This window comes from Pristiophorus japonicus, unplaced genomic scaffold, assembly GCF_044704955.1.
Source record: "Pristiophorus japonicus isolate sPriJap1 unplaced genomic scaffold, sPriJap1.hap1 HAP1_SCAFFOLD_409, whole genome shotgun sequence".
NCBI classification, from domain to species: Eukaryota; Metazoa; Chordata; class Chondrichthyes; family Pristiophoridae; genus Pristiophorus; species Pristiophorus japonicus.
In genome coordinates, this window is record NW_027253970.1 from 1,532 (window position 1) to 73,620 (window position 72,089).

General features: G+C 46.5%; 2 protein-coding genes across 2 annotated transcripts in view; one reads left to right on the forward strand and one right to left on the reverse strand.

Moving 5' to 3' along the window:
• Nucleotides 1–13,584: 13,584 nt before the first annotated feature.
• LOC139250672 (ubiquitin carboxyl-terminal hydrolase 38-like) lies at nt 13,585–43,765 on the reverse strand (the record flags this gene model as incomplete). The annotated part of the gene is made up of 2 exons (XM_070873046.1): nt 43,680–43,765; nt 13,585–14,274 (listed from the first exon to the last, which is right to left on the reverse strand). A coding segment is annotated over exon 2 (679 nt), but the record flags the coding sequence as incomplete, so codon positions are not given.
• Nucleotides 43,766–63,827: 20,062 nt separating this feature from the next.
• LOC139250673 (BTB/POZ domain-containing protein KCTD21-like) overlaps nt 63,828–72,089 on the forward strand; it is a 22,134-nt gene continuing 13,872 nt past the window's right edge. Inside the window, exon 1 of the mRNA XM_070873047.1 lies at nt 63,828–63,916. The gene's annotated coding sequence lies outside the window, so the exon portion shown is untranslated. The remainder of the gene's footprint in view (nt 63,917–72,089) is intronic.

Genomic DNA, 72,089 nt, shown 5'->3' on the forward strand with positions numbered 1-72,089 from the left:
GTATGGGAGAGAGATGGGGGGGTATGGGAGAGAGATGGGGGGGTATGGGAGAGAGATGGGGGGGTATGGGAGAGAGATGGGGGGGTATGGGAGAGAGATGGGGGGGTATGGGAGAGAGATGGGGGGGTATGGGAGAGAGATGGGGGGGTATGGGAGAGAGATGGGGGGGTATGGGAGAGAGATGGGGGGGTATGGGAGAGAGATGGGGGGGTATGGGAGAGAGATGGGGGGGTATGGGAGAGAGATGGGGGGGTATGGGAGAGAGATGGGGGGGTATGGGAGAGAGATGGGGGGGTATGGGAGAGAGATGGGGGGGTATGGGAGAGAGATGGGGGGGTATGGGAGAGAGATGGGGGGGTATGGGAGAGAGATGGGGGGGTATGGGAGAGAGATGGGGGGGTATGGGAGAGAGATGGGGGGGTATGGGAGAGAGATGGGGGGGTATGGGAGAGAGATGGGGGGGTATGGGAGAGAGATGGGGGGGTATGGGAGAGAGATGGGGGGGTATGGGAGAGAGATGGGGGGGTATGGGAGAGAGATGGGGGGGTATGGGAGAGAGATGGGGGGGTATGGGAGAGAGATGGGGGGGTATGGGAGAGAGATGGGGGGGTATGGGAGAGAGATGGGGGGGTATGGGAGAGAGATGGGGGGGTATGGGAGAGAGATGGGGGGGTATGGGAGAGAGATGGGGGGGGAGGGAGAGAGATGGGGGGGGAGGGAGAGAGATGGGGGGGGAGGGAGAGAGATGGGGGGGGAGGGAGAGAGATGGGGGAGAGAGAGAGAGAGAGAGAGAGAGAGAGAGAGCGCAAGGGGACATCGGGCAGCCTGTTGAACATTTTCCAGGCGACCTCACCACGGATGGGCTCAGTGTCTGGATTCTGGAACATTGCGAATTTCTCAAGCTGTACTGCAAAGCTCCTCCTAACCAGTTCAGGCACCCAAAGCATTATTTCAAATTGTTTTTTCCCTACCAAGAGAACTGAGTTTCCAACTAAAAACAATTCAGCTAGCAACAAACAGCCACAGGGTGGCACCAAAAACCCACTGAACTAAGGAAAGGAAAATCCATTTGCATTACTCAAGCTCGTACCCAGTAATTAAAAATACTCATGCACAAAAAAGCTTCAACAGGCTTAATGTTTAATAACAAATTCCATTTAAAGAGTCACTTATATTAGGTTGAGGGATAAAGAAATGCACATCTGTGCACTAGATTCACAATAATCAGACACTGCTAGCAGCAAAATACTGGTTCCATCACTTGTAACAAAGCCTATTTGACAAAGGAGTTTCAGATGTCAAACCCATCTCTACCATCTGGAAATTAGAATAGGGTATTTTTTTTTTTCCATGAAAGATTGAACCCAGACATGACCAATGCTATCCAAAAACATTGGTCTTGAAGAATGCACAAGCAGCAGTGGAATAAATCACAGAACAGCTCAGGATATATTGGAGTCCTGACACCTCTCCCAGGTAAAGGAATTATTTTCTGAAGCTAAATGTGGAATGTTTTCCTGCACTATGAATCCAAAGAATTTGCCTCGTATCTCTGGCAGGGAGCAGGAATGTGATTAAATGCTGTGCTCTCTCGAATGAGGAGGCAATGCCCTCGTCCCAAGGCCTCACACAATATACAAGCCAGAAACCCAAGCTTGTTAGAGCACACCATTACAGAATCCTGAAATTCTGGGGGCCAATACACCAAATGTAATGTTTCCCTCTCCTACCCCCCACTATGGCCTAGTGGGTAAAGACACCGTTTGGCAAGTACTCAGCAATTGTAATAACATAAGAAATAGGAACAGGAGTAGGCCATGCGGCCCCTCGAGCCTGCTTCGCCATTCAATAAGATCATGGCTGATCTGATCATGGACTCGGCTCCACTTCCCCGCCCGCTCCCCATAACCTTATCGTTTAAGAAACTGTCTATTTCTGTCTTAAATTTATTTAATATCCCAGCTTCCACAGCTCTCTGAGGCAACGAATTCCACAGATTAACAACTCTCAGAAGAAATTCCTCGTCATCTCCGTTTTAAATGGGTGGCCCCTTATTCTAAGATCATGCCCTCTAGTTCTAATCTCCCCCATCAGTGGAAACATCCTCTCTGCATCCACCTTGTCAAGCCCCTTATAATCTTACACGTTTCGATAAGATCACCTCTCATTCTTCTGAATTCCAATGAGCAGAGGCCCAACCTAGTCAACTTTTCCTCGTAAATCAACCCCCCCATCCCTGGAATCAACCTAGTGAACCTTCTCTGAACTGCCTCCAAAGCAAGTATATCTTTTCGTAAATATGGAAACCAAAACTGCATGCAGTATTCCAGGTGTGGCCGCACCAATACTCTGTATAGCTGTAGCAAGACTTCCCTGCTTTTATACTCCATCCCCTTTGCAACAAAGGCCAAAATACTATTGGCCTTCCTGATCACTTGCTGTACCTGCATACGATCCTTTTGTGTTTCATGCACAAGTACCCCCAGGTCCTGCTGTACTGCAGCACTTTGCAATCTTTCTCCATTTAAATAATAACTTGCTCCTGGATTTTTTCTGCCAAAGTGCATGACCTCACACTTTCCAACATTATACTCCATCTGCCAAATTTTTGCCCAATCATTCAGCCTGTCTCTGTCCTTATGCAGATTTTTTTGTGTCCTCCTCACACATTGCTTTTCATCCCATCTTTTGCAGCGTCAGCAAACTTGGCTACGATACACTCGGTCCCTTCTTCCAAGTCGTTAATATAGATTGTAAATAGTTGGGGTCCAAGCACTAATGGTTTGAAATAAGTCTCAAACAAAATGGACTGAAGGTGAACACTGCCTACACAAACAGTAACTTTAAAATCCATTAAGAGGAATAATGCTAACTGCAGTTCCTTCAAGTTTGAATTTCTGGCACTGAAATAGGCTGAAATGTTTTGAACATCTCATTGCCAGTCCATTTATAACACATACTGACTATAATTCCTTTTGGAGAAGAACAGTGGTGTTGAGATGCCCAATATAATTTTCAGTGAGCACAGAAGTGGTTCAAGCCTACTGACTTTCCTAGCCATAGCTTCAGAGGTAAGAGTAGTGTAAAGGCAAACATCTTGACCCAGATGATTTAAAAGACTACAGTGAAACATTTCCTTCAGTAACAATAAGAGTGGATGTAACTACAACTGGAGGAGGGAGTCACCCGAAATCATAAAGCTATCTAGAAAATTGAAATCGCACGCAGGATTGCTATACAGGTAGGACAGAAGCACCTTAGCCCCATTCACCAATTCTGCTCATTCGCTGGAAAGAAACAGGAATCCTTTGTGCACCTGCACAGCTGGCCAGGCCACTTTGGGGCTGACACAAGATTACATTTCCTGGAAGGAATTTCACTGGCTAGACATGGTCAGAGATGTCAAGCTGGTGTCAGAGTTGTGAATGGTACAACTTGTAAAACATACCTGTAAATACATATCAAAGCCCAACTGGTCGGAATCAAGACATCTGCAACCATGGAAGTTGGATTTCCTGACACTGGACAGAGCACCAAGTAGGCAAGAACATGTTGCACATTTACAGATCACATGATATATGCCATCAATATGTCACGCTCAACCCTCCATGATCATAATAAAAGGCCCTGTCGACAAATTCGTATTGTAGTATTAATACCCAAGATTCCACTCTGACCAGGTCACTGAATTTGACTCAAAGACCATCAGGGAGTTGTTAAAATTGTGGAGGGTTAACATAATTCTTACCACCTCATACTACCTGACTAGAGCTGGCCAGTGAAAATATTTCAACTGGATACCATTGGACATGTTTGAGACACAGGAAGACAAAAAGTTTAGGCACCAGATTGAATGTTGGCTGGATTTGGGTCACAGCTATAACACACTTGATTCTACCACATGGTTGTGAATGATGTTTGGGAGAAGTGCCTACTTCGTCATTCACCAAGCAACAACTAATGTAACAATCAGCAGCTGATTGATGGGTAGAAAGGCACAAAGAATACCTGCAGCAGGGAAATTGGAAAAACAAGGTGGTCAGGCAAGACTCACTACTGCTAGACAGAAAATCAGATTCAGATAGTCTCAATTCTAAGACTATTTTTGGTAGTCAATATTCAACATTGGAACTGCCACATTTTGCGTATTTTTGTGCGCGCTTTTAAAAAACATTTAAAAAAAAGGGGGGGGGGGGGGGGAAGGAAGAGAATATATTCCCACTGCATGAATACTGAAATCAAAATGGGAGTAATCTAGAATCCATGCATCACTGCCACAAAGGCCCAATATGCTCAAGATATGAACAGTCAGATTCGCTCATTTGCTGGTGCATTAGTTTTCTAGGTCAGAGGGTTATGGTTTAACCCCTATATCAAGACATGAGCATGTAATTCAGGGCAATGCTCCACATAGTACTGAAGTGGTGCTGCACTGTCAAAGATGCAGTCCTTCACAAGATGTTAAATTGGGGTTACATGTGAATCTTCTGGTGGTTCAAGTAGACATTAAATATTCCATTGCACTATTCAAAAGAACAGGTAATGTTTCCAGTGTCCTGGCAAAAGTTCTTCCCCCTACCAATACCATTAAAAAGATTTTCAGTCCAGAGTGCCACAGACAAAAAGTCATGTGTTGAAGAGGAGTGTTGTCAGTGTTGGAAACTGGAACATTATCCACCTACAGCATCAAGCACTCAGATAGCCATTCCATGTGCTCTATTTGGCAGTGACAAGTGGAGTTTTGCATGGATCTAATCTGGAGTTCTTGCTGGTCATACTTCATAAATGATAGGAAAAAGGACATTTCAACAACAACTAGTATTTCTTTACCACCTTTAACACAGTAAAACGTCCCAAAGTTCGTTACAGGAGCGTAATCAGACAAAAATTGACAAGTCAAAGGAAAAGATATCAGGACAGTCTTGGTCAAGAGGTAGGTTTTAAAGGAGAATCTTAAAGAGAGAGGTGGAGAGTCAGAAAGGTTTGGGAAGGGAATTCCAGAGCTCAGGGCCTAGACGGCTGAAGGAACAGGAAGTGGGGATTACACAAAAGACCAGTGTTGGAGGAAAGCAAAGTTCTCTGTAGGTTGTAGGGCTGGAGAAGGTTACAGAGATAGTATTGTGTTCCTAACAAAGATGAGATTGCAAACAGGGAGGTTAAAGTAACAGTGACCTCCGTCTTTATTAAGACACTCCAGAGTGAGTAACAGGCATTAGGGGCCGACTTATACACAGTGCTCCCAAAGGATGCTGGGATCCCTTGCGACTTCAGGGGATGCACCCTCTGGTGGCGGAACATGGCAGTGCATGGTTTACAGATACACAACATCACTCCCCCCCCACAAAGTCAAAGTGAAAACTATTTAGAAGGCGAGGCAGTCGGGAGCCTTTCTTTCCCTGGTGGACTGCCTCGGTACAAATATCTGTTCTGGTGTGTAGGCTGTGCCCTCGCTGGGCTGGCGTGTTGTTGGCCCTGCATGGCTGCAGGGGGAGCCTGGCCTTTCTGGGCTATTGGGAGTGATGGGTTTGATTTCCTGGTCCGGCGTGGTGTCGTTGATCCTTTGGGTGTGTGTTGTGGGCTCGAAAAAGGTGGTGTCTGTTGTGGGTTGTTCAGGGCAGTCTGAACTGATGGTCCAGGTGCTTTCTGCAAATTTGTCCATTGTCCAGTTTGGCTACAAACACCCTATTCCTTTCTTTAGCTATCACCGTGGATCCACTTGGAACCAAGTCCATAGTTTAGCACATACACAGGGTCATTCAGATCAATTTCCCATGACACAGTGGCGCGACCATCGTTTACATTTTGTTGCTGCCGCCTGCTCTCTACCTAATCATGCAGGTTGGGGTGAACCAGCGAGAGTCTGGTTTTAAGTGTCCTTTTCATGAGTAGCAGCCAGGGGCAACCCTTTGAGCAAGTGGGGTCTCGTGCGGTAGCTGAGCAGTACTCGGGACAGCCGGGTTTGGAGTGAGCCTTCTGTGACTCATTTAAGGCTCTGTTTGATAGTTTGGACTGCCCGCTCTGCCTGCCCATTGGAGGCTGGTTTAAACGGGGCCGAGGTGACATGTTTGATCTCATTGCGGGTCATGAATTCTTTAAATTCGGCACTGGTGAAACATGGCCCGTTGTCACTGACCAATATGTCAGGCAGGCAGTGGGTGGCAAACATGGCCCTCAGGCTTTCAATGGTGGCGGTGGCGGTGCTTCCCGACATTATTTCACATTCAATCCATTTTGAAAAAGCAACCACCACCACCAGGAACATTTTAGCGAGAAATGGGCCCGCATAGTCGACATGGATCTTTGACCATGGTCTGGGGGGCCAGGACCACAAACTTAGTGGTGTCTCTCTGGGCACGTTGCTCAACTGAGCACATGCTGCATTGCCATACACAGGACTCTAAGTCAGAGTCGAGACCGGGCCACCACAAGTGGGATCTGGCTATCACTTTCATCATTACTATGCCCGGGTGTGTGCTGTGGAGATCCGAGATAAACATCTCCCTGTCCTTTTTGGGTAGCACTACGCAGTTACCCCACAACAGGCGTTCTGCCTGAATGGACAGCTCGTCCTTTCGCCGCTGGAACGGCTTGATTAGCTCTTGTATTTCAACTCCAGCTCACATGCAGTACAGTTTTTTTTTTAACTAGGGATAGCAGAGGATCATGGCTGGCCCAAGTCCTAATCTTGAGGGCCGTGACAGGTGATTTATCATTTTCAAACGCTTCCATGACCATCAACAAGTCTGTGGGCTGCGCCACCATCAACAAGTTTTCAGGCTGCGCCATTTCCACCCCCGTGGTGGGCAATGGTAGCCGACAGAGCATCCGCACAGTTCTCGGTGCCTGGCCTGTGGCGGATGATATAGTTATACGCTGATAGCACGAATGCCCAACTTTGTATGCGGGCTGAGGCATTAGTATTTATCCCCTTGTTTTCAGCGAACAGGGATAGGAGAGGCTTGTGATCGGTTTCCAGTTCAAATTTGAGGCCAAACAAGTACTGATGCATTTTCTTTACCCCGAACATACATGCTAATGCCTCTTTCTCAATCATGCTGGAGGCCCTCTCAGCCTAAGACAAGCTCCTGGAGGCATAGGCGATAGGTTGCGACTTCCCCGCAACGTTAGCTTGTTGTAATACACACCCGACTCCGTACAGCGACGCATCATATGCTAGCACAAGTCTTTTACACGGGTTATACAATACAAGCAGCTTGTTGGAGCATAAAATGTTTCTGGCTTTCTCAAAAGCAAATACTTGTTTTTTTTCCCCCACACCCAGTTCTCACCTTTATGCAATAACACATGTAGGGGCTCCAAGAGGGTGCGCTTAACCCCGGTAGGAAGTTAACAAAATAGTGGAGTCGTCCCAGGAACTACCACAGCTCCGCGACGTTCTGAGGCCTGATAGCATTCGGCCCAGACGCCAAGACAGAGGCTGTCCGCCGCGATCTTTCTCCCCAAAAACTCCACTCCTGTTGCCATGAATCGCATTTCGACCTCTTCAGCCGCAGCCCTACGCGATCCAGGTTTTATCGGTGCTCGATGGTGTCCCGACCCATGACCAATATGTCTCCTGAAAAACCACCGTGCGTGGTACCGACTTGAGTAGGCTCTCCATGTTTCTCTGGAAGATAGCTGCAGCCGACCGAATTCCAAACGGGCATCTGTTGTAGATGAACAGTCCCTTGTGCGTGTTGATGCAGGTGAGGCCCTTCGAAGATTCCTCCAACTCCTGCGTCATGTAGGCCGAAGTCAGGTCGAGCTTCGTGAACATCTTGCCTCGGGCCAACGTCGCAAATAGGTCGTCTGCCTTAGGGAGCGGGTATTGGTCCTGTAGCGAGAAACGATTAATAGTTACTTTATAATCGCCGCAAATCCTGACCGTGCCATCACTTTTGAGTACTGGAACAATTGGGCTGGCCCACTCGCTGAATTCCACTGGGGAGATGATGCCCTCGTGTTGCAGCCTGTCCAGCTCAATTTCCACTCTCTCCTTCATCATGTGAAATACCACTCGCGCTTTGTGGTGAAAGGGTTGTGCCTCTGGGACCAAGTGGATCCGCACCTTTGCCCCAGAAAAGTTTCCAATGCCTGGCTCAAAAAGGGAAGGAAATTTGTTAAGAACTTGGGTGCATGATGCCTCATCGACATGTGATAGCGCTCGGATGTCATCCCAGTTCCAGCGGATTTTGCCCAGCCAGCTCCTTCCAAGCAGTGTGGGGCCATCACCCAGGACAATCCAGAGTGGCAGTTCGTGCACCGTGCCCTCGTAGGTGACCTTGACCATGGTGCTGCCCAGGACAGTGATAAGCTCTTTGGTGCATGTTCTTAGTTTCGTGTGGATGGGGCTCAGGGCTGGTCTGAGTGCCTTGTTGCACCACAGTCTCAAACATCTTTTTACTCATGATGGATTGGCTAGTGCCAGTGTCCAGTTCCATGGCAACGGGTAAGCCATTCAATTTTACATTTAGCATTATAGGTGGGCATTTCGTCGAAAATGTGTGCACCCAGTGTACTTCAGCATCTGCCTCCTCTGAGGCTCGAAATTGCTTTGATCCACCTTGGACCGATCTTCCTCTGCCACGTGGTGGTTAGCAGGTTTTGCAGAGCTTGCAGCTCGTCTGCAAGCTCGTTGGAGATGCCCCATTGTCCCACAGCTCTTGCAAACATACCCTTTGAAGCGGCATGAATAGGCTGAATGGAAGCCTCCACAACACCAAGGTGTGAATTGCCTTGCATTCATCCTTTGTTGTGGACTCAGTCATCTGGGTCACCTCAGGCCTGTTGGCAGTTGCAGACTCGTGGTTTCTGCCCTGTACATTTCTGCTCGCAAACACAGTTCCAGTTAATTTATGAACATTGCTAGCACTTGTGTGCTGAGAGATTTGTTTGGTGTTATCACTGGTGGACATAAACGCCTGTGCTATTGCAATGGCCTTACTGAGGGTCGGTGTCTCTACAGTCAAAAGTTTTCGTAGGATGGTCTCGTGACCAATGCCCAGTACAAAAAAGTCTGAGCATCTGCTCCAGTAGCCATCAAACTCACATTGTCCTGCAAGTCGCCTTAGCTCGACGACGTAGCTCGCCACTTCCTGACCTTCAGATCGCTGGCAAGTGTAGAACCGATACCTCGCCATCAACAAACTCTCCGTCGAGTTAAGATGCTCCTGAACCAATGTACACAGCTCCTCATACGACCTATCTGTGGGTTTCACCAGAGCCAGAAGACTTTTCATGAGGCTGTAGGTCAGTGCCCCGCAGACCGTGAGGAGGACCGCTCTCCTTTTTGCAGCGCTTCCTTCTCAGTCCAGCTCGTTGGCTACAAAGTACTGTTCTCACCGTTCGACATAGGCTTCCCAGTAGTCACCCTCCCGAGAATTTCTCCAGGATGCCCACAGTTTGCTGCATCTTTGCATTGGATTCATATACTCGTCGCCAGTTATTGTGTTCCAAACACAGATGAGACTGCACTCAGGGAGGTTAAAGTAACAGTGACCTCAGTCTTTATTAAGACACTCCAGAGTGAGGAACAGGCCTTCGGGGCCAGCTTATATACAGTGCTCCCAACGGATGCTGGGATCCTTTGGGACTTCAGGGGATGCACTCCCTGGTGGCAGAACATGGGAGTGCATGCGTTACAGATACACAACAGATAGGGAGGAACAAGGCCATGTAGGTCAGCGAGCACAGCGGTAATGAGTAAATGGGACTTGGTTTGAATTAGGATATAGGCAGTAGAGTTTTGCATGAGCTCATGTTTATGGAGGCTGTTAGATGGGAGACCAGCCAGGAGAGCATTGGAAGAGTCAATTCTGGAGGCAACAAAAGCATGTATGAGGGTTGAACAGCAGATCAGCTGAGGCAGGGGCGGAGATGGGTAATATTATTTAGGAGGAAGTAGGCGGTCTTTGCGATGGGAGAGTATGAGATCGGAAGCTCAGCTCAGGGTCAAATAGGCTGCTGAGGTTGCAAACAGTCTGGTTCAGCCCAAGACAGTGGGATGGAATCAGTGGCGAGGTAACAGTTTGTGGCAGAGGCCGAAGATAATTGATTAGTCTTCAAAATAGGAGGGGGCCAAGGATAGATCCGTGGAGGTCTCGAGCTGATGATGCGGGAAGAGAAGCTATTGCAGGAGATTCTATGGATATGAGAACCAGATGAGGGTGGTCCCACTCAGTTGGAAACAGAGGCAAAGCTTTGGAGGATGATAGTATGGTCAACCATGTCAAGAGCAGCAGAAAGGTCATGAATGATACGAACTTCTTGCATATTACTAATGACATTGTGCTTTGTGGTTTTATTACGTGCAAAGTTAAACATCCTATAATCTAGCCCAACATGTATCTTAATCCCAACCATTCAATTCTATTTTTTTCTCATCAACAAACCAAGTGAAATGGTCAATTTAATAAATACTACAGGTAGTTCTGCGTTGTGGATCTACAATCATTTAGAACTGGTGCAAAAATGTTCAAATTAATTTCATAAGTTATAAAAAAAGTAGAGTCCAACTTTATAACTCGTCCTCTCATCAAGTATACTTGGGTGTACACCATATTCCCTTTGGCAGTGCACATTGATAGGCGTAGTAAATGTTTTTGGAAAAGGACGAAGTGGCAACAAGAGGCCAAAACTAGTCACAGAAACATAGAATATAGAAAATAGGTGCAGGAGTAGGCCATTCGGCCCTTCGAGCCTGCACCACCATTCAATAAGATCATGGCTGATCATTCACCTCAGTACCCTTTCCTGCTTTCTCTCCATACCCCCTGATCCCTTTAGCCATAAGGGCCATATCTAACTCCCTCTTGAATATATCCAAACGAACTGGCATCAACAATGCTCTGCGGCAGGGAATTCCACAGGTTAACAACTCTGAGTGAAGAAGTTTCTCCTCATCGCAGTCCTAAATGGCTTACCCCTTATCCTTAGACTGTGACCCCTGGTTCTGGCCTTCGCCAACATCGGGAACATTCTTCTTGCATCTAACCTGTCCAGGCCCGTCAGAATTTTATATGTTTCTATGAGATCCACTCTCATTCTTCTAAATTCCAGTGAATAAAGGCCCAGTCAATCCAGTCTCTCCTCATATGTCAGTCCTGCCATCCCAGGAATCAGTCTGGTGAACTCCCAGTCTGGCTGCACTCCCTCAATAACAAGAACGTCCTTCCTCAGATTAGGAGACCAAAACTGAACACAATATTCCAGGTGAGGCCCCACTAAGGCCCTGTACAACTGCAGTAAGACCTCCCTGCTCCTATATTCAAATTCCCTAGCTATGAAGGCCAACATGCCATTTGCCGCCTTCACCGCCTGCATGCCAACTTTCAATGACTGATGTACCATGACACCCAGGATTCACTGCACCTCCCCTTCTCCTAATCTGTCGCCATTCAGATAATATTCTGCCTTTCTGTTTTTGCCACCAAACTGGATAACCTCACATTTATCCACATTATACTGCAGCTGCCATGCATTTGCCCACTCACCTAACCTGTCCAAGTCATCCTGCAGCCTCTGAGCATCCTCCTCACAGCTCACACCGCCACCCAGCTTAGTGTCATCTGCAAACTTGGAAATATTACACTCAATTCCATCATCTAAATCATTAATGTATATTGTAAAGAGCTAGGACCCCAGCACTGAGCCCTGCGGCATTCCACTACTCACTGCCTGCCATTCTGAAAAGGACCAGTTTATCCCGACTCTCTGCTTACTGTCGATCAACCAGTTCTCTATCCACATCAGTACATTACCCCCAATACCATGTGTTTTAATTTTGCACACCAATCTCGTGTGGGACCTTGTCAAATGCCTTTTGAAAGTCCAAATATACCACATCCACTGGTTCTCCCTTGTCCACTCTACTAGTTCCATCCTCAAAAAATTCTAGAAGATTTGTCAAGCATGATTTCCCTTTCATAAATCCATGCTGACTCAGACCGATCCTGTCACTGCTTTCCAAATGCCAAAGCCTAACCGGTCTATAATTTCCCATTTTCTCTCTCCCTCCTTTTTTAAAAAGTGGCGTTACATTAATCTACCCTCCAGTCCATAGGAACTGATCCAGAGTCGATAGACTGTTGGAAAATGATCACCAATGCATCCACTATTTCTAGGGCCACTTCCTTAAGTACTTTGGGGTGCAGACTATCAGGCCCTGGGGATTTATCAGCCTTCAATCCCATCCATTTCCCCAAGACAATTTCCTGACTAATAAGGATTTCCTTCAGTTCCTCCTTCTCGCTAGACCCTCGGTCCCCGAGTATTTCCGGGAGATTATTTGTGTCTTCCTTCGTGAAGACAGAATCAAAGTATTTGTTCAATTGGTCTGCCATTTCTTTGTTCCCCATTATAAATTTTCCTGATTCTGACTGCAAGGGACCTACGTTTGTCTTCACTAATCTTTTTCTCTTCACATATGTATAGAAGCTTTTGCAATCAGTTTTTATGTTCCCAGCAACCTTCCTCTCCTACACTATTTTCCCCCTCATAATTAAACCCTTAGTCCTCTGTTGAATTCTAAATTTCTCCCAGTCCTCAGGTTTGCTGCTTTTTCTGGCCAATTTATATGCCTCTTCCTTGGATTTAACATTATCCCTAATTTCCCTTGTTAGCCACGGTTGAGCCACCTTCCCAGTTTTATTTTTGCTCCAGACAGGGTTGTACAATTGTTGAAGTTCATCCATGTGATCTTTAAATGTCTGCCATTGCCTATCCACCGTCAACCCATTAAGTATCATTCGCCAGTCTATTCTAGCCAATTCACGTCTCATACCATCAAAGTTACTTTTCCTTAATTTCAGGACCCTAGTCTCTGAATTAACTGTGTTACTCTCCATCTTAATAAAGAATTCTACCATATTATGGTCACTCTTCCCCAAGGGGCCTCACACAAGATTGCTAATTAGTCCTTTCTCATTACACATCACCCAATCTAGGATGGCCAGCCCTCTAGTTGGTTTCTCGACATGGCTATTGTTGTTCATTTCAATATGGCTGCTTCAATCCAAAGACAGAAAAGGTACATCCATAGAATAAGATCGTAATCTTAAATCCTGAGAGCAGAGTGTGACTGCAGGGTTTAGTAGCTCAATGAATTAACCTTGCAATAGTCTTGAGAAGTTTTTTATTTCTGTCTAGATTTGATCCAATCCCAGTAGTGAATAGCAATGTGCTCTCATACAATGCAACCCAGATCCTCCAATTTTTAAAAAATCCCTCCAAAATTGTTGGCATATCATAGCACACAAACATCAAAGTCCTTCTGCGGAACACAGCAAAACATAATGCTGCAAATCCACAATTCTCTCATACTACAAAGCACCTAATCCCAACCATATTGGTAGAGAGAGATGCTGAGCGGAGCCCAAAACGTTCCTCACAGGAAAAAAAGGAAAAGGAAAATGGTGGAAGAATAATTTCCAAGCTCTTGCATGGCTTCCAATGCCTGGTTTGCACCCTGCAATCAGGCTGATTTACAAGGAAAATGCACGGAGACTGAGGGAAGGGTGGGGAAAAATAACTGAAAATAAATATCTAATAATCTTTCCCAAGATTAAAACACGGGTTTTTCCTTACCTGTTGATGAAATAAGAGTGAACAGCTCCCGCAACGATGGAATAATGGCTGCAGTTTGAGTTCGCCAGATTCTCTGCAACAATCCGCTTACTTTGTTCACTTGGTCCAGGAATTCCACTATTTCATCTTCCTCTTTTGATCCACACTGGAACTGCCCTATACTTCTAACAAGTTGCTGGCAGAACACTATTTGAAACTTCCCACTGGGAATACACTGAGGAAATTCAGCAAGTAGTTTACTAATGCTGGCACACAGCTTTGATCCAGGTTTCTTGCACACTATTCGGAGAAGCTCAATTTGAAGGGCATGAAATACTTCATCAGAAGAATTGTCTTGAATATATTTCAATCCTAGCTGAATGTACTCTAAAATGTCAACGTTTCTTATGCTCAATGTTCCATAACCATCTTGCACTAGTTTCAAGATAAACCTCACGTTAAAAAAACTCTCAAACTCTGCATTGTGGTTCTGAGCAAAGGCCTCGAGAACCTCTTTGCCCACATCCTTTTTGAACTTTGTGTCACCCAAGAGAATGAGCTTTGTAGACAACTCAAACATAGCCCAACACTGCTTACTGTCGAGAGGTTGCTTTGCTGCCTCTAAAACACGTCTCACAAGGATATGCTTTACAGAAGTTGGATGGTGGGACAACATCATGGCTTCTAATATCTTGTCCATGTCTTTGGAATCTTAAAAACAAAAAGATCTGCATTAATTCCAATTTCTCTCTATTATACCCTTACAAATGTATTAAAATTCACATATACTATAAAAAGGATATCCACACACACATCTTTGAATGCCTTCAATGAGATCTTCAAATCTGTTAAAATTGATAACAGTGGTGCAAAGATAGGATGTCACATATTTGATGATGGCTCTCTACTGCCTGAGCCAATCTCATTCAGGAGGAAGGGGATGGTGAGGTGCTCCAACTGTACTCAGCACTTCAGGGCTGTGGGAAAAAGTCTATCAGCCACTATTTCCATTTCTGATTGCTATTCAGTAACCCTGCTAGGCATGCATATACGTGGATATCAAGTGAGACAGGGTACAGTTCAACTACGTTGTGTTTCTGCCAACCACATCTCAAGATGCTACCAGCGCTCAAAGAATGGAATTGCCACTTGTACAGGATACTAGAACGTTGGGAACCACACAAGTTTTAAATAACTACTACCAGGAGATAAATAAAATTACATTTCAGTGCAACTACTTCAAGTTATGTGTACTCAAGTTCATAAATGAGTGCATCTGATGGAAAATACTTAGTAAACGAAAACAGTCTAGTAATTGCATGCTTAGGACGAAAGACTATTTTCTGGTGCAGTACAAACTGAATTATGACTTTCAGATAGAAAAACTAATTCCAAGAAGCAATTTGCATTGTTCAAGTCAAATTATACAGATGTTCCAAGTAGCTCTGGATTAGCAACAACATTTTACAAGGCGCATATTTCAACAGGCCTTAATAATATCAAATGTGAGGTTACACTGCTGTGCACTAATTGTGGAACAGAAAAGTAGTGTGTTCAGTTCAGACTATTTTGCAATAATTACCAGATTTGAAGCCAAATGTTAATAATGCATTAGAGATCATTTCAATTTCTAGCTCATTGGTACCCTGAATATAGGTCAAAACAAAAGTAATTCCTATACCTAGATATAAAAGGAATGAAGATAGGTATAGCTTACAGAATATTTCACATTAAAATAATTTATCACCAGTCTGATCAACTAATAGTCTGATTTTCCCAACTTCAGGTTTTCATTAAACAACTTCAGCTGCCTCGTAGAGTATATCTGCAACTGCAGTTTGACCAAACTTCTTCAGTAGGTGAAATTGTTCTTTTTCCCCTTCCATGCATCTGGAGGTAAACAGATTTACAGATTATCTTCAAAAGGATAGGGTTCAAAGAAAAACAAGGGTATGTTGGATTCAAAATGGAGAGAAAGAGAGAGAGAGAGAGAGAGAGAGAGAGAGAGAGAGAGAGAGAGAGAGAGAGGAACATGATAGTCTGTAAAATGCTTAGAATCATAATTAATATGGATGCAACAGCAAGCAAGCTACTCGATTTGAAATGTGGGTGCAGAATGGACCGTATAAAGTTTAACAAGTCTGAAGAGAAACTAGTGTCAAAAATACCTCTTCCCAACATAGTGGAACCAACTACAAGCAAAGCAAAAACATTATGTATCTAGTTAGAGAAAAGATCCCAGACAGTGACCGCAATTCACCAACACCGAAGTAGAATAAAACTGAAATATTATGCAGCCTGCAGATTAAAATGCAGCGCTCAAGCCAGTGTTGCAGTTCTTGGCAAGATTCAAGCTAATTCCTCTTTCCTTGCTGTGTTTTTGCTCTCACTACCCATCTTTATCTTTCTCAATTTTGGCAAGTTTCATTGGGCCCAAGTTTCCACATGATTTGCGCCTGATTTTTTAGGAGCAACTGGTGGAGAACGGACTATCCTAGAAATCGCAATTCTCCACATTTTTTTTTCTGCAGTTCTAGTCAGGTAGAACAGTTCTAGTTTGGAACAGAATTTTTTCTTCAAAAGGGGGAGTGTCTGGCCACTGACGCCTGATTTGAAAGTTTTCAAAGTGAAAACGTACTCCAAACTAAAGTAGAATGGAGCAAGTGAAGATTTTTGTAGAACTGAAAAAACCTGTTCTACACATTAAAAAAAAAATCAGGCGCAGGTTACAAATTAGGCGTCCAGAACGAGGGGGGGTGGGGGGGTGGGGAGGCAAGTCATTAAATTCTATAATAAATCCTTATTTATACTTATACAAATAAATCCAACCTGAATAAACATTTATAAGCAAAGAAAAGATTAAATAAACCATCTTCCTACCTGTGTGAAAGTGCTTCAGGCAGGCCTTTCGGGACCGAAGGCTGAACAGGCCGGCCCGAGACTTCGGGCAGGGCCCGTCCCCAGCACCAGATTTACAGGTAGGTGGCATTGGGTTGGATCTTGAGAGAGAGAGAGAGAGAGAGAGGAGAGAGATAGATAGATAGATAGATAGATAGAGATAGATAGATAGATAGATAGATAGATAGATAGATAGATAGATAGATAGATAGATAGATAGATAGATAGATAGATAGATAGGACACAGACAGACAGACAGACAGAAAAAAAAAGAGAGAGAAAGAGAGAAAGAGAGAAAGAGAGAGAGAGAGAGAGAGAGAGAGGGGGAGGGCCAGGTCGGATCCAGTCCGGGAGCGGGAGTCGGGTCGGGTCCAGTCGGGGAGGCGGGGAGCGGGAACAGGAGCGCGGGTCGGGTCGGGTCCAGTCCAGGGGGGGGGGGGCGGAGCGGGAACAGGAGCTCGGGTCGGGTCCAGTCACAGGAGCGCGGGTCGAGTCGGGGAGGCGGGGAGCGGGAACAGGAGCGCGGGTCGGGTCGGGTCCAGTCGGGGAGGCGGGAGTGGGAACAGGAGCGCGGGTCGGGTCCAGTCGGGTAGCGGGAACAGGAGTGCGGGTCGGGTCGGGGGGGGAACGGGTGTCGGGTCTGGTCCGGAGGACGGGGAGCAGGTGTCGGGTCTGGTCGGGGGGGGGGGGGGGGGGGGAAGCAGGAGCTGGCCGTGGGAGGAGCCTTATTCAAGCAGCCCCAGTGAGGCCATTCGGCCAGGGCTAGGGGCTGCGTGCTTCGGGCCCCTCCCACACAGTTCGGCACCTGGAGCTACTGCACTTGCGTGCCCACTGTAGCACGCATGTGCAGAGGTCCCGGCACTGTTTTCAGCGCAGCGACCTGGCTCCGCCCCCCTACAGCTCGTGCTGCGCTGTGCCGAGGGCCAGAGGACCTGCAGGGAGGTGGAGAATACGGAGGATTTTTTTTAGGCGCACTTTGTGGCGCGAAAAACGGGCGTCCAGGTCGAGACTGCGCCTTTCTAGGTGCGTGTGGAAACTTGGGCCCATTAAAACTGACGTCTGGAGAGGAAAATGTTATACTCATAATAAATGGTTAGACTGAGTACTGTGTGTAATGAGCAAGTGTGACCTTAGCTCCTTTAATACAATTCCAGAATGCAGTTACCTCATGGGTGACCTGCTTATACACTGTGCTCCCAAGGGATGCTGGGATCCCTTGGGACTCCAACAGGTGGGCCCTCTGGTGGTCAAGTGTGTTACAAGTTACAAAGGGTTAAATACATAACAGAAAACAAAACTACTGTATGCAAAGAGAAACAGCCAGATCAGAAAGAACTTGGACAAAAGCAAAATACTGCAGATACTGGAATCTTTCAGTGCTTGCTAAGAATCTGTTCTTTCCGAACACTCTCCAGTTCTGACGAAGGGTCACCGACCTGAAACGTTAACTCTCCACAAATGCTGCCTAACCTGCTGAGATTTTCAGAAAGAACTTGCACTTATATAGTGCATTTCACAACCTCAGGGCATCCCAAAGCGCTTCACAGCCAATGAAGTACTTTTGAAGTATGCTCATGGTTATAATGTAGGGAAACACAGCAGCCAATTGCACAACAAGGTCCTTCAAATTGCAATGAGATAAAAGACTAGATCGACTGTTTTTGATGGTGTTGGTTGAGGGATAACTGTTGACCAGGACACTGGGAGAAACTCCTCTACTATCCGTTTGAAAAGTACCATGAGACCCAAGGCGCCAGACAGGGCTTCAGTTTAACATCTCATCCAAAAGATGGCACCTCCAACAATGCAGCACTCCCTCAGTTCCAAATGCCTCACTAAAATAGACTCTATGGTCATTTATCCTGTTGCTGTTTGGTAGGAGCTTGGTGTGCACAAATTGGCTGCTATGCTTTCCCACATTATAAGAACATAACAAATAGGAGCAGGAATAGGCTATTTGGCCCATCGAGCCTGCTCTGTCATTCAATAAGATCATGGCTGATCTGATCATGGACTCTGCTCCACTTAACTGCCTGCTCCCCATAACCCTTTACTCTCTTATCGTTCAAAAATCCATCTATCTCCACCTTAAATATATTCAATGACCCAGGCTCCACAACTCTCTGGTACAGAGAATTCCATAAATTTACAACCAACAGAAGAAATTCCTCCTCATCTCAGTTTTAAATAGGCAGCTGGCCCCTTATTCTGATACTATAGAAACATAGAAAATAGGTGCAGGAGTAGGCCATTCGGCCCTTCGAGCCTGCACTACCATTCAATAAGATCATGGCTGATCATTCCCTCAGTACCCCCCCTTTCCTGCTTTCTCTCCATACCCCTTGATCCCTTTGGCCGTAAGGGCCATATCTAACTCCCTCTTGAATATATCCAATGAACTGGCATCAACAACTCTCTGCGGCAGGGAATTCCACAGGTTAACAACTTTCTGAGTGAAGAAGTTTCTCCTCATCTCAGTCCTAAATGGCCTACCCCTTATCCTAAGACTGTGTTCCCTGGTTCTGGACTTCCCCAACATCGGGAACATTCTACTTGCATCTAACCTGTCCCATCAGAATCTTGTATGTTTCTAGGAGATCCCCTCTCATCCTTCTAAACTCCAATGTATAAAGGCCCAGTTAATCCAATCTCTCCTCATATGTCCCCTAGTTTTAGTTTCCCCCATGAGTGGAAATATCCTCTCTGCATCCACCTTGTCGAGCCCCCTCATTATCTTATATGTTTCAATAAGATAATTTCTCATTTCTTCTGAACTCCAATGAGTATAGGTCCAAAGTATCTTCAAAATTCAATCCCCTCATCTCCGGAATCAATCTAGTGAACTTTCTCTGAACAACCTCCAATGCAAATATATCCTTCCTTAAATACGGAGGCGGAAACTGTATGCAGTACTCCAGATGTGGCCTCACTAATACCCTGTACAGTTGTAGCAGGACTTAATTGCTTTTATACTCTATCCCCCTTGCAATAAAGGTCAACATTCCATTTGCCTTCCTGATTACTTGCTGTACCTACATACTAACTTTTTGTGTTTCATACACAAGGACCCCCAGGTCCCTCTGTACTGCAGCACTTTTAAATGGAGAAAAATTGCAATTATAATTTGCTTTTCTATTATTTCTACCAAAGTGGATAATCTAATTTTCCCAGATTATACTCCATCTGCCAAATTTTTGCCCACTCACTTAGCCTGTCTATATCCCTTTGCAGATTTTGTGTCCTCCTCACAATTTGCTTTCCCACCCATCTTTCTACCATCAGCAAACTTGGCTACATTACACTCGGCCCCTTCATCCAAGTCATTAATATAGATTGTAAGTAGTTGAGGACCCAGCACCGATCCCTGCAGCATCTCACTAGTCACTGTTTGCCAACCGGAAAATGACCCATTTATCCAGACTCTCTGTTTTCTGTTAGTTAGCCAATCCTCAATCCATGCTAATATAGTACCCCCAACCCCATGAGCTCTCATCTTGTGCAGTAACCTTTTTATGTGCCATCTTATCAAATGCCTTCTGGAAATCCAAATACACATTCACTGGTTCCCCCTTATCCATGCTGCTCATTGCATCCTCAAAGAACTCCAGCAAATTTGTCAAACAAGATTTCCTTTTCATAAAACCATACTGACTCTGCTTGATTGAATCATGCTTTTCCATATGTCCTGCTATTGCTTCCTTAATAATGGACTCCAGCATTTTCCCAACAACAGATGTTAGGCTAACTGGTCTATAGTTTCCTGCTTTTTGTCTGCCTCCTTTTTTTTTTATAAATAGGACGTACCATTTGTGGCTTTCCAATCCGCTGGGAATGCCCCAGAATCCAGGGAATTTTGGTAGATTACAACCAATACTCCACTATCTCTGCAGTCACTTTTTTTAAAGACCCTAGGATGTAAGCCAGGGGACTTGTCCACCTTTAGTCCCATTATTTTACCTAGTAAAACTTCATTAGTGTTAGTGATTGTATTAAGTTCCTCCCTCCCTATAGCCCCTTGATTATCCACTATTGGGATGTTTTTAGTGTCTTCTACCATGAAGACCGATAAAATATTTGTTCAATGTCTCTGCCATTTGCCTGTTCTCCATTATTAATTCCCCAGTCTCATCCACCTGGGGACCAACATTTACTTTAGCCACTCTTTTCCTTTTAATGTACCTGTAGAAACTCTTACTGTTTTTATATTTCGTGCTAGTTTACTTTCATAATCTATCTTCCCCCTCAATCATTTTTTTTTTTTTAAATTGTTCTCTACTGGCTTAAAAAAAATTCCCAATCCTCTGGCCTCCCACTCATCTTGGCCACATTGCATGCCTTTGCTTTCAATTTGATAATCTCCCTTATTTCCTTAGGTAGCCACGGGCTTTCCTTGTCGTTGGGATATATTTTTTGTTGCAATTTATGAAATATCACCTTTCTTGTCTGCCACTGCTCATCAACCGTCCCATACTTTAGTTTATTTTCCCAGTCCACTTTAACCAACTCTGCCCTCATATCTTTGTAGTCTCCTTTATTTAAGCTTAGGACCCTGGTTTAAGAACCAACTGAATTTGAAATTCAACCATATTATGGTCACTCATTTCTAGAGGATCTTTACTACAAGATCATTTATTAATCCTGCCTCATTACACAGTACTAGATCCAAGATAGCCTGCTCCCTGGTTGGTTCCACAACGTACTGTTCAAGGAAACTCTCACAAATACACTCTGAACTCCTCCTCAAGGCTACCATGGCCAATTTGCTTTGTCCAATCAATATGAAGGTTAAAATTATGTAGTATGGAGAAAGAGTCAGACCGAACACTGAGCTCAAAGTAAAGTGTGACCTTAGTCTTTTACAGCAGGTCTCCAGAGTGCCTCTCCAACCTGTGGGGCCTCCTTAAATACCTGTGCTCCCAAGGGATTATGGGATCCATTGGGGCTCCAGGGGATGATCTCTCTGGTGGCTGTACAGAGTAAATACAAGTTCATATATATAACAACACTCCTCCCCAAAGTCAATAGTGTAACTATTTACAATGAGAGTCGATCTGGGGCCCATCTTGCCCTGGTTGATTGTCTGTGTGAAAGATGGTATTGTTGAATCATTTGTTGAGCCCTCGCTGGGCTGCTATGCAGCTGGCCTTGCTGAGTTGCCTAGTGTGCTGGGTCCTGCTGGGCTGCTGTGGATGATGGGTTCTGCTTCGTGGTCAACCGTGGTGCCGATTGTCACTGGTGTGTATGTTGGGGGGATCAAAAAAGGTAGGGTCCAAGGTGGGTTGCTCAGGATAGTCCGTGAATCTGAGTTTGATTTGGTCCAAGCGTTTCCCGTGAATGAGTCCATTTGAAACTTTGACCCTGCTCCCTTCTTTGGCCACAACGGTGCTGGGAAGCCACTTGGGACCTTGTCCATAATTCTATACAAATACAGGATCATTGATTTCAATCTCGCGTGACACATTTGCACTATCATGGTATGCACTTTGTTGAAGCCACCTGCTCTCTACCTGTTCATGTAGATCAGGGTGAACTAACAAAAGCCTCGTCTTAAATGCTCTTTTCATGAGTTCAGCAGGTGGGATCCCAGTGAGCGAGTGGGGTCTCGTGCGGTAGCCAAGCAGGACTCGGGATAGGTGAGTCTGCAGTGAGCCTTCAGTTACCCTCTTCAAGCCATGCTTGATGGTTTGCACTGCGCTCTCTGCCTGACCATTGGACGCTGGTTTAAATGAGGCAGATGTGACATGTTTGATCCCGTAATGGGTCATGAATTCTCTGAACTCAGCACTGGTAAAACATGGCCCGTTGTCGCTCACCAGGACATCAGATAGGCCATGAGTGGCAAATGTGGCCCCGCAGGCTTTCAGTAGCGGCAGCGGACATGCTTGCCGACATTATCTCACATTCAATCCACTTGGAATACGCGTCTACAACCACAAGGAACATTTTACGCAAGAACGGGCCTGCATAGTCGACGTGTACCCTAGACCACGGTTTGGAGGGCCAAGACCATAAACTTAGCGGCGCCTCCCTGGGTACATTGCTTAACTGCGAGCATGTATTACATCTGTAAACGCAGGACTCTATACAAGTCCGCATCGATACTGGGCCACGACACGTGGGATGTGGCTATCGCTTTCACCATTACAATGCCAGGGTGAGCACTGTGGAGGTCATTGATGAAGATGTCTCTGCCCTTCTTGGGGACCACAACTCGATTTCAAGCAGACGGCCTTCTGTGGGGCATAGACATCTCATCTTTGCGCCACTGGAACGGCTTAATCTCTTCCTGCATTTCCACTGGGACACAGGACCAGCTCCCGTGAAGCACACAGCTTTGGACTAGAGATAATAAGGGGTCCTGGCTTGTCCATGTTGTGATCTGCCGGGCAGTGACGGGTGATTGCTCACTCTCAAATACTTCCATAACCATGGCTAGATTTGCGGGCTGCACCATTTCCACCCCCGCGGTGGGCAACGGCAGCCTACTGAGAGCATTGGCGCAGTTTTGTGTGCCTGGCCTGTGGCGGATGGCGTAGCTGTATGTGGACAACATGAGCGCCCATCCCTTTACTCTCCGAAAACAGGGATACAAGTGGCTGGTCAGTTTCCAATTTGAATTTTAGCCCAAACAGGTATTGATGCATTTTCTTTACCCCATATACACACGCTAATGCTACTTTCTCAATCATGCTGTAGGCTCTCAGCCTTAGACAGACTCCTGGATGCATAAGCCACCGGTTGCAGTTTCCCAGAATCATTAGCTTGTTGCAATACACACCCGACGCCATATGACAACGTATCACATGCTAGTACCAAACGCTTACATGGATCATACAACACAAGCAATTTGTTTGAGCATAACAATTTTCTCGCTTTTACAAAGGCATTTTCTTGGCTTTTGCACCAAACTCATTCATCCACTTTTCATGGTAAAACATGCAGTGGTTCTAACAGTGTGTTAAGACCCGGTAAAAAGTTACCAAAGTAGTTCAGGGGTCCCAGAAACGACCGCAGCTCCGTCACGCTTTGTGGCCTCAGTGCGTTCTCGATTGCCTCCTCCTTCGCGTTGGTGGGCCTAATGCCGTCCGCTGCAATCCTCCTTTCCAAGAACTCCACTTCAGGCGTCAGGAAAACGCACTTCGAGCATTTTAACCTGAGCCCCACGTGGTTGAGTCGACTAAGAACCTCCTCCAGATGCTCGACTGTGTTCCGACCTGTGACCAAGATGTCATCCTGGAAGACCATGGTGTGCGGGACCGACTTCAGTAAGCTTTCCATGTTTCTCTAGAACCAGGCATCTGTTATAAACAAAAAGACCTTTGTGCGTGTTGATGCAGGTGAGGGCCTTCGACGATTCCTCCAGTTCCTGCGTCATGTAGGCTTAAGTCAGATCCAGCTTCGTGAACGTCTTTCCTCCTGCGTTGCAGAGGTCGTCGGTCTTTAGTAGTGGGTATTGGTCCTGCAGGGAGAAACGATTGATAGTTACTTTGTAATCGCCACAGATTGTGACGGTGCCATCTCCCTCGAGGACAGGAACGATCGGACTGGCCCACTCGTTGAACTCAATCGGTGAAATGATGCCCTCTCTTTGCAGCCGGTCTAGCTCGATCTCTACCCTTTCTCTCTTCATGTACAATACTACTCTCGCCTAGTGATGGATGGCTCGCGCCCCCGGAATTAGGTGGATCTGCACTTTTGCTCCTTGGAATTTCCCGATGCCTGGTTCGAACAGCGAAGGAAATTTGTTTCCCGCCCGATTTTATCCCTCGTGGAAGTTGGAGGCAGGTCAAATCATTAACCAAAGTCGAGACTTGGTCTCGCTGGTGAAACCCAAGTGCCAGGCTGGATAACTCATTAACCAGAAGTGGCTGGAGAGACAGAGGAGAGCAGGCAGGGCTGAAGGTTGAGGCCAGGTGGAGGCCACCCGAGGCTGGGAGAGTCAAAAATCCCGGTTTCTGGAAGTCCGATAAGACCTGGGCACACGAAGTGTCGTCAGCGAGCGATAGCGCTCGACGTCGTCCCAGTTCCAGCGTATCTTTCTCAGCCAGCTCCTGCCGAGCAGCGTGGGACCATCGCCCGGTACCACCCAGAGTGGTAGCTTGTGCACCGCTCCATCGTAGGAGACCTTTACAGTAGCACTGCCAATTACAGGAATAGTTCTTTTGTGCAAGTTCTTAGTTTCGTGCGAACTGGAGTCAAGACTGGCCTTGAGGCCTTGTTGCACCACAACCTGTCAAAAGTCTTTTTGTCCATGATGAACTGGCTCGTGCCCGTGTCCAGCTCCATTGACACCGAGAGTCCATTTAGTTCAACATTCAGCATCATCGGGGGACAATTCGTGGTGAATGTGTGCACCCCAGGTACCTCTGCCTCCTTGGCCTGAGACTCTGGTTCGTCGTGATCCTCCATGGATCTGTCCTCCTCTGCAACATGGTGGTTTGCAGGTTTAACAGGATTTGCAGCTCGTTGGAGGTACAGCCCTTGCAAACATACCCTTTGAATCGGCATGAATGGAAACGATGATCACCCCCGTAGCGCCAACAAGGTGTTAATGGCCTTGCATTCATCACCCTTGATGGTGGACTCAGACATCTGTGGACGTGCAGCTGCAGGTATGTGTGACCTGCCCTGTACATTACAAAAACTACATCACTTCGTTCACAGTACTTGTAGCAGCACTTGTGTGCTGAGAGATTTGCTTTGTATTGTCACTGGTGGCAATGAATGCCTGGGCTATCGCTATGGCCTTACTCAAGGTTGGGGTCTCTACAGCCAAAAGTTTGCAAAGTATGATTTTGTGGCCAATGCCAAGTACGAAAACGTCTGTGAGCATGTGTTCCAAATTCGCAATGACCTGCAAGGCGTCTTAGCTTGGTGACATAACTGGCCACTTCCTGGTCTTCAGACCTTTTGTAGGTGTAGAACCGGTACCTCGCCATCAGAACGCTTTCCTTCGGGTTCAAATGCTCTCGGACCAGTCTGCACAAATCGTCGTACGATTTCTCCGTGGGTTTTGCTGGAGTGAGCAGATTCTTCATGAGGCCATACGTTGATGCCCCACAGACGGTGAGGAGGATCGCTCTTCGTTTGGCAGCGTTCTCTTCCCTATCTAGCTCATTGGCCACGAAGTATTGGTCGAGTCGCTCCACATAAGTTTCCCAATCATCTCCCTCCGAGAATTTCTCCAGGATGTCCACTGTTCTCTGCATCTTTGGGTTTGCTATCTGTATCTCGTTGCCAGTGGTTATGTATGGAGAAAGAGTCAAGACTGAACAATGTGAGCTCAAAGTAAAATGTGACCGTAGTCTTTTATTGCGGGTCTCCAGAGTGTCTCTCCAACCTGAGGCCTTCTTAAATACCTGTACTCCCAAGGGATTATGGGATCCCTTGGGACTCCAGGGGATGAGCCCTCTGGTGGCTGTACAGAGTAAATACAAGTTCTCCAAAAATACAAAAATCACCCATGATTATTGCCATTCCTTTATTACAAGCCTCCATTATTTATTGATTTATACTCCGTCCAACTGTGTAGCTACTGTTAGGGGGCCTATAGACTACGCCCACCAGCGACATTTTCCCTTTATCATTCCTCATCTCCACCCAAACTGATTCAACATCTTGATCCTGAGCCAGTATAGTTTCTCACTAACGCACTGATCCCATCCTTCGTTAACAGTGCTATCCCACCTCCTTTTCCTTTTGGTCTGTCCTTCCAAATTGTCAAATACCCCTGAATATTTAGTTCCCAGTCCTGGTCACCTTGCAACCACGTCTCTCTGATGGCCATCAGATCATACCCATTTGTATCTATTTGTGCTGTCAACTCATCTATTTTGTTACGACAGCTATGTGCATTTAGACAAAAATGTTTTAAACTTGTTTTTTTACCCATTTTTCCTGCTCGTTTTCCCTGTCCTTCAAAATCACTTTCTACATTTTTGCTTTCTAATTTCAGCTTTACTCCCCTCCCTACTGAATCTATTCTCAGGTTCTCATTCCCCTGCCAAGCTAGTTTAAACCCTCCCCAATAGCACTAGCAACGCCGCCCCCCCTCTCCCCCCCCCCCCAACCCTCGCGAGGATTTTGGTCCCGGTTCTGTTGAGGTGCAACCCGTCCGGCTTGTACAGGTGCCACCTCCCCCAGAAGTGGTCCCAATCCCTCAGGAATCTGAAGCCCTCCCTCCTACACCATCTCACCAGCCACGCATTCATCTGCTCTAACCTCCTGTTTCTGTATTCACTAGCTCGTGGCACTAAGAGTAATCCGGAGATTACTACCTTGAGGTCCTGCTTTTTAAATCTCTCTCCTAGCTCCCCAAACTCTGTCTGCAGGACCTCATCCCTCTTTCTACCTATGTCATTCGTCCAGATATGGACCACGACCTCTGGCTGTTCATCCTCTCCCCCCAGAATGCCCTGCATCCGCTCAGTGACATCCTTCACCCTGGCACCAGGGAGGCAACATACCATCCTGGAGTAACGTCTGCGGCCACAGAAACATCAGTCTGTTCTCCTGACGATTGAATCCCCTACTACTATAGCTTTTCCATTCTTCTTCCTCCCCCTTTAAAGTATTTAATCAGGTGTGAAGGGCATCCTGTCATAAAAAGCATTATATAAATGAAAGTTCTTTCTTTAACTGACTTAAATAAATTTAAAGTTGCATGTGCGAGAAAGAGCAAGGTACATTGGGGTTGCTTGACCCGTAGCTGGTCCATAATCAGCATCAATTTAAGCTTAAGAATTGGTGCTTAGAGAATCTTGTTCACTATATTTCAGCTTACTGGTTACATCACATGCCCTCACGTGATCTCCAGAGGAAAGTAAAATAGACACTTTATTAGACTATGGTCAGGCTAAAAACTGCCAAATGGAATTAAATGTAAATGGATAACTGAACAGAATGACACAATTAAGAGCAGTTATATGCTTAACTATCCTTCCTTGGAAAAGCAAAAGAACCCACATCTACTGAATAGTAATGTAAACTGAATTGAAAACAAGGTGCCTGAATATTAACCTGACAGTTGATGGTTGGCAATAAACTGCCAGAGTACCTCTCTGACCTACATAACTCTCATTGTTGACTGAGAAATACTTTTCCAAAAAAAAAGTGACTAGAGCAAATGAAATTTATCTGTGTGTCTCAAGCTCCAAAAGAACTCCCAATAAAATACACAAGCTGCTTATATCTGAATTGAATTGGCTTGGCTCTTGCCTTGGACATCTGGCCAAACTCAAAATCTATATTCCAGGCTACAATATCAAAACTGAAGTAAAATTTCTGGTTTTGAACCAAATATTGTACCCTAACAGAAGCCAATATCCTGTACCATGATACCCAATAGAGAATATTTTTGTATTTGTAATGTTCTTCTTTAATAGTAGGTTCACAGTATGGGCTCAAATTTCCCCAGGAGTTGCCCAGTTTTCTTTGGAGTAAGTAGCTTGTTTTAGAGTAACTTAAAAATCGCAAATTTACCCATTTAACTTGCTCCAGTGTAAGTCAGTTAGTTAGGTTTTTTCTCTCTAAAAAGAGGGCTTTGACCAGCCACTTACGCCTCTTCTGGCCACAGAAGCAAATTTGGCCAGCTAAAAGTTACTCCAAACTAACTTAGACCAGTATATGTGGCCACTTTTGTAGGCATAGAAAAACCTTACCTACATTTAAATCAGCGCAGGTGGTCAGAGATAAGCCGGGGGGGGGGGGGGGGGGGGAGGGGGAAACAGGGAAGGAGGTGAGTTAGAAGATTCTAAAGCACTAAGCACCTTCACAACATCAGCACATCACAACATCTTCAGCACATCATCAAAAATGAAAGAACGATAAATCAGCTACTGAAAATAGAGTAGCCCTACCTTGCCGACAGCAGAACGCACCGACTAGTCCTCCCGCCAGGGCTAGGGGCAGCAGGCACGCATGACTGTAGAGGTGAGGGATTTTTACTTTTTACAGTTATTTCTAAATGTTGTGTGGTCCTAATGGAACATAATTCAGTTTTAATGCAAAATATATATTTTAATGGAAATTTTACAATGCACTTCAACAACAACAGCAAAGAAAGGCTGCACCCATTCCTCACCCACATCTCGGGAAAAGTGCACTTCCTCATAGGGTCGGTGATGGTGGAGGGGGAGGTTGGGGGCCCGGCTTGGGTCTGTAAGGGTCGAAGATCCAGTGTTACAAAAAAAAGGCACCCGGTAACAAGGAAACAGAGCATGGGATCATCCCATACACCCTTTTAAATCGAGCTTTGGCCAAGGCAAGCCGCAGGAAGAAAGGCAGGCTGGGAAGGATGTCTGTGGCCAAACACTGAATTCGGGGGCCACAGGCAGGCTGAGAAGCCAGCCAATCCCGGGAAAGTGCATCCTGGGCCAGCCAATGTGAATCGAGCCGGGCCAGAAGCAGGGAAATCCTCGACCATAGGGAATACCCGGCCCATTTTGTAAAGGACAGCTTACCTGGATCTAATCAAGGAGAAGGGCCCATCACCCATGTACATAAAGACAATAGGAAAGGCCAACACCTCTGTGCATCCCGACCCTGACACAATAGCCAACCAGACTATCAGGCACCGAGGTGCACAAGAAACAATGCTTTACCTTAACACCTCATCCCCACCTTGACTCAAACAATGAGACAGTGATTCAGTTTGGGCGCGAAAAAGGCCGGAACCAAACCGGGTATAAAAGGGAGAGCTGGCAGCACTTGAACACAGACAAGGGGACCTGACGACACCTCGAAGGAAGAGGGACTCAGCCTCGCAAAAGAACGACCCAGGCTAAAGAACTTCGGAGCGGCCAAAGACAACTGCCACCAGCGGACCTAGATTCCATCCGTGTGCTGAACCAGCGACCGAAAACCAAGGGAGAGAAAAAGCAGGGGGGGCCCAACCTTGCCCTAAGCAACCGAGCCGCACACCAGGACCACGCTCCGAGGCCCATTGACTGGACAACCGATGACAGAGGTGACCGGGGGAGGCAACATTCACCCCAGTCCACACCGACAACTCACCTGGCCAAAAAGAAACACAACTGCGAGCCCATACAACCTCCAAGGATAACTGGAGCAAATCCGATTTAAGGTGGGACCCACTATACCGTCAAAGGAAACTGTGTATCACCCTGGAGTCTTCTCCCAACTGTCAGCTTAGGCTAGTTAGGTGTAAAGGAGGGGGTGGGTGATAGAGTGGGTATAAGGATTTTAAACTGGTGTAGAATTCTGTGGTGTTCGTTCCTCCCATAAACCTTCTTTTTTCCTTAGTTCAAAGTGGTTCAACAAGCCAGTGCGTGGACCTTGTATTTCGCTTGGTGCACATTTTGGGGGCTTGCACCAATTTTATTATGTGTGTATTAGTTTTGTGTTGTCTTTAGCAACTTAACCTTGTTTCAACGCTCACCTGGGTTTTAATAAAGTAGGACTTACCTGACTTTTCCAGGAACATTTCTTGCCTTTTGCATTGAGTGTTTTATTGTGGGAAGCTCATTATCCACCTAAATTCTGAGGTCAGAACTAGATAGGGGTGCAGGACGCCTCAAAACGTCAAGGTTGCGATTGGGTACAAGCAGCCTCAGATCTATTGGTAGTATCAAACACATCACTAAGCTGTAATTGGGTATAAGCAGCCTCAGACATATTGGTGGTATCAAACATATCACTAAGCTGTAATTGGGTATAAGCAGAAAAGGGATCCACTGGTGATAGCAACTCAAATCACCAGTCTGAAGGTTGCGCCCGGTCACAAGCAACAGTAGAAGGAAAAACCCCTACAGGTCTCACCGGTGGCTGATGCGTGGACTGAAGTGCGAGTGGCATTTGAGTATCCGGCCTTTGTGCCCTTATTGCAGCAGCTAGCTCCCTCATGGCATCTGCCATAGTTTGCACACCCTCTGAAATGCCCGCCCTCAGTGCTAATATTTCTCCCGACAGTGTCGCTACCTCATCACGCACACCATTGACGGTCGCCACGAGTGATCTTGTAACGGCATTGGTCTTCTCACCCAATGATATAACCTGATTAACATCTGATGAAGGCTGCGTCTCAGGAGAGATTGGTCAGCTTCTCCTTCCCATCGCTGTGGGTCTGCCTAGTGGCACCCCTCCAGTGCAAGGCGCAGGCTGGGACGATGGGGCACTGGGTGTTCCAACATGCATTTCACCACCGCCACTGGGACCCGCAACCTCGGAAGGTGTGAAACCATGGAATGTCGCCGCGGAGCTCATGGAAGTTTCTGGCAGTGTGATGCTCTGTACTATGGACCGATCCACATCACGTATTCTCCCGTAAACACATTTCCATGGACCCCTCCTCCCCCCACCCGCCTTGGTCTGGAGCGCACGCATCTGGATCTTCTGATGGATCTTCAGGATTGTCTTCTTCTGTAAAATACAATAGAACAGTCAAATGGTCAGCAGCACAGGAGGGGGCAGGATGGGTGGCATGAGTAGTCCCACGCGTAGCAGGCCAATCAGCAGATTGATTTGAAGGGCGACGGTGCATTTTAATGACTCACCTTCACATGTGGGTCCAGCTTGGGCAGAGCGGATTCATTTTCTGCAGGTGCAACTCAGCAAGGCAGCAACCCTGTTCCAGGAGTGATAGTTGGTGCAGATTTGGCAGCCCTCCTCCTGTTATAAATCTTCCCCTTTTGTTGTGGGACAATTTATTCTGCAAAGATGAAAATATATCTTTGGTGCGCTTCTGATGGGTGGGACAGACAGATGGTTCACTTTTATAATTGCAATTCTATTTCAAGAAGATGGTACTACTTACACTCACTACTTGACCAACATCCTGCCATTTCTTTTTGCACTGGCTTCCAGATCTTGCGGTATTCACCCCTGCGATGTATTCTTCTGCAACTCTGTTCCATTGTCTCATTTCTTTGGGTGGAACTTTCGTGGGACCACTCTTACTGATATCCAGCTCCAGCCATTTGTCCTCAATGACAGTGACTAGTTTATCCACTTCCTCATGGAGGAAATTCTTTATTCTTGTTGCACGCTCTTGCGTCATTGGTGTATTGGACTTGCACTCAGGTAATCTTGAAAAATCAGTGCTCACTTTTCTTCCACCTATGCAGCACTCCTTTCCACTCCCTCAGCCACCCAAAAATCACTATTCACACCTTAGCTTTATATATGGTCCATTGCCAATGCTGCTGAAACACAGAGGACAATCTGCCTTTAATTGGCCAATTGCCAAGCTTCCTGCTCCATGCTGAAACGGACATGCGTCCCCCTGACCGCACTCGAGAAGACACTGGGCCCAAGCCCCCCCCTCCGCCCGCACTGAGCAAGCGTGGCCGAAGTTCCTCCCCCCGCAGGCTCTGCAGCGCCACACCACGGGACCAGAATGATAAAGGAGCAGCCAAATTCACAGGTAAATTTTCAGTGCATTTTTGCCCCACAAAGTCGGTGTGCCACGGCTAACTACGCCGCTCTAGGCGGCTGGGGAAATTTGGACCCTATAAATGTAATTAAGGCTCTGAAATTATCAATTTGCTATACAAGTCCACTTGTCCACCATCAGTTAAGAAGCTAAAATAAAAGTACTTATTTTATCTTATATACATAGCTATCTTTATTTGCCATGCATTGTAAAAAGAATATACAAAGTCGCAGTGAAATGGATACACTAAAATAAAAAGATATCAATGGGCTAATCATTAAGCTGCTGTCATGAGATGTTGCCCATGTTTTCTGCTCTGGATCAGTGTTAAATTTGAATCCATTAGGTACACCTCATTAATAATTTAGTAAAAAAAGAAGAACAGAAAAATTGTTGTGTCCTTACACACTACAGCAAATCAACATGAGGCACATAGTGGAGACAAGGTCACTCTGTGACCTGTACCTTTATTCACAGGACCAAGAAGTGATGACCCTAAGTGGGACCTCCCTTTATATACCTGGATGACCAGGTGAGGAGTGTCTTCCACAAGTTCACCCGTGATCAAGGGGTGCATTTCTCAGGTGTATACAGTGTACAGTGTTGTTACATAAAGGTTACAGTTATGTGAGGTTACAAACATGACATCACCTCCCTCCAACGTCTTTGGGTCAAAGATCGAGTCTTTCAGGCGGTCGACGCTCTCTCGTGGAGCGCCGCAGTTGGGGCTCTGGTTGTTGAGCCTTGGCATGCGTCTTTGTCACCTGTGGTGATTCCGGCTCGTCCGGGCTGACCACAGGGACTGTGCATTCTACTGACTGTTCTTGTTGCTCGTTCACTGGCAGTGGTGTGGGCAGCATCTCATGATCTTCCTCCGGTTCCTCAGTGTCCATGCTCGCTCTTGGTCCAGATGCTTGCGGCATATCCGCCCATTGTTGAGTCTGACCATGATGACCCTATTCCCCTCTTTACCAATTACAGTACCCTCGAGCCACTTGGGCCCCACAGCGTGATTAAGAACAAATACAGGGTCATCGATTTCTATCCATCTCCCCTTTGAGTTACGGTCGTGGCACTCATTTTGGGACTGGCGCTTGCCCTCAACAATGTCTGACAAGACTGGATGAATGAGGGACAGCCAAGTTTTTAAGTGTACGTTTCATGAGTAGTTCCGCTGGCGGGGCTCACGTGAGCGAATGCGGTCAGGACCTGTCGGCCAGCAGGAGGTGCGATAGGCTGTATTGAAGGGAGGGTCCTTGAATCCAGAGCATGCCTTGCTTTATGATTTGGACCGCACGTTCCACCTGACCATTGGAAGCCGGCTTGAACGGTACTGTCCTGACATGTTTGATGCCATTACCCGACATGAACTCCCGGAATTCATAGCTAGTGAAACAGGGGCCGTTGTCGCTAACTAGGATGTCCGGCAAGCCGTGGGTCGCAAAGACCACACGCAGACTCTCCACTGTGGTGGATGTCATGCACGAATTCAATAATGCACTTTATCCATTTCGAGTACGCATCAACAACAATGAGGAACATTTTTCCCCATGAACGGGCCCGCGTAGTCTATGTGAATACGTGACCATGGCTTGGTGGGCCAGGGCCACGGGCTGAATGGGGCCTCCCTGGGGGCATTGTCCAGCTGGGCACACGTCGTGCACCCGTGAACACAGTGTTCCAGGTCTGCATGTTCCCGGCCACCATACATGTGACCGGGCAATGGCCTTCATAAGCACGATGCCTGGGTGCTCGCTGTGGAGCTCCCTGATGAATGCTTCCCTACCGCTCTGGGGCATGACTGCCCGGCTGCCCCATAGTAGGCAGTCGGCTTGGATGGAGAGTTCATCCATCCATCTGTGAAATGGTCTGACCTCTTCAGGGCATGCTCCATGTGCGGGTGCCCAATCCCCAGTCAGGACACATTTCTTAATCAGAGATAGGAGGGGATCTCCGTTTGTCCAGGTTTTGATCTGGTGGGCTGCGATGGGGGAGCCTGCGCTGTCAAAGGCATCGACAGCCATGACCATCTCCGCACTTTGCTCCGCTGCCCCCTCAGTGGTGGCCAGTGGAAGCACGCCTAGTGCGTCAGCGCAATTTTCAGGGCCTGGCCAGTGCCGTATGGTGTAGTCATACGCAGCCAGCATGAGAGACCATCGCTGTATGCGAGCTGACGCATTGGCATTGACAGCTTTGCTGTCGGACAACAGGGATGTTAACTGCTTGTGGTCAGTTTCTAACTCTAACCTTCTGCCAAAAAGTTACTAGTGCATCTTTTTCACCCCGTAGACACATGCAAATGCTTCCTTTTCAACCATTCCATAACCCCTTTCTGCTTGGAAGAGCGACCTGGAGGCATAAGCCACGGGTTGGAGTTGGCCCTCATCATTACTCTGCTGCAACACGCACCCAATCCCATAGGATGATGCATCGCATGTCAAAACCAATCTCTTATAGGGATCGTACAGGGTCAATAACTTATTGGAACAAAGCAGATTCCACACCTGATTGAAAGCCCATTCCTGACAGTCCCCCCAAAACCAATCGCAACCCTTACGCAGGAGCACGTGTAGCGGCTCCAGCAATGTACTTGAGTTCGGTAGAAAGTTCCTGAAATAGTTCAATAGTCCCAGAAATGAACGCAACTCTGGGCAGGATCGCCTCAGTTTTGGATTCGGTGGGCTGGATCCCGTCTGCGGCAACCCTCCTGCCCAAATACTCGACCTCTGGGGCCAAAAACATACACTTGGACTTACTTCTTTAGTCGCAGGCCTACCCGGTCCAGTCGGCGTAGCACCTCCTCCAGATTGTGGAGGTGTTCCTCGGTGTCTCGACCCGCGATAAGGATGTCGTCCTGAAATACACTTGTTCCGGGGATGGATTTGAGCAGGCTTTCCATGTTCCTCTGAAAGATAGCAGCTGCTGAACGAATGCCAAACGGACACCTGCTGTAGACAAACAGCCCCTTGTGCAAGGTGATGGTGGTCAGTAGCTTGGATCCTTCGGCCAGTTCCTGTTGTCATGTAGGCCGAAGTGAGGTCCAACTTGGTGAACAGCTTGCCGCCTGCCAGCGTAGCAAAAAGATCCTCCGCTCTCGGAAGTGGGTATTGGTCCTGAAGGGACACTCGGTTGATGGTGGCCTTGTAGTCACCACAGATCCTGACTGAGCCATCCGTTTTCAGAACAGGGACAATGGGGCTTGCCCAGTCGCTGAATTCAACGGGCGAAATTATGCCCTCTCTTAGCAACCTGTCCAACTCACTCTCAATTTTCTCCCGCATCACATTCGGCACAGCTCTGGCTTTGTGGTGCACTGGTGTGGCGTCCGGGGTGATGCGTATCCTTACTTTGGTGCCTGTGAAAGTCCCGACGCCAGGTTGAAATAATGACTCGAACTTTTGTAGGACCTGTGAGCATGAACTTCGCTCCACAGATGAAATGGCGTGCACATCCCCCCATTTCCAGTTCATCTCAGCTAGCCAGCTCCTCCCCAAAAGCGTGGGACCATTTCCCAGGACAATCCAGAATGGCAGCTGGTTCTGAGATCCATTATGTGTGACCACCAACATTGCACTGCCTAGCACTGGGATGATCTTTGGTGTACGTCCGTAATTGTGTGTCAATGCGTTCTAGTTTGGGTCTGCTAGCTCTGAGTGGCCACAGTTTCTCGAATTGTTGGACACTCATGAGTGACTGGCTGACTCCTGTGTCCAGCTCCATGCGTACCGGGATGCTGTTTAACAGTACTCTCATCATCATAGGTGCCGTTTTTGGGTATGAGCTGTGCATGTTTGCCACCTGGACCCGCTGAACTTCACAGTCCATTGCTGTGGCCCAGGCATACCCCTGCCTTGCAGACCCCTATTGTGGTTCATCCACTTCGTAAACCAGCCTCGCTGCAGGCTTTCTGCACATCCTGGCTAAATGTCCACTCAAGTTACAATTTCTGCAGATGAATTGCTGAAACCGGCAGGTCTTCGCAGCATGTTTGCCCCCACACCTCCAGCATGAGCTGAGATTGTTGTGAACATAAGAGCTGTTACCAGGCATTCCTCTCTGATTGTCTCTTTGATTACTCTTGAGCACGCTGTTTGTGGGTGTCAATGGTCCCATCCTGGGATGTATTATCCCTTGTGATGGTGTAAATGTCCGTTCAACCTGCCATTGTCTCTGTTGCAGACCCACCCTAGAGTCTGTTACTGCCTGGTTGGTGTCGAATTGCCCTTGCCTGCCTGTGGGGTTCTGAGCCGCGTTTACCATGGTAACTCCCTGCTCCAGCCACGTTGGGAGCAGAGTTGCACGCGTATATGATCTTCATTTCCTCCTCCCCCGCCATGAAGGTTTGAGCCATCAACACCGCTGCTTCCAAGGTCAAGTCCTTGGTCTCAATTAGCTTCCCAAAAATCCCGGCATGACCAATGCCCTCAAATGAAGAAAACCCGTAACATCCCCCCCCTGCAGGAGTCTGTGAACTTAGAGGCTGGCCAAGCGCCGAAGGTCCGCAATGAAGTCCGGTATGCTCTGCCCTTCCCGACGTCGGTGCGTATAGAATCGGTGTCAGGCCTTGTGTATACTACTTGCCGGTTTGAGGTGCTTACCGATCAGTTTGCTGAGCTCCTCGAAGGTCTTGTCCGCCGGCTTCTCGGGTGTGAGCATGTCTTTCATCAGCGCGTATGTCTTAGGTCCACAGCTGGTCAGTAGATGCGCCCTTCGCTGGTCAGCCGCTGCCAGCCAGTCCTTCGTGACAAAGCTCTGCTGGAGCCTCAACGAAATCGTCTCAGTCCTCACCAACACAGTACCGCTCCTCCATGCTACCGGTGGCCATTCTCATGAGTCGTTGATTCCCGTTTCTCGTCGTCAAATGTTGTGTCCTTACACACTACGGCAAATCAACACGAGGCACATACTGGAGACAAGGTCACTCTGTGGCCTGTACCTTGATTCACAGGGCCAAGAAGTGATGACCCTGCGTGGGACCTCCCTTTATATACCTGGATGACCAGGTGAGGAGTGTCTCCCACAAGTCCACCCCCTGTGGTCGTGTGTGCATTTCTCAGGTGTATACAGTGTATAGTGTTGTTACATAAAGGTTACAGTTATGTGAGGTTATAAACATGACAAAAATAAACAAAACTAATTTGCTAAGACATGTTATGCTCAAATCAGAAATCCTTTAGCTTGTGCATGAAAAAATAAAACGTCCATTTTCAATATATGTACTTAAATCAATTCAGTAATACTGTTGAGATTAAATTGTAACACTTCAATGTCCAAAATTAATCTTTACAATAAGTTTTTTTATTCGTTCATGGGATGTGGGCATCACTGGCAGGGCCAGCATTTATTGTCCATCCCTAATTGCACTCGAGAAGGTGATGGTGAGCCACCTTCTTGAGCCGCTGCAGTCGGTGTGGTTGAGGTACTCCCACAGTGCTATTAGGGAGCGAGTTCCAGGATTTTAACCCAGCGAAAGAACGGCAATATATTTCCAAGTCAAGATGCATTGCAGCAACTTGCCAAGGCTTCTTCGGCAGCACCTCTCAAACCCACAACCTCTACCACCTCGATGGACAAGTGCAGCAGGCGCATGGCAACATTATCACCTGCAACTTCCCCTCCAAGTTACACACCATGATTTCAAACACCATGTTTAAGGGCAATCATTTTGGGAAGTTCAAACAACACTTAAAACAAAGCATTCTTGCAACTGGCAGCTAACTTCAATTATGACTGAAAACAATAGGTGACGTCATCAAAACCCAGGTGGTCGTTTGGAGCGTGTGCAAGAACATTGGCGGGACCCAGGTACAGCAGAGGAGCGGGAAGGTCGGGACGGATGAGCCGTGAGAGATCATGGCAGAGGTGCGGCAAATGATCGGGACGGAGGAGTAGTGAGAGATTGTGGCCGAGATTCGGCGAGTGATCATGACGGAGGTGCGGCAAATGTTTTGTGGCGGAGGAGCAGCAAGAGATTGTGGCGGAGGTGCGGTAAATGAGGGTACAGGGCCCAGAAGCAGCACAAGTCAGCCCACACTGCGATATGTGTGTGCACTAGGTCCGTGCAGCGGAGCAGGTCTCTAGTCGTCCTGGTTAACCCTTTTGGATAAAGGCCTAGCTCTGTCAAGCCCATGTGGTGGGTGATGTGCAACGGTCACCACACGTTAAAAAAATCCACACACAGGCAGCTTCCACCCCTGGGGTTCAGGACTGGAATATCGTGTCTTTCATTGAAACATCTACGAACTCATCCCTTTTGGTGTGTAAGCAAGTCATCCTCGTTCGAGGACCACCCATGATGATGAGAAATAACATACGGGCTATGCTGTCGAGGTAAAACAAGACCAGGAAATGACTCAACATAACACTTATTTGATGTATTTTTTTTAATAAAAGAGATATGATCAGGGAAATAAAAGAGATTTACAACTTATGAACAAGCTCAGTTTTGCTAAGTTGCTAATTTTAAGTGCTTGGCATGTGGCTATTCAAGGTGAATGATTTTATTCTTGGGATTCACATTTGGTTGTCAGTCATCATGACTGGTCAGACATAAAAATAGGTGGCAAAATGGGGGTCTTATCTTATGAAATTATGTGTATAAAGAATTGTGTTGTTGACACCCAAACAAGACTGGGGAGGTTTGGAGAAATCGGAGAAGGATTCTGACTGGACAGTGAAGCAAGTAACCCAAGCCGAGAAAACATTGAGAGAGAATTTTAAAAAGTAAGTCGTCTAATCAAATGTAAGTAAATATTTATGTTTACCTGTATGTAATAGATCAATTCTAGAACTGGAGGACAGAAGTTAGCATGGTTATGTTTGCTTAAGTACAGTAATGTACAAGGCTAAATCTATTAGGAAGAGAAGCAGATGACAGAAGGAATGAATACTTCAGCTCCAGACAGATCCACCTTCAAGGTGCCCCAGAGGTGCATAGAAGTGACCAAAGAATAATCCATCCAACCCAGAAGGATGAGTGAATGAAATCCAGGAATAATATTGTGAAACCTAGTAGTTTATCAGCAGTATGCTAAACTGAACTTTTTTTTCCCCCATCATGCCTGTGAAGTTTTTCTACACTAGTAACACCATATAAATCCAAGTTCTTTTTTGTTTAAATGTACTTGGTATTTGTGCAGCCCAGCTGATTTGATAATTAAACTATTTTCAAGCCTGCAACTATTAAATTCTATCAGTTAATAATGCCGGAGTACATCATCTGGATTGCTCTGGCAGAGCTGGCACAAGCACAATGGGCAGAATGGCCTCGCTTGTGTTGTGAACTTGCATGGTTCTATTCATTCATGTTTAATCTTATGGTGGTTGTAACTGTTATTGTAGATGCATTAACAAAATGATGTTAGTTTTACAATCATGTTAGTCCACATATGCTTTTGCCCAACTTCATTTTTAATGACTCTAGCAAGAGAGTGTTAGCCAATTTGAAATGAAAACAGAAAATGCTAGAAATACTCAGCAGGTCAGGCAGCATCTGTGGAGAGAGAAAGAGCCAACGTTTCAGGTCGATGACCTTTTGTCAGTGCTGAGTATTTCCAGAATTTTCCGTTTTTATTTCACATTTCCAGCATCCACAGTATTTTGCTTTTGTATTAGTGTTAGCCAATTTACTTGATTGTGTGCAGCATACCCACTGTGATTGGCTTGGCTTGTGTAACTGTTAAAATACTTTGAACTGATTAACATGAAACAGTTCAAATGAGTAAATCTTTAGGCATTTAATAAACTCTAGACGTGGAAAGTAAGATGTTAATTCTATTGTCTGGTGTAGAGCTGAAGGAAAGGGGTTAAAGATTCACCTGACACTCTTTGACCAATACTTCTTACACTTCGATCACCCAATGGTTCCCCACACTGCAAACACTCAATTCTACACATGCTGCCAATGGAAAGTCCTGAGTTGAGACCAGGCACATCCTGCAAATATATAAATAAAATAAAAGTGTAAGCCAACATGGATCAATGTCTTACACCTACTGTTGTCTAATTCAACAGCATTATTAACAGAAGATACCTCTCTGCCCATTCAGCCAGCAAAAATAGCTCAAGAACAGCAACTTGTATTTACATATCCATTTAACTCAACGTGTATCGCAAAGTGCTTCATGGAGCAGTCATAGTTGTTGAACACGAGGGGAAAAATTAGGGAGGTGACTGCATAGATAGGTTTTGAGTTTTTGCAGGCGAGGAAAGATGTAGCAAGGCAGTGAGTCAGGCTGAGGTGGCAGTGGGAAAGCGCTACACAGGAGAGCAGAGTCAAAAGAGTGCAGGTCTTCATCTGGGATGCAGGGCTCTTGATGAAGATATTATTTCTAAATAAATGGGTATGGACCTGTGGAGATTAGCAAGTACAGGAGTGATGGGCTAGGGGCTCTTAGTAATACCAATCCTACATAGTGAAGCTTTTGCAATGAACATTAACCTCGACCACGTCATGATGAGTTATTACATCCGAGGGATACGTGACTGAATGCCATTTGATAAAGGTAACCATACGAGACAGCATTTGCTGGTATGATATGCTAAAAGAATGAGCACAACTAACACCACAACTCTAAATCTGTTAACCAATAAAAACATAATAGGAGCAGGAGTAGATCATTTGGCCCATTGTGCCTGCTTCGCCATTCAATAAGATCATGGCTCATCTGATCATGGACTCCGTTCCATTTCGCTGCCCGCTCCCCATAACCCTTAATTCCCTTATTGCTCAAAAATCTGTCTATCACCGCCTTAAATATATTCAACGACTCAGCCTCCTCATCTCAGTTTTAAATGGGCGGCCCCTTATTCTGAGACTATGTCCCCTAGCTTTAGTTTCCCCTATGAGTGGAAATATCCTTTCTGCATCCACCTTGTCGAGCCCCCTTACATCTTATATGTTTCAATAAGATCACCTCTCATTCTTCTGAACTCCAATGTGTACACCCACCTATTTTCAGAAGTCAACCCCCTCATCTCCAGAATCAACCCAGTGAACTTTCATTAAATAGCTTCCAATGCAAGTATGTCCTCCCTTAAATACGGAGACCAAAACTGTACGCAGTACTCTAGGTGTGTCCTTACCAATACCTTGTACAGTTGTAGCAGCCTTCTCTGCTTTTATACTCTATCCCCCTTGCAATAAAGGCCAACATTCCATTTGCCTTCCTGATTATTTGCTGTACCTGCATACTAACTTTTTGTGTTTAACATAAGAAATAGGAACAGAAGTAGGCCATACGGTCCACTCATTCAATATCATGGCTGATCTGATCATGGACTCAGCTCCACTTCCCTGCCCACTCCGCATAACCCCTTATCGTTTAACAAACTGCCTATTTCTGTCTTAAATTTATTCAATGTCCCAGCTTCCACAACTCTGAGGCAGCAAATTCCACAGATTTACAACCCTCAGAAGAAATTTCTCCTCATCTCAGTTTTAAATGGGTGGCCCCTTATTCTAAGATCATACCCTCTAGTTCTACTCCCTTTCAGTGGAAACACCCTTTCTACATCCACCTTGTCCAGCCCTCTCATAATCTTATAAGTTTCGATAAGATCACCAATGAGTAGAGGTCCAACCTACTCAACCTTTCCTCATAAATCAAACCCCTCATCTCCAGAATCAGCCTAGTGAACCTTCTCTGAACTGCATCCAAAGCAAGTATATCCTTTCATAAATATGGAAACCAAAACTGCATGCAGTATTCCAGGTGTGGCCTCACCAATACCCTGTACAGCTGTAGCAAGACTTTCTTGCTTTTGTACTCCATTCCCTTTACAATAAAGGCCAAAATTCCATTGGCCTTCCTGATCACTTGCTGTACCTGCATACTATCCTTTTGTTTCATTCACAAGTATCCCCAGGTCCCGCTGTACTGCAGCACTTTGCAATTTTTCTCCATTTAAATTATAATTTGCTTTTCTATTATTTCTGCCAAAGTGGATAACCTCACATTTTCCCACATTATACTCCATCTGCCAAATTTTAGCCCACTCACTTAGACTGTCTATAATCCTTTGCAGATTTTGTGTCCTCCTCACAATTTACTTTCCCACCCATTTTTGTATCATCAGCAAAATTGGCTACATTACACTCGGTCTCTTCATCCAAGTCATTAATATAGATTGTGAATAGTTGAGGACCCAGCACCAATCCCTGCGGCACCCCACTAGTCACTGTTTGCCAACCATAAAATGATCCGTTTATCCAGACTCTCTGTTTTCTGTTAGTTAGTTAGCCAATTCTCTATCCATGCTAATATATTACCCCAAACACCATTAGCTCTCATTTTGTGCAGTAACCCTTTATGTGGCACCTTATCAAATGCCTTCTGGAAATCCAAATACACATTCACTGGTTCCCCCTTATCCACTCGGCTCATTACATCCTCAAAGAACTCCAGAACATTTGTCAAACAAGATTTCCCTTTTATAAAACCATGCTGACTCTGCTTGATTGAATTATGGTTTTCCAAATATCCCGCTATTGCTTCCTTAATAATGGACTCAAGCATTTTCCCCAACAACAGACATTAGGCTAACTGGTCTATAGTTTACCGCTTTTTGTCCGCCTCCTTTTTTAAATAGGGGCATTACATTTGCAGTTTTCCAATCCGCTGGGACCACCCCAGAATCCAGGGAATTTTGGTAGATAACAACCAATGCATCCACTATCTCTGCAGCCACCTATTTTAAGACCCAAGGATGTAAGCCTTCAGGTCCAGGGGACTTGTCCGCCTTAAGTCCCATTATTTTACAGAGTACGCCAAGATTTCAAGATCAAAAATATACAGTTTGGTTGTACAAGATGATACTAGAGACTCACTTCTGCAGTGCAAGATTTAGGAAAGGAATATCAATTGGCAAATTATAAGCAAGTTAAATGAGCTTCAACCTACAATATTGATCCTACCAATGACACTGATGGCACTAAATTGTGTTTAAAATGTATTCAAAATTATTTTTACCCTACATCTCTATAAAAGGTTAATATGATAATTTTTAAAAAGATCGATGGTTTATTTGCAGGTTGCAGTACCACTCATCAAGAGTGGAGAAGTAATGTAAGGAGGGTGCTAATTTTTTTTTTGTGTATATTTGAGATAATGAAGGTTGTATCGAGAAGCTTGAGGTTATCTCAGAGGGACCAAAATGTAATTTTTAAAATTTAAATAAGCAGGCATGGCACTAGTTTCTGAAACTCAAATTTGGTCTAAAATGTTTTATTATTCAGTCATATGATGTGGGAATCATTGGCAAGGCCAGCATTTATTGCCTTTTTGCCTTTTCCCTAATTGCCTTTGGGAAACATGGTGCTGAGTTGCCTTGTCAAACCATCTCCCACAGTGCAGTTCCAGGATTTTGACCCAGCGCCGATGAAGAAATGCGATATATTTCCAAGTCCAGAGGGGAACTTGGAGGTGATGGTTCCCCCATGCACTTGCTGGCCTTGTCCTTCAAGGTGGTAGAGGTCGCGGGTTTGGGAAGTGCCGTCAACCAAGCCTTGGCGAGTTGCTGCATTGCATCTTGTAGATGGTACACACTGCCAGACATTCTCCCGGCGCAGTTTTCGGCTTCCCTCCGCTACTCGAGGATCCCACTTGAACTTGACTGAGCCCAGCTTCACATCGCCAGGAGCCGGTCAGTCTGCGGGCAACACACAGGATGCCACCACCACACCCCCAGCAGCCAGGTTCCTGCCAGTCACTCCCGGGCAGATAGCGGGCGGCTGAACTACTCATGGATTCGCATTCCAGCCAGTCCGTTAGCTCGGAAAAGAGTGACGTTAGTTAAAGCCAGCGCGGTACACGGCCCTCATACTCACCTTCAAACGTACGTCTAACAGTCGAAGGGGAAAAGCAACTGGAAAAATCAGAAACCTTTAAAGACTCCAATGCGTGAAGCCAGCCCCGCGGTCAGCAGCTGCCAGAGGTCGTAGTCCGGAAATCAGCCGGGCGCTGGGGTTAGTGTACTGCAGTAGGAGCTGATGTTACCCGCAGTTCCCGAAACGGTTCCAGACCCGCTGGAACATTCTTGCTCTTGCACGGACCTAACGGCACAGGTGCAAGCCGCCAGCACACAACCACATCCAGAACCTTCCGCCCACCAGCAGCCAATCGGAACCACAGGGTTGATAGTGACCGCCCACAAATATACTGTCAGCCAATCCAGAGCGTTGGGCAAGGATCGAGCATTCCACCCACAAACATTCCACTAACCAATCAGTGGGAAGCCAGGCAAAACCCGCATCGTTCGCACCCGCTGCGCATAAATAAACCTGTCAGAGCCACGTGTTGTAAGGTTTTACCGGTTTGTACACATTCGACGACACAGTCACCCCAATTAGTTAATGCCTGGTGTTTATACTGCACACACACCTCTTTTCACCCTAATTACTCCCTTCCCACCTTGTCCCCATATCCCTCTATTCCCTTCTCCCTCATGTATTTAAGCCTCTCCTTAAATGTGTCAATGTTATGTCCGTTTAGCAGTGATTTCCACATTCTCACCACTCGAAAGAAGTTCATCCTAAGTTCTTTATTCTGTTAGGGGCTATCTTATATAAAATAAAAAAAGAAAATGCTGGAAATAATCAACAGGTCAGGCAGCATCTGTGGAGAGAGAAACAGACTTAATGTTTCAGGTCAACGAATTTACATCAGAACTAACTTGTAGCTGCCGGACACGCCATGGCGCACCATCTTGTAGTCCGGAGGAGGTGGGGGTCCCCAATGGAGTGCTCTCTACGCAGAAGACCTCCTTTTATTTATTAGGAACTTGGCTTGGAGGGTGGTGCACGGAGCAGTCCCATGCAATCGTTTTTTAAGTCAGTTCACGGACTCCCAGGCCGCTTGCAATTTCTGCAGTCTGGAAGAGTCCGTGTTCCATGTGTACACTGAATGTGTGAAGTTGCAGCCCCTGTTCCATTATTTGAAGGGGCTGCTCCTCAAATTCTGATTGCACTTCAGTCCCACGCTCCTGATCTTTGGGCATCCTGTGCAAAGGGGAGCGGTCAGGTCGGAAGGCCTCCTCGTAGGACTGCTCCTGGGCATGGCCAATAATATGTCTCTCCTTATCTGTCAAATACCTCCACAAGGCCTAGTGCTGTGTATGAACTGCTGTGACCTTAGTCTCTTTATTGTGACTGCAGAGTGCTTCACAGCGTGGTGGCCAGCCTTTTATACGGCTCCTGCCTGGGCCTCCCACAGTTGTAGTACCAGCATAGTATATCCACAGAGTATACATATATGACAATATTTCCCCCCAAAGTCTTTGATGCGAGTTAGTTACAGGTTGAGGTGATCCGGAACTCTGCGCTCCCTGGTTGATCATCTGAGTGTCACTTCTGACATGGATGAGTTGGTCGGGCCACTGCTGTCTTGTAGCGCTGTTGGTCTGACTGGACTGTTGGAGATGGTGGGATCATCCTCATGGTTGGCAGCTAGGTCTGTTGCTGATTGGGTGTGTGCAGGTGGATCGCTGAAGGTAAGGTCCTCTCCCGATAGTTCCTGGTTACCTGTAAATCGCAATTTGGTCTGGCCCAAAAGCTTTCTGCACGTTTGTCCGTTAAGCAGCTTGACAACAAACACTCTATTCCCCTCCTTCGCTAAAACAGTGCCAGTGACCCAATTGTGGCCATGACCGTGATTCAGTACAAATACCGGGTCGTTAATGTTATATATGTAAACTAGTATTTACTCTGTACAGCCACCAGAGGGCTCATCCCCTGGAGTCCCAAGGGATCCCATAATCCCTTGGGAGCACAGCTATTTAAGGAGGCCTCACAGGTTGGAGAGGCACCCTGGAGACCTGCAATAAAAGACTAAGGTCACACTTTACTTTGAGCTCACAGTGTTCAGTCTGACTCTTTCTCCATATATAACAACTGGCGATGAGATACAGATAACGAATCCAAAGATGCAGAGAACAGTGGGCATCCTGGAGAAATTCTCAGAGGGAGGTGATTGGGAAACTCTTGTAGATTGACTCGACCAATACTTCGTGGTCAATGAGCTAGATGGGGAAGAGAATGCTGACAAATGAAGGGCGATCCTCCTCACCGTCTGTGGGGCACCAACTTATAGCCTCATGAAGAATCTGCTCACTCCAGCAAAACCCACGGAGAGATCATACGGTGATTTGTGCACACTGGTCCGAGAGCATTTGAACCTGAAGGAAAGCTTTTTGATGGCGAGGTACCGGTTCTACACATACAAAAGGTCTGAAAGCCAGGAAGTGGTGAGTTATGTCGCCGAGCTAAGACGCCTTGCAGGACATTGCGAATTTGAAGGACATTTGGAGCACATGATCAGAGACTTTTTTGTACTTGGCATTGGCCACGAAACCATACTTCGCAAACTTTTGACTGTAGAAACCCCAACCTTGAGTAAGGCCATAGCGATAGCCCAGGCGTTCATTGCCACCAGTGACAATACTAAGCAAATCTCTCAGCACACAAGTGCTGCTACAAGTACTGTGAACAAAGTGATGTTGTTTTCGAATCACGACATGCAGGGCAGGTCACACATGCCAGCAGCTGCACGTCTGCAGATGTCTCAGAGTTCACCATCAAGGGTGATAAATGCAAGGCCATTGACACCTTGTTGGCGCTGCGGGAATGATCATCGTTTCCATTCATGCCGATTCAAAGGGTTGCGAGGGCTGTGGAACAATGGGACACCTCCAACGTATGTGCAGGCGAGCTGCTAATCCTTCAAACCACCATGTTGCTGATGAGGACAGGTCCACGGAGGATCACAACGAACCAGAGCCTCAGACCGAGGAGGCAGAGGTACATGGGGTGCACACATTCACCACGAATTGTCCCCCGATAATGCTGAATGTTGAACTAAATGGACTTCCGGTGTCAATGGAACTGGACACGGGTGCGAGCCAGTCCATCATGGGCAAAAAGTTTTCTTTCGAAATACTGTGGTGCAACAAGGCCTCAAGGCCAGTCTTAATTCCAATTCGTATGAAACTAAAAACTTACACGAAAGAACTGATTCCTGTAATTTGCAGTGCTACGTAAAGGTCTCTTACGATGGAGCGGTGCACAAGTTACCACTCTGGATGGTACCGGGCGATAGTCCCAAGCTGCTCGGCAGGAGCTGGCTGGGAAAGATACATTGGAACTGGGACGATGTCCGAGCGCTATCGCCCGCTGACGACACTTCGTGTGCCCAGGTCTTAAACAAGTTCCCTTCGCTGTTCGAACCAGGCATTGGGAAATTCCAAGGAGCAAAAATGAAGATCCACCTAATTCTGGGGGCGCAACCCATTCATCACATGGCGAGAGCAGTACCATACATGATGAGAGAAAGGGTCGAGATCGAGCTAGACCGGCAGCAATGAAAGGGCATCATTTCACTGATCGAGTTCAACGAGTGGGCCAGCCCAATCGTTCCTGTCCTCAAGGGAGACGGCACCGTCAGAAGCTGTGGCGATTACAAAGTAACTATCAATCGTTTCTCCCTGCAGGACCAATACCCACTACCAAAGGCCGACAACCTCTTTGCAATGCTGGCGGGAGGAAAGACATTCATGAAGCTGGATCTGACTTCAGCCTACATGACGCAGGAACTGGAGGAATCATCGAAGGGTCTCACCTGCATCAACACGCACATTTATAACAGATGCCCGTTTGGAATTCGCTCAGCGGCGGCGATATTCCAGAGAAACATGGAAAGCTTACTGAAGTCGGTCCCGCACACCGTGGTCTTCCAGGACGACATCTTGGTCACAGGTCAGAACACAGCCGAGCATCTGCAGAACCTGGAGGAGATTCTTAGTTGACTCAACTGTGTGGGGTTCAGGTTAAAACACTTGAAGTGCATTTTCCTGGCGCCTGAAGTGGAGTTCTTGGGAAGGAGGATTGCAGCGGATGGCATCAGGCTCACTAACGCGAAGACGGAGGCAATCGAGAACACACTGAGGTCATAGAACGTAACGGAACTGCGGTCGTTTCTGGGACTCCTGAACTACTTTAGTCATCATCATAGGCAGTCCCTCGGAATCGAGGAAGATTTGCTTCCACTCTTAGCATTTCTGAGGTGGCTGTACAGTCCAATACGAGAATCACAGTCTCTGTCACAGGTTGGAATGATAGTCGTTGAGGGAAAGGGTGGGCAGGGAGCCTGGTTTGCTGCACGCTACTTCCGCTGCCTGCGCTTGATTTCTGCATGCTCTCGGCGACGATACTCGAGGAGCTCAGTGCCTTCCCAAATGCACTTCCTCCACTTAGGGCGGTCTATGGCCAGGGACTCCCAGGTGTCAGTGGGGATGTTGCACTTTATCAGGGAGGCTTTGAGGGCAACGTGGACCACTTTCTCTATCTCGGGAGCCTCCTATCAACAAGAGCAGGTATTGATGATGAGATCCAACACCGCCTCCAGTGCGCTTGTGCAGCCTTTGGCCGCCTGAGGAAAAGAGTGTTTGACAATCAGTCCCTCAAAACTGTCACCAAGCTCATGGTCTACAAGGCCGTAGTAATACCCGCCCTCCTGTATGGCTCAGAGACGTGGACCATGTACAGTAGACACCTCAAGTCGCTGGAGAAATACCACCAGCGATGTCTCTGCAAGGTCCTGCAAATTCCCTGGGAGGACAGATGCACAAACATTAGCGTTCTCATCCAGTCCAACATCCCCAGCATTGCAGCACTGACCATACTTGATCAGCTCCGCTGGCCAGGCCACATAGTCCGCATGCCAGACACGAGACTTCCAAAGCAAGCGCTCTACTCGGAACTTGTCCACGGCAAATGAGCCAAAGGCGGGCAGAGCAAATGTTACAAGGACTACTTTGGTAACTTCTTACCGGGTCTCAGCACACTGTTAGAACCACTGCATGTCTTACTACGAAAAGGGGACGAATGGGTTAGGGGCAAAAGCCAAGAAAATGCCTTTGTAAAAGCGAGAAAATTGTTATGCTCAAACAAATTGCTTGTGTTGTATGATCCATGTAAGCATTTGGTACCAGCATGTGATGTTTCTTCATATGGCGTCGAGTGTGTATTGCAACAAGCTAATGATTTTGGGAAACTGCAACCGGTTGCTCATGCATCCAGGAGTCTGTCGAAGGCTGAGAGAGCCTACAGCATGATTGAGAAAGAAGCGTTAGCGTGTCTCTATGGGATAAAGAAAATGCATCAATACCTGTTTGTGCTAAAATTCGAATTTGAAACTGACCATAAGCCATTCATATCCCTGTTTTCCGAGAGTATAGGGATAAATACCAATGCATCGGCCCGCATCCAGCAATGGGCGCTCACGTTGTCCGCATTCAACTACGCCATCCGCCACAGGCCAGGCACAGAAAACTGCGCCGATGCTCTCAGTAGTCTGCCATTGCCCACCATGGGGGAGGAAATGGTGTAGCTCGCAGATTTAGCCATGCTTATGGAAGCATTTGAGAGTGAGCAATCACCTGTCACTGCCCAGCAGATCAAAACCTGGACGAGCCAGGACCCCCTATTATCCCAAGTCAAAAGCTGTGTGCTTCACGAGAGCTGGTCCAGTGTCCCAGTGGAAAGGCAGGAAGAGATAAAGCCGTTCCAGCGGCACAAAGATGAAATGTCAACGCAGGCAGACTGCCTTCTGTGGGGCAATCGTGTAGTGGTTCCCAAGAAGGGCAGAGACACCTTCATCAATGATCTCCACATTACCCATCCAGGCATCGTAATGATGAAAGCGATAGCCAGATCCCACATTTGGTGGCCCGGTATTGATGCGGACTTAGAGTCCTGCGTACACAGATGTAATACATGCTAGCAGTTAAGCAATGTACCCAGGGGCAGGCGCCGCTAAGTTTATAGTCTTGGCCCTCCAAACCGTGGTCTAGGGTACATGTCGACTATGCAGGCCCGTTCTTGGGTAAAATGTTCCTTGTGGTTGTAGATGCGTACTCCAAGTGGATTGAATGTGAGATAATGTCGGCTAGCATGTCCACTGCCACTACTGAAAGCCTGCGGGCCATGTTTGCCACACACGGCCTACCCGATGTCCTGGTGAGCAGCAACGGGCCATGTTTTATCAATGCTGAGTTCAAAGAATTCATGACCCGTAATGGGATCAAACATCACAACTGCCCCGTTTAAACCAGCGTCCAATGGTCAGGCAGAGAAAGCAATGCAAACCATCAAGCAAGGCTTGAAGAGGGTAACTGAAGGCTCGCTGCAGACTCACCTATCCTGAGTCCTGCTTAGCTACCGCACGAGACCCCACTCGCTCACTAGGATTCCATCTGCTGAACTGCTCATGAAAAGAGCATTTAAGACAAGGCTTTCGTTAGTTCACCCTGATCTACATGAACAGGTAGAGAGCAGGCGGGTTCAACAAAGTGCATACCATGATAGCGCAAATGTGTTAAGCAAGATTGAAATCAATGATCCTGTATTTGTATTGAATTATGGACAAGGTCCCAGGTGGCTTCCCGGCACTGTCGTGGCCAAAGAGGGGAGCAGGGTATTTCGGGTCAAACTTTCAAATGGACTCATTCACCGGAAACACTTGGACCAAATCAAACTCAGATTCACGGACTATCTTGACAACCCACCTTGGACCCTACCTTTTTTGATCCCCTAACATACACACCAGTGGCAACCGGCACCACGGTTGACCATGAAGCAGAACCCATCATCCACAGCAACCCAGCAGGACCCAACACACCAGGCAGCCCAGTAAGGCCAGCTGCACAGCAGCCCAGCGAGGGCCCAACAAATGATTCAACAACATCAGCTTTCACACCGAGACGATCAATCAGGGCAAGAAGGGCCCCAGATCGACTCACATTGTAAATAGTTACACTGTTGACTTTGTGGGGGAGTGTTGTTATATACGTAAACTTGTATTCACTCTGTGCAGCCACCAAAGGGCTCATCCCCTGGAGTCCCAAGAGATCCCATAATCCCTTGGGAGCACAGGTATTTAAGGAGGCCTCACAGATTGGAGAGGCACTCTGGAGACCTGCAATAAAAGACTACGGTCACACTTTACTTTGAGCTCACAGTATTCAGTCTGACTCTTTATCCATACATAACAGTTTACTGTGATGTCGTGTGATACAGCCGCGCGATCATGGTACATGTTTTGCCGCTAACGCCTGGTTTCCACCTGATCGTTGAGGTCAGGGTGGATAAAGAGAGCCTTGTTTTGAGTGCACGTTTCATTAGTAACTCCGCAGGGGGGACTCCAGTAAGCGAGTGGGGTCGTGTCCTGTAATTGATCAGCACCTGGAATAGGCGGGTTTGTAAGGAGCCTTCCGTGACGCGTTTCAAGCTCTGCTTTATGGTTTGGACTGCCCGCTCCGCTTGGTCGTTGGATGCGGGCTTGAACGGGGAAGACCTGACATGCTTGATGCCATTGCGGGTCATAAATTCATTGAAGTCCGAGCTGATGAAACACGGACCATTGTCGTTGACCAGAATGTCAGGCAAGCCATGGGTGGCGAACATGGCCCTGAGGCTTTCAATGGTGGCGGTGGACGTGCTGGATGCCATTATTACACATTCGATCCACTTAGAGTAGGCGCCCACTACAACGAAGAACATTTTTCCTTAAAAGGGGCCCGCATAATCTATGTGGATCCTGGACCATGGTTTTGAGGGCCAGAACCACAGACAAGTAGAGCCTCCCTGGGGGCATTGCTCAATTATGAGCAAGTGTTACACTGGCGCATGCACGACTCCGAGTCAATGCCGGCCCACCAGACGTGGGACCTGGCAATAGCCTTCATCATGATTATGCCTGGGTGGGCACTGTGTAGGTCGCGTATGAAGCGTGCCCTGCCTTTTTTTGGCAGGACGACGCGGTTGCCCCATCAGAGGCAATCCAATTGGATGGACATTTCATCTTTACGACGGTGAAACGGCTTTATCTCGTCTTGCATTTCTCTTGGGACCGCTGACCAGCCCCCACTGAGGACGCAACTTTTTACAAGCGATAACACAGGGTCCTGGTTGGTCGCAGTTCTGATCTGGCGGCCGTTACGGGTGACCCTTCGCTTTCTAAGGCATCCATGACCAGGCACAGGTCTGCGGGCTGCGCCATTTCTACCCCGGTGGTGGGCAACGGTAGCCGGCTGAGGGCATCGGCGCAGTTCTCAGTGTCTGGCCTGTGGCGGATCGTATAAACGTAGGCCGACAATGTTATTGCCCACCTTTGGATTCACAGCGAAGCATTGGTGTTTATTCCTTTGCTTTCCGAAAACAGTGAGATTAGGGACTTGTGGTCGGTTTCCAACTCGAACCTGAGTCCGAACAAATGCTGGTGCATGTTTTTTACCACATAGACACAGGCCAAAGCCTCCTTCTCGACCATACTGTAGGCTCTTTCGGCCTTGGATAGACTTCTTGATGCATATGCAACTGGTTGGAGTTTGCCCGCTACATTTGCTTGCTGTAAAACACACTCGACACCGTACGACAACACATCACATGCTAAAACTAGACTTTTACCTGGGTCATACAATACAAGCAACTTGTTCAAACACAGCAAGTTTCTAGCCTTTTTGAAGGCGGCCTCATGATTTTGACCCCAAACCCAGTCATCTCCCTTGCGTAGCAACTTGTGCAATGGTTTGAGCAAGGTGCTCAACCCTGGAAGAAAGTTACCAAAATAATTGAGGAGTCCCAGGAACGAGCGCAGCTCTGTTACATTTCGTGGTCTGGGTGTATTCTTGATGGCCCATGTCTTTGAGTCCGTGGGCCTGATGCAGTCTGCCACAATCGTCCTCCCCAGGAATTCTACCTCTGGCACCAGGAAGACACACTTGGATCATTTCAGCCGGAGTCCGACTCTGTTTAGTTGACTTAAAACCTCTTGCAGGTTGTGCAGGTGTTCAGTGGTGTCGCGACCAATGATTAGGATGTCATCCTGAAATACAACGGTGCATGGAACCGATTTCAACAGACTCTCCGTGTTTCTTTGGAAAATTGCTGCAGCCGAGCGAATCCCGAACGGGCACTTGTTATACAAAAACAGTCCCTTGTGTGTGTTAATGCACGTTAATTTTTTCAACGACTCAGCCAGCTCCTGGGTCATGTAAGCGGAGATTGGTGGACGCCTTTCCCCCGCTAATGTTGCAAAGAGATTATCAGCTTTGGGTGGCGGGTACTGGTCCTATAATGAAACTCGGTTGATCATTACCTTGTAGTCTCCGCAGATTCTGACCGTGCCATCGCTCTTTCGTACCGGAACAATCGGGTTGGCTCACTCGTTGAATTGGACTGGTGATATGGTTCCCTCGCATTGAAGTCTGTCCAATTCGATCTCCACTTTCTCCCTCATCATGTAAGGGACCGCTCGAGCCTTGTGATGAACAGGCTGTGCCTCGGGTACCAAGTGGATCTGCACTTTGGCGCCTGTGAAGTTGCCAATGCCTGGTTCTTGCTCAGCATTTGAGCACAGGAAGCATTGTCCACTGAAGATAGTGCTTTGACGTCTTCCCAGTTCCACCGAATCTTCCCCATCCAGCTTCTGCCAAGCAGCGTTGGCCTGTCGCCTGGTACAACCCACAGTGGCAATTCGTGTATCTCTCCACCATAGGATACTTTTACGGTCGCACTGCCGATAACTGGGATCGGTTCCTTGGTGTAAGTGCACAGCTTTGTCTGAATCGGGCTCAGCTGGGGTCTTTGTTCTTTGTTGCCCCACAGGTTCTCAAATGCCTTCTGGCTCATAAGTGACTGACTCGCCCCCGTGTCCAACTCCATGGAAACAGGAATGCCATTTACCTTGACTTTCATCATCATGGGGGGACTTTTGGTAGTGAAGGGTGCACCCCGTGCACTGCTTCCTCGGGCTGAGTCGCCTCTTTAGTTTGTACTTTATGATCCTTGCAGGATCGGAAACCTCCTGCCGACGCCTAGGCCACGTTTTGAGTCGCAGTTCTTTGCACATTCACTGTGGGTGGCCCTTTTGGCCGCAGCCTTTGCACACATAGTGTCTGAATTGACACAGACGGGCCCGATAGTTACCCCCGCAATGCCAGCATGTTAAACGATTCACATTTACACCCCTTGGTGGACTCTGAATCGGACTAATTCTTTGATCAACAGTTATTTTCTGCACAGTACTTGCCAGTGAGTTTTGATTCTAGAAGGATCTCAACGCTGAGGTCATGAACGCCTGGCTTAAGGTGATGGTCCGTTTCATGTCCCGTCCCGTCGCGAAAATGTTGTTGAGGAGTTCACCAAATTCGCACGGTTCAGCGAGCCTTCGTAGGCCTGCGACATATTCCGCTAAGTCCTGGCCCTCGGTGCGGCAGTGCGTATAGAAGCGATACCTGGCCAGTGAAACCCGAGTAAAGGCTTCACCCTCTGTAAACTTTTCTAAACTATCAACAGCAACCATCTCTGCGTGTAAGTCCGTGATCTGTACTCGTCGCCAGTTAATATGTCTCTACTTATCTGTAGAATATCTCGACGAGGCCAAGTGTGTACTTGAACTGCTGTGACCTTAGTCTCTTTATTGTGACTGCAGAGTGCTTCACAGCGTGGTGGCCAGCCTTTTATACAGCTCCTGCCTGGGCATTCCACAGTTGCACACTCTAGTGGTACCAGCATAGTATATACACAGAGTATAGATATATGACAGGCAAGGTGACCATTAACCGGTCCAGTCAGCGGGCGGTCGAGGGGGTAGTTCAGCCCGACTGCCTGTCTCTCTTCCACAGTTACGTTCGATCCAGGATGTCCCTGGAGATGGAGCGAGCGGTGGCCACCGGTACACTCGCGGTCTTCTGCGAGATGTGGGTGCCGGAGGGACTGGAATGGATCATCACCCCTGGCAATCAAATTTTAATTTGATCCATTAACGTCAAAAGTTCAATTTGTTTAATTTGTTAGTTTTAGTGCCCCTTTAATAAGGGGGCACTTGAATTCGTTTCACACAAAATAGTGTAGCTGCCGGAAGAGACCCGAAGCCAGCGAGTGGGGCAGCCAGCCCTTGTCCTGGCTGTCTGCAGTGAGTGACGTTAGTTAAAGCCAGCACAGTACATAACCTTCGCAGTCACCTTCAAAGGCACTTCAGAGATTATAAGCCTCAGCTCATCTGCTGCTGAAATCCTCATGCCTCTGTTACCTCTAGACTTGACTATTGCAACACACTCCTGACAGGACTCCCATCTTCCACCCTCCATGAACTTAAGCTCATCCAAAACTCTGCTGTCCATATCCTAACTTGCACCAAGTCCTGTTCACCCATCACTCCTGTGCTTGCTGGCTACATTGGCTCCCAGTTGAGCAACATCTTGATTTTAAATTGTCATCCTTGTTTTCAAATCCCTCCATGGCCTTGCCCCTCCCTATCTCTGTAACTTCCTCCAGCCCTACAATTCTCCAGGATATCTGCACTGCTCCAATTTTGGTGTCTTGCGCATCGCCAATTTTAATCGCTCCACCATTGGCAGCAGTGCCTTCAGCTGCGGAGATCCTAAGCTCTGGAATTCACTCCCTAAACCACTCTACCTCTCTTTCCTCCTTTAAGATGCTCCTTAAAACTTAGTGTTAAGTCCTGACTCTAATGTACTGACTTACACGAGACACATGCTGAAGTCAAGGTCACTCAGGACCTGCACCTTTAATTCCAGCTCTCCCAGTGCTGCACTTGCCTGAGACCTCCCTTTATATACCTCAGTGGGACAGGTATGGAGTGTCTCCTGCAAGTGCACCCCTGGTGGTAAGGTATGCTTATTGTTACAGGTCATATCCAGTTACAGTCATGTATAGCATGATAAGATACAGTTATATACAGTAATGTGAGATACATGACACTTAGGACAACCAAATGTCCTCGTTATCTTAAGTCTGTGTCCTCTGGTTACCAAACCACCTGCCAGTGGAAACAATTTCTCCCTATCTACTATATTAAACACCTCATAATTTTGAACACCTCTATTAAATCTCCCCTTAAACTTCTTTGCTCTAAGCATCATCATCATCATCATCATAGGCAGTCCCTCGAAGCGAGGATGACTTGCTTCCACGCCAAAAAGGGATGAGTTCACAGGTGTTTCAATGAAGGACTTAATATTCCAGGTCCCGAACTAAATAATGAAGGGTGAGTTACGTTTAGAATAACTCCACAAGACTGTACATCTTCAGCTCAAACTCTTATAACCTTGGTTTCTTTATTGTAACTCCAGAGTGAGGAGGCAGCATGGTAGTCTGCCTTTTATACCTGCTTGCCCAGGGTGCGCAGGTGACCCAAGAGTCTCCCACAGGTGCGCCCCTGGTGGCAAATCTTACACATTGGTAGTATTTACATACATAACAGGGTGGAAGATGCCTGTGCTTGGATTTTTTTTAACGGGTGGTGGCCGTTGCACATCTACCACCACACGGGCTTAACAGAGCTAGGTTTTAATCCAGTGGCAAGGATTACCCAGGACTAACTGGAGACCAGCTCTGTTGCACAGACCAAGCGCGCACACATATCGCAGTGTGGGCTGACCCGTGCCGCCCCTGGGCCCTCGCCTCTTCTGGACCCCACTGCATACCACTGCAGGGAGTAGCACGTGCTGCTGCAGGAGGGCGATGGCTGCGAAGCCAGGTCGCTGATTGCAGTGCGGGCAGGCACAGCAGGAGGAGCGAAGGAGCGGAAAGAGTCCGTAGAGGGAAGTGACCGGGGCCCAGGAGAGGCGTGAATCTTCTCACACACAGAGCAGGTGAATGGCCTCTCCCCAGTGTGAACTCGCTGCCAGTGTGTCAACAAGCTGGATGACATCGTGAATCCCATCCCACACATGGAACAGGCGAATGGCCTCTCCCCAGTGTGAACCTTCTTTGCTCTAAGGGTTATGGGGAGCGGGCGGGTAAGTGGAGCTGAGTCCACGGCCAGATCAGCCATGATCTTGTTGAATGGCGGAGCAGGCTCGAGGGGCTAGATGGCCTACTCCTGTTCCTAATTCTTATGTCTTATGTCTTATGTCTAAGCAGCTTCTCTAGTCTCTCCTCATAACTGAATTTCCTCGTCCCTGATACCGTTCTGGTAAATCTCCTCGCCCCCCTCTCCATGGCCTTGATATCCTTTCTAATGTGTGATACCCACAATTGGATACCATATCTTAGCTGAGGTCTAACCAGTGATTTATAAAGATTTATCGTAACTTCCTTCCTTTTGTACTCAATGCCTCTGTTTCTAAAACCAATGATCCAGCATGCTTTTCTTAACAGCTTTATCCAACTGTCTTGCCACCTTCACAGATTTGTGTATGTGAAACCCCAGGTCTCTCTGCTCTTGCACCCACTTTAAAATTTTACCATTTACTTAGTACTGTCTCTCCTCATTTTTCCTTCCAAAATGCATCACTTCACACTTCTCTGCATTACATTTCATCTGCCATCTATCTGCCCATTTCATTGCCTATGTCCTCTTGAAGTCTGCTGCTATCCTCCTCACTGTTTACTACATTTCCAAGCTTTGTGCCATCCTCAAACTTTTAAATTTTGCCTCCAGGTCCAAGTCCAGGTCATTAATATAGACCAAAAAGAGCAGAGGTCCTTATAACAACATCTGGAGGACACCACTGTATACTTCCCTTTAGTCTGAAAAACTATTCTTCCGGTCCCGGTATTTGCGGCAATATCCCATGAACTGGAATCCCTCCTTTCAATACCTCTATTTCAGACATGGATTCAGTTTTCTGATCTGTTTATTCACTTGCCAATTAGTAGATTCCATGGGTAGTAATCTGGATATTACAACCCTCAAGGTCCTGCTTTTTAATTTAGCTTCCGGCTCCTGATTCTCCCTTAACAGGACCTACTCAATATTCTTTTTTATATTGTTGGTTCTACCATGGACCATGAAAACTGGTTCTTCCCCCCACCCATGTACTTCACTCACCTAAGTGAGGTTCATATTAACAAGATCAAAGGCTTAGTAAGATCCATATATACATAGGAATATTGCTGGGGTTTAATTGAAGAATGCTGGTAAGCTTACCACTTCTTATCCTGCTAAAATCATCCCATTCAGATATTAGCTTGCACGGTTATTTGGAGCCAAGTTTAAAGAATCTCAGTCCCCAGTAACAAGTCTATTCATCCAGGTCATAATAATGACCCAGGTTATACTGGAGTGAATTGGACTTGTGTGGGTCAGGTCTTGAATTATCAAGAGGATTGACTTAGTTCCAATCATCTTACTACATAGAATTTACAGCACAAAAACATGCCATTTGCCCATTATTTATGTTCCATACAAGCCTCCACCCACTCTATTTACTTCATCTCACCTTATCAACATATTTTTCTATTCCTTTCACCCTCATGTTGTGGGAGCAGGCAGGGAAGTGGATCTGAGTCCATGATCGGATCAGCCAAGATTGTATTAAATGGCGGAGCTGGCTCGAGGGGCCATATGGCCTACTGCTGCTCCTATTTCTTAAGTTCTTATGTTCTTATGTACTTATCTAGCTTTCCCTTGCTACCACATGATTTACACTTGCGTGGTTCCATTCATATCTATCTAATCGTAGCCAGAGAATCACCTGCAACGGCTTCCCTTCCCACTCCTGCATCATTACCTCTGGTGTCCCCCAAGGATCTATACTTGGCCCCCTCCCTATTTCTAATCTACATGTTGCCCCATGGCGACAGCATCCAAAAACACAGCGTCAGTTTACACATGGACACTGAAGACACCCAGCTCTAACTCACTACCACTTCTATCGACCCCTCCACGATCTCTAAATTGTCCGACTGCTTGTCCGGTTCTGGATGAGCAGAAATTTTCTCCAATTGAATATTGAGAAGACCGAAGCCATCGTTTTCGGAACCCACCACAAACTCTGTTCCCTAGCCACTGACTCCATTCTTCTCTCCAACTTCTGTCTGAGGCTGAACCAGACTCTTTGCAACATTGGTGTCATATTTGACCCTGGAATGAGCCTTTCGAACACATATCTGCAGCATAACTAAGACCGCCTATTTCCACCTCCGTAACATCGCCCGGCTCTGCCCTTGCCTCAGCTCATCCGCTGCTGAAGCCCTCATCCATGCCTTTCTTACGTCTTGACTTGACTATTCCAAGGCATTGCTGACTGGCCTCCCACATTCTACCCTACGTAAACTAGAGGTGATCCTAAACTCAGCTGCCCCTGTCCTAACTCGCACCATATCTCGCTCACCCATTGCCCCTATGCTCGCTGATCTACATTGGCTTCTGGTTAAGCAACTCCTTGATTTCAAAATTCGCATCCTTATTTTCAAATCCCTCCATGGTCTCACCCTTCCCTATCCCTGTAATCTCTTCCAGCCCCACAACTCCCCCAAGATGTCTGCACTCCTCTAATTCTGCCCTCCTAAGCATCCCTGATTATAATCGCTCAACCGTTGATGGCTGTGCCTTTTGTTGCCTAGGCCCCAAGCTCTGGAACTCCCTACCTAAACCTCTCCACCTCTCTACCTCTCTTTCCTCCTTCAAGATGCTCCTTAAAACAAACCTCTTTAACCTGCGTTAATTTCTACTTATGCAGCTCGGTGTGAAATTTTTATCGCTTAATACTCCTGTGAAGCGCCTTGGGATGTTTCACCACGTTAAAGGCGTTATATAAATACAAGTTGTTGTTGTTGTTGTTGTACCCCTAGATCCCTCTGTGCCTCTAAATCTTATTTTCCAAGGAGTAGGTGGCCTCCTTATTTTTTCTACCAAAATATACCATCTCACAATTACCTATATTGAAACTTGCTATTTACACACACATTCCGTAAGTCTTCTTGTATTTTGTTGCAGTTCTCCAAGATTGGTGTCTTCTGCAAATCTTGATATTGTACTTCTGATTCCCAAATCCAAATCATATATGTAAATGATAGACAATAGTGGTCCCAGTACCGATCCTTATGGAACACCACTTCTCAACTTCAGCCAGTCTGAGTAACTACCTTTAACCCCTTTACTCTGTTTTGTAGCCAGTTTGCTATCGATTCTGCTACTTGTCCCCTAACTCCACATGTCATGAGTCATGAGTTTACTATGTGGTACCTTAACGAAGGGCTTTTGAAAGCCCATATATATAAAGAACGAAAGACTTGCATTTATATAGTGCCTTTCACCACCTCAGGACGTTCCAAAGCACTTTACAGCCAATGAAGTACTTCTGAAGCGTAGTCACTATTGTACTGTAGGAAATGCCGGTTTTAAAAAGTCTTGGATGATGTCCCAGTGTAGGCCGCAAGCCCCGAACAGGAGCCCCAGGCCGGTGCAGGGGTCCTTTCGGCCCGGGATGAATATATCACCAACGATGTCTCCGGAGGATCCTGCAAATTCCCTAGGAGGACAGGCACACCAACATGAGTGTCCTCGCCCAGGCTAACATCCCCAGCATCGAAGCACTGACCACACTCGATGATCTTCGCTGAGCAGGCCACATAGTTCGCTTGCCAGACATGAGACTCCCTAAGCAAATGCTCTATGCGGAGCTCCTTCACAACAAACGAGCCAAAGGTGGGCAACGGAAATGTTACAAGGACACCCTAAAAGCTTCCCTGATAATGTGCGACATCACCACTGACATCTGGAGTCCCTGGCCGAAGGCCGCCCTAGGTGGAGAAAGTGCATCCGGGAGGGCGTTGAACTCTTCGAATCTCAAAGCCGAGAGCGTGAAGAGGTCAAGTGCAGAAAGCGGAAGGAGCGTGCGGCAAACCTGTCCCACCCACCCCTTCCCTCGATGAATGTCTGTCCCACCTGTGACAGGGTCTGTGGCTCTCGTATTGGACTGTTCAGCCACCAAAGAACTCACTTCAGGAGTGGAAGCAAGTCTTCCTCAATTCCGAAGGACTGCCTATGATGATGATGTAGGAAATGCACACAGCAAGTTCCCACAAATAGTGATGTGATAATGACAAGATAATCTGATTTAGTGATCTGATTTAGTCTCTGGAATGGGACTTGAACCCACAACCTTCTGATTCAGCGGCAAGAGTGCTACCAACTCATCATCATCATCATCATAGGTAGTCCCTCGGGGTCGAGGATGACTTGCTTCCACAGTAAAAATGAGTACTCAGGTGACTGATGAACTAATTTTAAACGGTGGAAGATGCCTGTGCCTGAATTATTTTAATGTGGGTTGGCTGTTGCACACCAGCTACCACACAGGCTTGACGGAGCACGGTCTTGGTCCAGTGGCATAGGGATCCAACTGAACCATGGCTGACACATCCACTGCATTATTCATGTTTGCTCTTTCTGCAACTTCTTCAAAGAATTCAATAAGGTTGGTCAAGCATGACCTTCCCATTTGAAATTCGTGCTGACTATTCTTTATTCCATTTTTGATTTTTAGATGCTTTTCTGTTGCACCTTTGAGTAAAGATTCCAATATCTTATCGACGTTAAGATAACTGATATATAGTTTCCTGGATTTGTTCTATCTCCCTTTTTGAATATAAGAATAACATTAGATGTCCACCAGTCCTCTGGCACTATTCCCTTTTCTATTGAATTTTCAAATATATATATACTAATGCCTCCACTATCTGTTCCCTAGCTTCTTTGAGTATGCAGGATTTCAATTCATCTGGACCCGGGGTTTTATCCTTTCTAAGTTTGGCTAGTTTTGGTCTTGGACCAAGTTAACCACAAAGACCTTCTCCCCATCAAGAGGATAGCTATTAGCCAGTCATTAGACAACTGATAACAACAATGTTCATTTATATAGCACCTTAAACATAGAAAAACATCTCACAGACGTAACCAGACATAAACAGATGCCAAGCCAAACAAGGAGATATTAGGAGTGGTGGCCAAAAGCTTGGCCTAGGAGAACATTTTAAACAGAGTGTTAAAGAATGTAAGATGCATATATACATAGAGTTAAGATTTGGTTTAATCTCATGTGATTATGATTTTTTCTTTCTTATAAATGGTTTGTGAATTTGTACTGTAGCTAGAAATTTCCAGAATGCTTTAGAGTTTAATATGTCAGGGTACAATTTAGCTGACTGTGCTGCTTAGCTTCTGCTGAGGTGCAGGATGTGGGGTGCAGGATGTGTGATTCGGGCCTGTTGACTTCTTTTTGTCACTACATTGCGAAACAAGATAGCCAAGATAAGGTGGTGGGACAATGAGCTCAGGATGATTAGTGACATGCTTAATGTTGAACAGATTGGCCATCTGGAAGTTTCTGGAATGATCTCATTTCTGGGGGTCTTGTTCACAATAGCTTTTATCAGGACATAATGAATCATCTAGGACAGTGTGCATGACAAGAGACCTATAAAGATCTTGAGCTTTCCATAACAATGTATAGAGAGCCAGGATCAATGCAGGTTACGTCTCTACCCAGAGAGGAAATGTGTTTGGAGTGTTGTAGGGTTGGAGAAGATTCCAGAGATAGTGAGTAGCAAGGCCATGGAGTGATTTGAACATGAGGTTGAGAATTTGAAAATTGGTGGACTGGCAGTCAATGTAGGCCCCTGACCATGGGTGATGAGTGAATGGGACTTGGTGCAGTTTAAATATGGACAGTAGAGTTTTGGATGGTCTAAAGATGATCGAGGGTGCAAGATGGGAGGCAGGCCTGGAGAGCATTGGAATAGTCATTTGTCGAGGTAACAAAGGCATGGATGAGGATTTCAGCAGCAGATAAGCTGAGGCAGTGGCAGAGATGGGCAATGTTACTTAGGTGGAAGTAGGCAGTCTTTGTGATGGAGAGGATCATCATCATCATCATAGGCAGTCCCTCGGAATCGAGGAAGACTTGCTTCCACTCTTAGCATGAGTTCTTAGGTGGCTGTACAGTCCAATACGAGAACCACAGTCTCTGTCACAGGTCGGACAGATAGTCGTTGAGGGAAAGGGTGGGCAGGGAGCCTGGTTTGTCTCAGGGTCAAATACGATGCTGAGGTTGTGAACAGTCTGGTTCAGCTCAGAGTGGCCAGGGAGCGTAATGAAATTGGTGGCTAGGGAATGGAGTTCATGGCAGAGGCCTAAGATGATGGCTTTGATCTTCCCAATGTTTAAATGGAGGAAATTATGGCTCATCCAGGACTCGATATTGGACAAGCAGTGGAGCAGTCAATAGAGCTGGTGTTGAGATAGAGTTTGTTGTCAGCGTACACGTGGAACCAGACGCTATATCTTCAGATTATGCAAATGTTGCGGAGGCAAGAAGCTATTGCTGCAAACTCTCTGGCAATGACTGCATAGGTAAGAATGGACTCAGACAAGGTTCCTACAGCTGGATAATGGAGGAGGGGCGTTGAAGAAGGATCAGGATACTGCCCCTTGTTTACAATCACAGAGGATGTAATTTGTGACTTTGATTAGGGTCATCAGTGCTATAGCAGGGGTGGAAACCTGATTGGAGAGATTCAAGCATGGAGTTTCGGTAAAGATTCAGCACCATTTTCTCAATTTTACTCACAATGGTCCTGTGATTTTACTATATTATTTCCCGTGACAAATCAAAAATTTTAATTATCAAGTATAAGTAATTGAAAAATATTGGACATAGCATATGTAGGATCGTAATTTTAAAAATCGTATTTACAATTACAGTACACTCTGTAAAAATACTCTGAGGTTGCTACTTTAAAATATAGAACCACCACAACCATTGCAGTAATTTATTAAGTATCAACGGTGCACAGCAAAATCGTGCGGAAATAATTTTCAGTGTATCACACACGAGCCAGTAAAGTCCGGTTATCGAGGGGAACTAATAACATTATATTGGATATAAATGTTATACTGTCTGTCACCATGAGAGCCTAATCTATGATCATGACTTCTTTTTTCGTGCTATTTTGGAGTTGGGGGTTTGACGGGCCGTGCTGCACTATTCTGTCCCATCCTATGCTGCAAGCCTTTGCAATTTTCATTTACCCTGCACAAAAAACCGAAGAACTACACCAACGAGAATCTAGTCACAGCAACCTGCTCTGGAATAAGAACAGTACGCGTGCGTACTGCTGTGCATTGTGGGAATTGTAGTTAATTTTTGGGGCGATGGTGCAGCAACGTCACATAAACGGACATTAAAACTAAAAGGTCCAGAAGCCGCTGCGCTACCACCTCCCACCACGGGTTTGTCACGAAGTTGGGTTGATACAAGGTGAGTGCAGCGCACTGTGCACAATGCAGCGTTTGCCTGAATTGCAGATGCGTCTCATCGTCAGAGCGAGTAGCGATCTTTCCGGGGGATGAAGTTGGGCGAGCAGTAATTCAGGATATGGATGCATTAAAAAATGCTATTTCCCGTTGCGGCGCCACAATTTTCTGGACCCAGACCGTTTGTTTAGGATAGATTTTTATAATAATTCCGCTGTCAGCCCTCCTATGCTTTCAGGACTAAAGTAACAAACGCCCAAACGTTTCTGCAGTGGCGGATTCGTAGTGCGCCATGGGGGTTATGGCTGTTTGGTTTTGTAACAGTATGTACTGTGTTAAAGTTGTTCCGAAATGTATTTATTTACCTGGTTAATAATTTAGCTGTTGGGAAGCAGAAACGGCTTTAACCACAGAATAAACTTTGGGAATTCATATTTATGTTTGGCCAGTTTTTTATGGCAAGCATTGGTCGAAGAATTTGATAGGCATCTGAAGTTCACAGGAAATAGGTTAGTTACACTTATCAATCAGAACTTCTTTGTGAGAAAAAATAGAAAAGTGAAGTAGAGAATCGCCCAGTGTTCTCATTCCAAATGTGCTTTACACATATGGTAACAGTTGTTGCTACAAGTACATGTGACTGAATTTTGTTTTCTTGCAACAGATATTCACACATCTCTAGGCCACATGTTGATTGTTCAATATTGGCAACAATGCTGTTTTTATCTCCTCAGCAGACGCAATGGTACACACTGGTAATTTGTAGTATATCAGATAAGACTGGTTGAAAGAGGATTTGTGCCACGTAACTTAAGTCTGATCATTGCAATTCCACCAGATGGCTGATTTCAGCCCGAAGAGAAAGAAGCTTTAGTACAGGGATTGTATTTTATGAAGTCAATTTAGAAATCTTTTTAAAAAAAACTGAACAAAGAAACATTTAACTCTAATCTCATGTGGGATGTGATTGCTTTGAGCTGTTAGATTTTATCTTTAATTAACTTATTTAACCTGATTTAAATACTTCTATAATGTGTTCTAAAGAAATAAGACTTAATTTTTCAAGTCTTCTATTTCCTTATATCAGGTAATGAATTTGTGCTGTACTCTCTCTTGAAAGCCTCAAGATCCTTCCTATAATGTGGAACCCAGTACTGTATGCCACTCTAACTGAGGTCTTATTAAGGATTTATATAAGCCGATTGTTGCCTCTGATGTTTTATATTCTATACCTGTTGAGATAAAACCTAGAATATGGGAGGGGGTGGTTCTGGATCTAGTTTCAGGAATGAAGCTGGGCAGGTGGAAGGGGTATCAGTGGGAGAACATTTAGGTGCTAGTGACCATAATTCAGTTAGATTTAAGGTAGTTATTGATAAGGATAGACCAGGAATAAAAATTCTAAATTGTGGAAATGCCAATTTTGCTAAGCTGAGAGGTGATTTAGCCATAGTGGACTGGAAACTGCTACTTGAAGGTAAATCAGTGGGAAGCATTCAAGGAGGAGATCTGGAGGGGTCAGACCAAATATGTACTCTTAAAGAAAAAGGGGGGGGAAAGTAACAAATCTAGAGCCCTCTTGATGTCGAGGGACGTACAGGGTAGGATAAAGAAAAAAGGGAGACTTATGACAGATACCGAGGGCTACATAATGCAGAATCTCTAGAGGAGTATAGAAAGTGCAGTGGTGAAATTAAAAAAAGGTATTAGGAAAGCAAAGAGAGCATGAACAATTCTTGGCCAGAAAGATCAAGGAAAACCAAAAGATGTTTTATAAATATATTGAGGGTAAGAGAATAACTTAAGAAAGGGTAGGACTTATTAGAGACCATGAGGGTCGTCATAGGTAGTCACTCGTATAGACTTGCTTCCATGCCAAAAAGAGATGAGTTCACAGTTGTTTCAATGAAGGACTTAATATTCCAGGTCCAGAACTACATGTTGAAGGGTGGAAGATGCCTGTTTGTGGATTTTTTAATGTGTGGTGTCTGTTGCACACCAGCCACCACACCGGCTTGACAGAGCTAGGCCTTGGTTCGGTGGCAAGATGATTGGAGACCAGTTCTACTGCACGGACCTAGTGTGCACACATCGTAGTGTGAGCTGGCCCGTGCTGCCCCTGGGTCCTCGCCTCTTCTGGGCCCTGAACTCTCTGCTCCTTCACCCCAACCTTGCCGCTCCTGCTGTACCTGTCCACAATCCAATCACCGACCTGGGTTATGGTGACGTCCAATCCAGTCTCCATCTTCACAGCCGTCTCCCTGCTGAACCGGCTTGCCCTGTACCTTGAAGGGAATGCCGGGTCGGGTTCCACGGTGCTCCTTTTGAACTCTCCGACCTGCTGATGGTCCTTGCAGGTTGGGGCCGCTGCACCGAATGCCAGGTCACCATCCTGTACTTGATGGCCTCCCTGCAGTAAGATGGCTGCCACACATGCTCCCTGCAGTGGGACAATGAGGAGCGCTGTGAAGTTGGAGCACGAGGGTAATGTGTGTGGAGGCGGGAGACGTGGGTATGGTTCTTAATGAATAGTGTGTCTGTTTTCACAAGAGGGGCGATACAGACACTGCTATCGAGGAGGAGGAGTGTGAAATATTAGATGAAATAAACATAGTGAGAGAGGAGGTATTAAGGGATTTAGCAGCTTTGAAAATAGGTAAGTCCCCAGGCCTGGATGAAATGTATCCCACGCTGTTAAGTGAAGCAAAAGAGGTAATAGCAGAGGCTCTGACCATCATTTTCCAATCCTCTCTGGCTTCAGGTGTGGTACTGGAGACTGCTAATATGGTACCATTGTTTAAGAAGGGAGAAAGGGGTGGACTGAGTAATTACAGGCTAGTTAGTCTATTCTCGTTGGTGGGAAAATTATTGGAAAAAATTCTAAGACCGGATAAATATTCATTTAGAAAGACATGGATTAATCAAGGACGGTCAGCATAGATATGTTAAGGGAAGGTCGTGTCTGACGAACTTGATTGAATTTTTTGAGGAGGTAACAAGGAGGGTCGATGAGGGTAGTGTGTTTGATGTAGTGTATATGGATTTTAGCAAGGCTTTTGATAAGGTCCCACATGGCCGATTGGTCACGAAAGTAAAAGCCCATGGGATCCAGGGCAAAGTGGCAAGTTAGATCCAAAATTGGCTTAGAGGCAGGAAACAAATGGTAATGGTTGATGGGTGTTTTTGTGACGAGAAGGCTATTTCCAGTAGGGTTCCACAGGGCTCAGTACTAGTTCCTTTGCTTTTTGTGGTGTGTATATATATCAATGATTTAGACTTGAATGTAGGGGGGTATGATTAAGACATTTGCAGATGATGCTAAAATTGGCTGTGGTTGCGAATGAAGAAGAAAGCTGTAGACTGCAGGAAGATGTCAATGAACTAGTCAGGTGGGCAGAACAATGGCAAATGGAATTCCATCTGGAGAAGTGTGAGGTAATACATTTGGAGAGGGCTAACAAGGAAAGGGAATACACATTAAATGGTAGGACACTGAGAAGTGTTAAGGCAAAAAGGGATCTTGGCGTGCATGTCCACTCCACAGATCCCTGAAGGTAGCAGGCCAGGTAGATAAGGTTGTTAAGAAGGTAGACAGAATGCTTGCCTTTATTAACCGAGGCATAGAATACAAGAGCAGGGGTGGTTATGCTTGAACTGTATTAAACAATAGTTAGGCCACAGCTAGAGTACTGCGTGCAGTTCTAGTCACCACATTGCAGGAAGGATGTGATTGCACTGGAGAGGGTACAGAGGAGATTGACAAGGATGTTGTTGGGAGTGGAGAATCTTGGCTATGAGGACAGATTGGATAGGCTAGGTTTGTTTTCATTGGAACAGAGGAGGGTGAGGGGAGACCTCATTGAGGTGTATAAAATTGAGGGGCCTAGATATAGTGGATAGGAAGGACCTATTTCCCTTGGCAGATGGGTCAACAACCAAGGAACATAAATTTAAAGTAATTGGTAGAATGTTTAGAGGGGATTTGAGGGGAAATTTCTTCACCCAGAGGGTTGTGAGGGTCTAGAACTCACTGCCTGAAAGGGTGGTAGAGGCAGAAACCCTCACCACATTTTAAAAATACTTGGATGTGCACTTGAAGTGCTGTAATGTGCAGGGCTACGGACCGAGAGCTGGAAAATGGGATTAGGCCGGATAGTTTCTTGGCCGGCAAGGACACGATGGGCTGAAATGGCCTCCTTCCATGCTGTAAATTTCTTTGATTCTATGAATACCATTAGCTTTCATTACAGCCGTATCAACCTGCAGTGGTGTTTTTAACGTTGTGAACCCAAATTGCTCTACTCTTCCACAACTCTCAGCCTACTTCCATTCACAATATTATTGCTGCCATTTTTTTCCAAAATCCATCATTTCACAATTATTGACATTGAATTTTGTCTGCCACTTTTAAATCGACTTCCCCCTGCCCTCCCCCCACCCCCCACCCCCCCCATCTTATTAATATCCCTTGAAGAACATAAGAAATAGGAGCAGGAATAAGCCATTTGGCCCCTCGAGCCTGCTCTGCCATTCAATATCATGGCTGATCTGATCTTGGCCTCAACTCCATTTCCCTGTGTGCTCCCCATAACCCTTGACTCACTTGTCGTTCAAAAATCTGTATATCTCCACCTTAAATATATTCAAAGACTCCGCCTCTGGGGCAGAGAATTCCACAGATTTACAGCTGAGAAGAAATTCCTCCTCATCTGTTTTAAATGGGCGACCCCTTATTCTGAAACTATGCCCCCTAGTTCTAGATTTCCCCCAAGAGGGGAAACATCCTTTCTGTACCTACCCTGTCAAGCCCCCTCAGAATCTTATGTTTCATTAAGATCCAATGAGTATAGGCTCAACCTTTCTTCATATGACAACCCCTTTATTTCAGGAATCAACCTAGTGAACCTTCTCTGAACTGCCTCCAATGCAAGTATATCCCTCCTTAAATAAGGAGACCAAAAATGTGCAGCATCTTTTGGTATACTAAAGAATTAACTACACCTACTTTGGCTTCATCTACAAATGTTGACACCACTGCATTTACTGAACTCATTGATGTACACTGAATAGAAGTGGCCTCAAAACTGAACCCTGTGGGACACATGCCCACTTCTAACCACTCTAGGAAAAAACTGCCCATAACCTCTACTCTTTGTCTTCTCCTTTCTAACCAATTTTAAGCCTAGTTTATTATCTCCTCATAAATGCATACCCATTAATCTTCTCTCGTAATTTCTTGTGTACCTTGTCCAAGGCTTTCCTGTACAATACTCTTGTTGCATCCCCCCCCCCCGCCCCCCAGCCAACCATCTATCTCAAATTCTTTGAGCTTTGCCAAACAAAATGGTCCCTTTTGAAATCTGTGCTGGCTACTTGTAATTATCTAGAAAGGTGGTAATTTCATCCTTAAATACATTTTCTCTACTACAGATGTTAAACTAACTGGCCTGTAGTTACTCAGATTAGCTCTGTTTCCCATTTTAAAAATGGGTACTACATTGGCTGTTCTCCAGCACACACTCACATTTGATAGAACCCAGATATTCTAGAGCCTCTGCCATTTCCTGCTTCATCTCTCTCAGGATCTTAGCATGTATTCTGTTGGGCATGGCACTTTGTTTATCTTTAGCTTATGTTTCCTCATACTGCCTCTTGGTTTTCTTTATCTCACTTAACCTCTTTTATATTTTCATATTATCCCTTAGCTGTTTTAATTTGTTCTATTCCTCTTAGGTCCTCTTCAGTTTTAATATTTTTCTAATCTATTTATTCATGACATCCTACAGTACTTTCTGCCAATTTCTGTTTCCACCTCACCTCAGTTAACTCACTGCTCATCTTTAAAGTCCGCTGTAATCCAATTTAGTCTATGTACTGACTTTCCGCTTTATAATTGGATCATCAACCGTAACATGCTATGGTCATTACTTCCAAGGTGCTTACCCGCATCTGCCTGATCTAGTTTATTACTCAACTCTAGCAACATTATCACTCTTGCAGGCCTATAACATACAGCTTGAGGAAGGAGTCCTGTACACCTGTTTGGAATTCCATTCCCTTTTTCCATTTACACATTCTGGTAGCGATCTCACCACATGCGGTGGGATCAATGTGGCCGGGGTTACCAGCAGTGGAAAGCCTGCTCGCACTCCGGAATTTTCCTATGATTGGGCTTGTTAAGTTTGCACTGTGGGCTTCCCAGCCAATTAAGAGAAAGCTGGTCTGATTATGTCAATTGATGCATCATCAGCCGGTTTTCTTAAGGGGACCATGCCCGCAATGGTTTTGACAGTTCTTCTGTCAGTGTCCTGCAGCATTGAGGAGCTGCAAACCCCTGAGAAGCACTGCAGGGTGCACTGCTGCATCCAGGCTCTCCCATGACTCCCTCCAGATGCTTATCACTGGTAACATTGGAAGAAGAATGGAGGAGCTATAGTGGCAGGGGATTCGCTAGTCAGGGGAGTAGACGGGCATTTCTGCAGCTGCAGACGTGACTCCAGGATGGTATGTTGTCTCCCTGGTGCCAGGGTCAAGGATGTCACCGAGGCGCTGCCCGGGCATTCTGGAGGGAGAGGGTGAACAGCCAGAAGTCATGGTCCATATCGGGACCAATAACATGAGGTCCTGTAGGTTGAGTTTAGGGAGCTAGGAGAGAAATTAAAAAGCAGGATCTCAAAGGTAGTAATCTCTGGATTACTCCCGGTGCCACGAGCTAGTGAGTACAGAAACAGGAGGCTAGAGCAGATGCATGCGTGGCTGGAGAGATGGTGCAGGAGGGGAGGGCTTAAGTTGCTTGAGGCATTGGGACCGCCGGACGGGTTGCACCTCAACAGAGCCAGGACCAATATCCTCACGGCGGGGTTTGCTAGTGCTGTTGGGGAGGGTTTAAACTAGCTTGGCAGGGGAATGGGAACCTGAAAATAGATTCAGTAGGGAGGGCAGTAAAGCTGGATATTAGAAAGCAAAAATAAAGAAAGTGAGTTTGAAGGAGAGGAAATGAGTAGGACAAAAAGGGTTTAAAAAAAAAAAATTTCAAGGCTCTTCGTCTAAATACACGTAGCGTTCGTAGCAAAATAGATGAGTTGACAGCACAAATAAATACAAATTAGTATGATTTGACAGCCATTACAGAGACGTGGTTGCAAGATGACCAGGACTGGGAATTAAATATTCAGGAGTATTTGACAATCTGGAAGGACAGACAGAAAGGGAAAGGAGGTGGGGTAGCTTTGTTGATAAAGGATGGAATCACTGTAATAATGAGAAATGATACTGGCTCAAATGATCAGGATGTTGAAACAGTTTGGGTGAGATAAGGAATAATAAGGCGAAAAAGGTCACTGGTGAGCATAGCAACTCTCTTGGTCGGAGTATAAACCAGGAAATAGTGGGGGCTTGTAAAAAGGGAACAGCAATAATCATGGGTGGTTTTAACCACCACATTGATTAGACAAATCAAATTGGTCAGGGAGCACTGAGGAAAAGTTCATAGGGCACAAGTTTCGACTGCGTCTAAAACGGCGCAGCCCGGACCTGGACGCCCGTTTTTCACGCCACAAAGTGCGCCTTAAAAAAAACTTACCTATTCTCCGGCTCCCTGCAGGCCCTCTGGAGCTGGGAACGGTGCAGCACGAGCTGAAGGGGGCGGAGCCAGGTCCCTGCGCTGAAACAGTGCCGGGACCTCTGCACATGCGCGCTACAGTGGACACGCATGTGCAGTAGCTCCAGGCGCCCAAAACTGTGTCGGAGGGGCCCGAAGCACGCAGCCCCGAGTTCTGGTCGAATGCGACTAGAGACCCTGGGACGCCACCTACCTGTAATCCAGCCCAAAGTCTTGGGCCCGGCCGTTCAGCCTCCTTTCTCTCTCTCCCTCCCTTCCCTCCCTCCCTTCCCTCCCTCCCTTCCCTCCCTTCCCTCCCTCCCTTCCCTCCCTCCCTTCCCTCCCTCCCTTCCCTCCTCCTCCTCCTCCTCCTCCTCCTCTTCCTCCCAACCCCTCCTCCTCCTCTTCCTCCCAACCCCTCCTCCTCCTCCCTCCTCCCAACCCCTCCTCCTCCTCCCAACCCCTCCTCCCAAACCCCTCCCCCTCCCCCTCCTCCTCCTCCCAACCCCTCCCCCTCCCCGCCTCCTCCCGCCCATCCCCCCTCCTCCTCCTCCCTCCTCCTCCCAACCCTCCTCCT